This window comes from Electrophorus electricus, chromosome 7 (assembly GCF_041902795.1).
Source record: "Electrophorus electricus isolate QZ-2024a chromosome 7, ASM4190279v1, whole genome shotgun sequence".
In the NCBI taxonomy this organism is placed as follows: Eukaryota; Metazoa; Chordata; class Actinopteri; order Gymnotiformes; family Gymnotidae; genus Electrophorus; species Electrophorus electricus.
Window position 1 is genome coordinate 14,780,288 of NC_137503.1, and position 57,213 is coordinate 14,837,500.

General features: G+C 38.9%; 3 protein-coding genes across 4 annotated transcripts; 1 reads left to right on the forward strand and 2 right to left on the reverse strand.

The window, feature by feature from the left end:
- The first annotated feature begins 350 nt into the window (after positions 1-350).
- mitfa (melanocyte inducing transcription factor a) lies at positions 351-16,983 on the forward strand. 2 transcript variants are annotated; one of them, XM_081718301.1, is made up of 9 exons: positions 351-429; positions 11,164-11,391; positions 11,604-11,699; positions 11,810-11,927; positions 12,244-12,333; positions 12,629-12,685; positions 13,069-13,144; positions 15,073-15,220; positions 15,855-16,983. In XM_081718301.1, the coding sequence occupies exons 2-9, from the start codon at positions 11,314-11,316 to the stop codon at positions 16,260-16,262; spliced, it is 1,071 nt and encodes a 356-aa protein (XP_081574427.1). In that variant the 5' UTR covers positions 351-429; positions 11,164-11,313; the 3' UTR covers positions 16,263-16,983. The 2 variants fall into 2 exon arrangements, with proteins under 2 accessions (XP_081574427.1, XP_026855460.2); XM_026999659.3 differs by lacking the exon at positions 351-429 and adding an exon at positions 10,531-10,792.
- Positions 16,984-18,456: 1,473 nt separating this feature from the next.
- On the reverse strand, positions 18,457-19,974 carry eevs (2-epi-5-epi-valiolone synthase; the record flags this gene model as incomplete). The annotated part of the gene is given in 8 exon segments (XM_035524105.1): positions 18,457-18,542; positions 18,863-19,018; positions 19,021-19,052; positions 19,054-19,097; positions 19,321-19,468; positions 19,470-19,519; positions 19,629-19,653; positions 19,655-19,974. Coding segments are annotated over 8 exon segments (861 nt in total), but the record flags the coding sequence as incomplete, so codon positions are not given.
- A 22,159-nt stretch (positions 19,975-42,133) lies between these two features.
- mdfic2 (MyoD family inhibitor domain containing 2) lies at positions 42,134-43,476 on the reverse strand (the record flags this gene model as incomplete). The annotated part of the gene is made up of 2 exons (XM_026999644.3): positions 42,134-42,390; positions 43,425-43,476. Coding segments are annotated over 2 exons (309 nt in total), but the record flags the coding sequence as incomplete, so codon positions are not given.
- Between the last annotated feature and the right edge of the window lie 13,737 nt (positions 43,477-57,213).

Sequence of the window (57,213 nt, forward strand, 5' to 3'; positions counted from 1 at the left end):
GTTTTTCCTTAGTACAACTTTGAGTATGGAATGCCCACATGAAATGATGTGGTAACATCAGGTTTTGGATTCAGTCGCAGATCCCATTTGTAAAATCCTTGTGTCCTTGTGTGAAGTCTGTGGCCTGTATCACTGCTGGACTAAAGAATACTGCTCTTTAGGACCAAACTATGTTCAATCCATAAAGGGGATTATCTCTATTCAGAGAATTCCTCCCCTAATTCGCACTGTTTCCAGACTTTTGGCGTTCGGCATGTTTAATCCTATTTTCTCCACTACACTGACATATTTTTCATGGCTTTGATTTCTGGTCAGTCCGAGTGGTCTGTACAAGTTGACTGTGAGAATTCTTTACAAACAGACACAGCATGGTTTTAGTGCACATAAAATGACCAATCTTGCAAGAAGGGACCCAACTAACAGGATCTGGTAAGATGTGTTTTATTTAAGTGCATATAAGTCATATGTACACAGCATATGTTATCATTGCAATGTAAAACAGATGTTTCCATTAGAAATTGTAGTCATACTTGTATACGTGTCTTCACAACAGCATAATGACATAAAGAGGTAGTTATATGTAATTAAATTACCATGAACCAGTGAGCCAGAGCAGGTGTCATCTTGTCTTCGCAATTATCTTTTTCCTCGCAAAAATATGAAAGGAGTGAAGTCGGAGGCAAGATGGGTTCATGGATGCACCATAGAGCTAAATGCCATTACTACTGTATGTTAATCAGCATGCATCTGATTCACTAATAGGTGCTGAACATTAAGGCAAAAGTGCATATTTGATTCTAGTTGGTGTGAACAGAAATATTTTACTGCTAGACATGCTTGTGCTCAATGACTGGTCTGTTCTGGTAGTTGCATTCTATGACTGTTCTGTTCTGGTAGTTGTATTCTATGACTGTTCTGTTCTGGTAGTTGTATTCTATGACTGTTCTGTTCTGGTAGCTCTGTTCTATGACTGGTCTGTTCTGGTAGCTGTGTTCTATGACTGTTCTTTTTAAGTCTGTTCTATGACTGTTCTGTTCTGGTAGATCTGTTCTATGTCTGCTTTGTTCTGCTAGCTCTGTTCTACAACATCCCACAAATTGATCTATTTTAAACCAAAGTGTCCTGAGGTTGCATGGTGTTTCATGGTTCCCACCACAATGCACTTTGTCAGGAAGGTAAACATGTGATCCTTCAAAATCTGTTAAAATGTTGCATGTGCTGCATTTCCCATTTTATTAAATCTATCTTTCTGATTTTGTCCACTTCAAAAACTAATTTATTTATTTACTTACATGCATACTCGTATTAGTGTCTTAATGGCTTAACTACCAAAATTATCAATAGCTGTGTGGTAATTTCAGTACACTGTCTGTGTGTAGATTATTGTAATCCTCTGCAAAACAGGCAAGAATGAACTATGAGGTACCAGGCACAGACCAGTGAAGCAGAAGAGTAAGAACATTAAGCCCAGACAGGTTGGAGGAAAAACTGGGTGACCCTTTAATTAGCAGGGTTACCTCTGACCTGACTAGCAAAGAAGTAGCTCTTATATTACGCACACGCACACGCATGCACACACACACACACACACACACACACACACACACACACACACACACACACACACACACACACACATGCGCGCGCGCACACAGAGAGAGAGAAAGAGAGAGACAGAGAGGGCTAATTCAAGCAAGAATGCTCATAATTACATTCGCTGGTTTCATATCTGTGGGGGGTGGGGTGGCAATCATGTCTTTGAAACCAGATCAGATTTCAGGGGTTTAATCAATGTCTTGATTATTTTTTAGGGAAACCTAAAGATATACAGTGAAATGTTAGGAAGAATCTGTTCTGAGGAATCTCTTTCAGTCATTCTTTCAGACAAATAAAAGACTCCAATATATGTTTTTGAAGAGAAAAACTTGTTGCTGAGAAATAATTCAGGTAAAATATTCAAAATACAAATGTAAATAATTTTGGTCAAAATAATGAAGGCCAGTCATAAACAATGTCAAGAGTTTGCATGCATGTTTACTTAATCATAACATATTGGAGTATGGAATAAAATAATATTTTGACCAACATTATTTACATTTGTTGCACTGTGTTTTCTTTATAACTGTTGGGTACACCTGGAATGTTTAAGAATGCTCAGTACATCTGGAGTGCTACGCTCAGTACAATCACAGCATACTATAAAAACCTTTGTGATTCATTTACATATGGTAGTCTTCTGCGATATTACAAAAGCCAAAATTTTAGCCATTATTATTAGGGCCATTATATAACTAGTTTTAGCAGAAGATATATCAAGCAACAAAACATATCTTTTGTTCACCTAATGCATTCATTGCAATCTCAATTCCAGTGCAAAGGATAAAAAACTTCACCAATGTAATATTAATTTTATTTAATCTGATATGCATCTAAAAAAGGAGGGTTAGGATGAATTCTTATAGATCAAACATCCACGTTAGCCTAAAGGTATAAATAAATGAAAAAAAAGAAAAGGAAAAAACCACAAAAACCCATTCCAACAAAATAGCAATAGAACAAGCTCCCTGTTAACCAGATGACTTTCAAATACCATCAGATTGGAGCTCCACGTGCATGCAACTTGCCGTTGTCTGCTCTGCTCGTTGCTGGTCAGGGTGACCTTTCCAACTGCACTGCTCCAGGCCCCGCTGTCCCACTCTGAACAGCTTCTGCATTGTGTGTAGGCTTCTGGAAGATGCAGGCCCAGGGCTTGGTGCTCTGTCAAACCCTGGACCCTAGAAACAGGTCTTTGTTCCAGTTTTAAAAAGAGAGATAGAGAGAGGGAGAGAGTGCAAAAAGACACGAGAAGTGGTTTTTGCCTCAACTTTCTAAGGATGGGGGAAAAAATGTTTTAGTTTGTGGAGGAGATAGGAATTGATAGACAAATGTTTCCTTCAGGAAAGGTTAGTTTGACTTGAATGTCTGGTCCTTTTGCAGAGTTAAACCGAGCTATTCCTAGTGTTCCAGCTAGAGTGCACGTTGGCTCCAAACTAGATTTAATTCATGACCCACAAACAAGTGGGATTGTTTTTCTGTCTGCAGAATTTGGCCAAGGTCTGTCCAGGTTTACAGTTTTGCAAATTTAGCTTGAGTTGTTTAGAGTTTCCACAGGGTTTGACCTTGTTTGTGGCCAATACAGTGTGCATCTAAACTGGTGAGTCTTATGGTGAGATTTATGATTAATTCATGCTCTGCTTGGAGAGAGTGACTAATAGACTGCTCTTTTTCTTCTGGTCCTGGATGGTAATCATTCATTCCATTTTTGGGTGCTTGTGGCTTCTCTGACACCGTTACAAATGCTCGTACCCTCCACATCTCCATTTGTACACACAGGGCATAAAACGTTTTCTCATAAAACCCCAGCTGTCACACTTCTGTGATCTGGCATGGACTCTAGATAGCTCGGCCAGCTAAGCTAACGCAGCTGCACACACAAGCACTATTATTTGTCGCTTAAGTAATTTGATTTTGTTCAACCCCTGTGAGTTAGACAGTGTTAGCCCTTCTGGCAATACATTGGTGCATTCTTGTTAATAGCTTTTGCCATGGGCTGAGGAGCATGTCTCAAAAATGCAAGGGGAGGAAGAGGTTCCCTTTTGTCCCGGTCCCTTCCTCCAATGGCATCAGTAAGGCCTTATGTGTGCAGGGTCAGTGGTTTTTCAACCAGGGAAAGAGGAGAAGTACACAACCTAAGGCTGGTTGTGAAAACCAGTCATATATGTACACACAGAAGCCTACATGGACATGTTTTGTTTGTTTGTTTTGTGTTTGTGCGCAGTGGTCTGTTGGCTTGTATATTAAAGATCACACATATCACTTTAATTTATGCTGAACAAGAGGCAGAGTGTGGTAGTGAAGTCATACTAGAGAACTGAAGTCCAATACGAACATCTGAAATCTTTCCACTTCATATTTGTTTTGATAGATAAATATATAATTAATAGATAAATAATCTAAAATAAACAAACAAATAAATAAACAAATAATTACAGTTGTAACAAACAGTTGTAGACATAGCTTTATAATACTACAATACAAATAATACAATATATAATAATACTATAATACAAATTTGAAATTCTTATACTACACTGTGTGCAGTCGTTGTGCTCCAACAGGGCAATTTGCAAAATAAACCTTCCACAGGCTTCAAGAACCTATGTACCAAACTACATCCATAGAGTAAATAATGCCTGCCTGAATTAAGCCTAAATTATTAATAGTTTTGGCAATATCTAGTGTCCCAGAATCCTTAAGTCTTTTACAGAGTATTTTACAATGAGTCTTTTACAATGTCACATGAAGGAATTGGTAATATGAGAAACAGGTGAAAGAGATCGCTGCTTGGCTCCATAGGTACTTCATAAAGGCAGGAGGTTCTTTTAGCATGTGCTTGTACTGTTATTGAAATGGTTCTTTGCTCCAATTCTTAAGATACTAGTGTTTGACTGATATAGATGTTTATTTTATTTATGCATCATGTGAATCATGTAAGTCTAATGACCTGGTTCCACAAACAGCAATGCATTGAATATTTGTTTGTTTTTTTTCTTCAAAACTATGACACACACATTTAAGAGTTCCCAGTAATGCCACCAGCATCTAAAGGACATGAGAGACTCTCTTTCTCCACCCACTGGCCTTCTGTGGGTAGGTACTAAAAGTAAAGTGGCAGATGCAATGGCTGCAGGCAAGTGAAGAACATAGCTCCTCTTCAGCACACACTCTGCTTATCCAAAAGGCTTGAGGCCAAGGAACGTCACTCCCTTTTCTACCCTTTATGCTTTATAGGGGGTAACAAAGATCTTCACTTATGACGTAGGAACAAGGATAGCATTCTTGGCTTTCTTTCAGCCAAGATCGTCTTGAGCCGCAGGGTATGCATCCCCTCTCTGCATGTTTGTGAAGTTCACCAGTGCACTCTTGCCACATCACGGCACTCTGCCATTGTACTGAAAATCTTGTACGATGTCTTTTGGTTCCTGATGGTCTGTGAGTGGGAACAAGACATACAGTAAGCCAGAGAGCCGCACCCATCCCCACCTGCATCCGATCAGACTATTTCAGCAAGGTGGATTAACTAGTTATGTGGAAGAAGTCCTTGCTCTTATAGTTATGCGGCCCAATCATATATTTGTTGCATCAAATTTAATTGGTTTATATGAAATCAAACAAGTAAATCCAGTCCTGTATGATGATTGCATACCCATTGGCAAATAAGCAAACCAACTCAAAGTTACAAAATTACAAAATTATAGGTTAGGTTCAGCAGCCTCAGCTTGTCTTGAAAAATCACTCTTGCTTTGTTTTAACTCTTTACACTCCAAGAACCCAATGATCAGTTCACTCTTGTAACTGTATAGCTTTCATATTAGTTTCAATGTAGTTATGGAATAATACACAGTAGTTACTAGAATTTATGCCTTAAGTTCAATAAATACAAAATAAGACAGGAACTTGGTGGGTTAAATCCTACAAATTCTTTGTGAGACTGGGATGATGAAACATATAAATTGACACCCATGTTTTTGGTGTGTGTGATGTATTCATTTTTATATTTTGAAGATTACAATGATTATAGGAATTTTAGAATGTCATGGGATTTTGAAAACAGAACACACTTTGTAATGACAGTTACCCAAAGGTTGTTATAAAGGATGTCATGATGGATTCATTATATATTTGTTGCTTAACCAGTGTTTCTTCTGTGTTCATGCGTTAAAAAGGTGTAATTACTATTATATGCATGTTTTGCACACCATAGTGTGTATTGCCATTAAGTGTTCATTCGCTAACCCAAAAGATAGGAGATATATATATATATATATATATATATATATATATATATATATATATATATATATATATATATATATATATATATATATATGGTAATCGGCGTACAAAGTGGAATGGCTCCAACAGATCCCAGGAACAACATCCGAGATCTGGGTCAAGAAGAGTGCAGTCCTGGGAACAGCTAAGACAATACGCAGGACTCTCAAGCTCCCAGGCCAGTGGTATGGGACCTGAGCTTGACTACCGCCCGGAGGGCAAGTGGGGGATTTCTTTTTTTGGTGTGTATGTGTGTGAGACAATGGGCCATGTTATTTTGACCAGGACACCAAGCAGGGGCTCAGAAACACACACTCAAAGACCAGAATGAGGAAAACAGGAAGAGCTTTGTTCATACAAAAAAAAATCAACATACCTTCCTTGTAGCATCTTTATACACTTGACTGAATGTTCCATCTCCGGTCAGCCCTCTCTGTAGTACTCCCTGAGGTCATGGCATCTCATCACTGGTGACACACTACTGGTGACACACTACTAGATAGGAAAAACAACATGTTGGTGCCCTTCTGGCTGCTCTAAGGTGGTGTTGTATCTGTAATGGATCAAGTGCTCTTCTGAGCACCCCACATGTTTTACAGCAGGCAGTGATACAACTCTGCCCTCTGGAGGCACCAGGAAGTGTTACAGCAGCCAGAAATGACATGTGACAGGGAACTGAATTTTGGCACCCTCTAGAGAACCAGATAGTGCTGCAGGCTTGAACTGGATGTATACTGGATGTATACATCCCCTAGCTGAGGGTAACATGATTCCATCATGATTTGCACAGAACTTTGGCCCTCTGTACCTGGCCAAGGAATTACTAACCATACAGGCCAAGTGAAGTCATAAGCAGTCTACCTACCTTACCCATCCTCCCCATCTAAGATAGGAAGGGTGCATTTATCTCCAGTACTGAGGAGCTTAGGGAGCAGCAGTGGCTTCTGGTCATCCCCTATATCAGTGGCTGCAGAGACTATATCAGTGGCTGCAGTCACTTAGGAAAGTTAAACAGCCAGAGTGCTGGCTCTTTGGTCCAGTGGCTAGCGCTCAGGTTTACCTCCTGTCGGTCCTGGTTTTGAGGCCCAGGTAGGGTGGCTGCCTTCAGCCTTTGTTACAGACCGCTTAGTTGGAGACAAAAAGGGAGCTTCAGGTAACAGATGAGGTTGGGCATTTTGGTAGGCTATCATGTTGATAAAACCATAAGAGCCTTCATCTACAACTTAATGTAACATTACTGTAGAGAGCAACAGCAGAAGCAAACTCAACTGTCCAGTGGAGGCAGAGGTTTTTCACCCACCTTGCAAACAAAGAGGTTGTCAGTGCTTCCCACCCAAGGTTTGCTGTGGTTGCTTTACTAGGGTCAGGAGCTTGGGTGTAGATCCACTTGGTCTTGAGAATACATCAGTGTTAGCAGCCAGCAATACTTGATCCAGCTTCTTCATTCATACGGGTGTCTTCACATGTGAATGCCTTCATATTCATCAGTTTTGCTGCCTGGCATGTACTTGCTGATGTTAAGAACTTATACTTTGTCTCAATCTCTGCATGGATTTCACCTTTTTTTCCCCCTGATAATGGCTGAACTTCTGAAATACCTGCCAACAGCTTGGCCTAAGGCAATTGCCTGTACACAATGAGCTTGAATGGTAAGAGCTCCCAACTCCACCCCTCCCTCCACCTTTGGAGCAAGGACCCATTAAGTCATTCAACATGGCAGGGAGGGTGTTGGGTTATCTCCATGCTTGGGAATGATTAGGGATTAAATTTTGGGATACTACAAAGTTTTGCATAACTAAACTGGTAAAATGTGTTGCCTGATCTCAGTCAATTTGTAGAGGGAGTCCCCATTATGCAATTATTATATTATGGAATTTGTAGAGGGAGTCGCCAATGTTCTAGATATGTTGTTTAATATTTGACCACTGTTTCTGCATGACCATGCTTCAACCCAATCAGAATATTTGTTTACTCATACTAACAAATATGTTCTACCATCTGCTTCAGGCATTTCAGTAAAGTCAATCTGGATGTGTGCAAAAGGGCCATGCTGTGGGTGGGTCAGTGGTTCAGCGCACTGGCAGCTTTTGTCAGGATTGTAGCTCAGATAAGACAGAAAATGACAGAAAAAACTTCGCGAATCAGCAGCAATAGTGAACCCTGCAGAGAACCTTTCCCATCGAGCAGCTCACCCCTCCCCCACCTTTGCTGATGTGTGACATGCTGATATGCCATCCCGCCCTATGCTGCCATGTGGCATGCCATGGCAGCAAGCAGAAGGAGTACAGAGGCAGAAGCAACAGAAAGACCATATGCCGGGTTTCTGCACCAGTGCATTCATATACCTGTCAGTTGTCATGAACAAACTAGCAAAAACAACTGCTGCTTTTAACCCTTAAACAATCTGTCATAAAATACTGCATGGGTGACCCTGTTCAAGGGGTCGGTCCCGCCCTGGGGACCAGATCTACCAAATGAGCTTGAGCTTGATATCTGAACTGTGAGATTGGTCTTGAGAGTGATTGCCTTTCCAGCCTGTTCAGCGCATGTATTTCCCCTAGAGACACAACCCCCCATAGAATTGGTTTTGCATTTGACAGCAACAACTTTGGCTGGTATTTAAAAGGGATTTCAAGATGCCATTGACCAAATCACCAAATCACCAAATGTCTCACCTTCTGAAGTGAGATACTTCTGTTTCTCCATAACTGTCAAAAATCATGTACTATTTTGAAAACACGAAGTGAAACTTTATTTTCTCTGTCCTTCAGTTTTTCCCACAGTGAGCATGGAATTAGCAGCCGTGAAGCTTTGACAGGCCAGGGCAAGGGAGAGTTGCATGTGAGAGCAACAAAGCAATCATGATCAACCTCAGCAGGGGCAGATAAATGAGATGTGGTAATGTCAATCTACCATTGGTTCATCATTGAGACTGCTGTCCTAAATGTAGTTTTGCCATAAAATAGGAAGTATACATCATCTTGAGGTCTTCTAAAAACAGAGGTCATATGAAACAAAGAGCAATAAGTGGGAAGACCAAATGCAGTGGATAAGGCCAGAGCATTCTTGAGAGATGAGACTGTATCCTAGAATGAGATAGTTTTTTTGGATGGTTCCGTTAAATCTGAAAACTCTGGTTGAAAGACCACAATCTACTATAAACCTACAGACTCATTATTATTTACAATTACACCTCTTCATATCCCAAAGCCTCTACTACTCTCTTACATATGAGAGAAAAACATCAAACACAGTCATTTAGAGTGAGATATATGATCAATTGAATAATAATTGTGGTACTGTAGCTTGCACACATTCTAGATATGCTACATGTAAATTTAATAATAAGGTCACTTAAATAACCAACTCAAAATGTTAAAATATCACCCAATCCTCCTCGTATATCACTACAGAGTTGTAATCTAGCAAGAGATATAATCAGCTCTATATTGGACAAAACAAGAAAAAACTTCCTAATCATTTCATTGAACACCTTAGGACCATCAGAATTAAAGACTTAATTAAGGACTTAAATTAAGGACTTTCCAATATATATCTAATATATACCTAAACTGGCCCATGGGCATCATATCGTCTGTTATCAGTATCATTGGAAGTAAGTCATCTCCAGCTTAAAATGAATGTATTTTTGTACTAAACGTAAAATAAGAAGTAATTAAGGAGCATTATTATATATGGAGACTGGCAGTGCAGGAGAAAGATCCCAGTACAGCACATGTTGAATTGCTCCTCTGTTAGAGTGAAGAACAACAGATCAGGTTTAAGACAACCAACAAAATAATAATTATTATTATTATAATAATATAGGTTGTAACCTAGCCTCTGGAAAATAATGAGATACTTGTTTGAGTGTGGAAATGTCTATGTGACAATATTTTATTGAGTGATAACTCTGACAGCATGAATTTATTGTGTGATTATAAAATTCTAGGAGGCTAGAGAAGACTTAAGGCAATTCTCCAGAGTCTGTGAAGCTCTAGTTCAAGCACATTCTATTCTCTTAATTATTATCATAGTTTTGATTTGGGAATTTGATCTGATTTGCAAATGTTAGCTGGTCTGTCACAGACATGTATACACATACACATACATACACACACAAACAGGGAGTGGGGGGGGGGGGGGGGTTGAATTAGAATGCAAAAATACCCCCAGCAATTTAAGTACTGGGCAATTGCAAACTACAAACCTCATAAATTATGATGTCTTGTAAAGGGTCCTATGAAGGCCAGTATAAAGGTACCAGTTGCTGAGTATTATTTGTAAAACGATGACTACACAGCAAATGAACAGGTTGATGAAAGAATACTGAGTATGTTCTGGAGTAGATGTGAAATGTTCAAACAGAAGAAAGAATTGCCAGCACAGTACAGCAAAATACCTAATATACATGTAATCTATTGCAGAGAAAAAGAAAGAGAAAAATGTTGTCTTCTCTCTCTCCAACATTTAAAAATTTACTCTGCCTCCTTTTTGCACCAACAGTGGGAGCAATTGTATCCAGGATGTTTAGAACAAACAATGTTTTATGCAGGCTGAGTGGAACTAAAGATGAAATGGCAGTTAGCCGTAAGCCAGTTGCAGTTTAGAGACTGGTAACTCATCACTTAAAAGAGGCTTTTGTATAAAAAAAATGATGATGACGTCAAATGAACTCAATAAATGCATAAAGTCATCAATTCAGGGCAACAAATTCTCCTCCCCTCTCTTAAATATTTTCTTTGTTTTGTTTTTGGCATCGAGAGCAACTGGCTAAGAAGGCTGATTGCTCATTCTCTGCTTACTTGGTCACCATAAGCTGGCTAATTGCTCCAAAGGGAATTATTGGTTAAGGTTTATAAACTGATTTACTGTGCTTTACAGTATGTTGGAGATGCTTGAGTACAATCATTATCAGGTGAGATGCAACCTTGGCTTTTGAATATTTTCTAAACCAGATTAATATGACTGATGATGGAAGAATTTCATGGAGGATTTTTTGGAGTTTAGCCTTACAGTGTTACAGCATTGCAAATTCTAGTGTTGATGATATATGCATTTATTTATGCATGTAGACATGTCTTTATTATGTTTATTTATCCTACAACTTGCATTCAACTTACTGATCAGCTGTCATCAGTGTTGAGCTACCAGAATTGCATTCTCTAACCTCAGTAAAATGTATCATTGATATATTTCACTAGCTAGACTCAGGCTAATATGTCACAGATGTACAGTGTTATACAGTGCCATGTTCCTTCTCCATGGTGGCCTTTGTCCTTTGTCTAGGTGCAGACTCACCTGGAGAACCCCACCAAGTTTCACCTGCAGCAGACCCAGAGGCAGCAGGTAAAGCAATACCTGTCCAACACACTGGGGGCCAAGCTCAGCCCGCAGGCCGGTGCTGGGCCCTGTCCCAGCCAGGCTGCGGAGCACGGCATGCCCTCTGGCCCCGGAGCCAGCGCCCCTAACAGTCCTATGGCACTGCTCACCCTTGGCTCTTGTCACGAGAAGGAGGTAGGCACATCCTGGTACTCACAATTAGGCCCACTTATTAGGTGCTGTATGTATTAAAGGATCTTGTCAAAAGAAAATAACCCTCCACTTTTCTGTAGAACATTTAGCAAGACAAATTGTAATTGTTTAGATCACTATTACTATTCAATTATACAATGTCTTATTGAAATCCTATATATATCTTTGTTTATGTGTTCCCATTGCTGGTGTAGATGGATGATGTAATTGAAGATATTATCAGTTTGGAGTCAAGCTATAATGATGACATCCTTGGACTCATGGATGCAGGACTTCAACTGACCAATGCGGTAACTATATAACAATACCATTCAAACAAATTCTGTTTTAAATAGCTCAGCACCTGTGCATTAAGTAATTGCTTTATTAAGGGTTTTGATATTTTGTTTGTTTGTTTTAGATCCCAGTTACTTCTAATCTCTTGGACATCTACAGTAATCATACACTTCCTTCATCTGCGGTCACTATTGGAAACTCCTGTCCATCTAGCCTATCCAACGTGAAAAGGGAATTCTCAGGTATATATGCTTCCTTTATGAATATTTGCATTGATTCTGTGTAGACCTTCCATATAATCTGACACCTCTTTAAAGAAGGCAGATGCCATGTTTACAACGTTCAAGACCTTGCAAAACAAAGTGGTTACAGCCAAGAGCATTTCACTAAAGCATAATTTATCACAAATCTCTTACAAATTACAACTGTCTGAAAGCTGCCACAAACTAGAACATAGGTTGATAATTCACTTTCTCATGAAATACAACTACCCACATTGTGTGCAATTTTTAAATGTGCAACTACTACAATGAATGAAAATTATATTGTACCAAATAGTTACCCCAGATCCTGGCATGATGCACGTGGACCAACCTGGACCATGTGGAAACTTTGACTCTTATCAAAGGCCTGAAGGCTTACCAGTAGGTATGTTCCACTCCACTTGGCCTCTCAGGCATAGGCATATGTAAAACTGTAGGTTATATTTAGCAAATATATTTGTATTATTAATAAAATTTTAGTTAATTAAAGAAATTGTGCACAATATGGACATCTGATTATTAAACCTGTATCTGTAAACCTGTATCTGTAGCTGATCTAATATCTTATCACAACGAAGCAATGCAGCAAATTTTAGAATAAGTACTTCTGATTTTTTCATGTCATTTTTATTTGAATGATACGTGAACTTATTTTCAGTTTCTGTTGTTATCTGTTGCAGAAGCAGAAGTCAGAGCCATGGCAAAAGAAAGACAAAAGAAGGACAACCACAATTTAAGTAAGAACAGATCTCATATCTGTCATGTTCAGAGGCACCGCTTGTTGAGATGGTGGTGAGCGTTACAATAATTTACACAAGTTTATTTAAACTCTTATTATGCAGTTCATTTGCAGAGGTTTATTTTCACCACATAGCATAACCTCAATAAACTGAGCGGTGCTATGAACAACTGTGTATCAAAGAGGATTTGGTGAAGTATTGTGCAGTTATTGCAGTTGATTATGGATTTTTTTTTGGAGCACTGCAATAGATTAAGGGGATTTTGAACTTGTAATGAGAAGCTGTAAAGTAGTAGCTAAGTGCACTGAGAGCCATTATACTACTATCAACCTGACATACATGTTTCTCTTTTCTCTCTGTGGACTTTTCTATCTTCTCAGTTGAACGAAGACGACGTTTTAACATAAATGACAGAATTAAAGAACTCGGGACATTAATTCCGAAGTCCAGTGATCCGTAAGTCTTACAATAGACAGACAGACAGACAGACAGACAGACAGACAGACAGATGGTAAATTTCAAGACCATCAGAAACAAATTTATGATTAGCATAATCACAATATAGCAGAGTATAACTCTCGTTTAGTACTTTTTGAATTTCTACCCAACTTGTGTGATTCTACAAGTATAACTGGCGGAGTTGGTAGTAAAGTTATTTATCCCACTTTAGACAGATCTTCCACCACTTAATTCTAGAGACTAAAACTCCATGGAAAAATTAAAACAATACATGAGTGAACTTGGGCTTGGTGATAGTTGGCGACTGAAATGACCATTAACCAATCATTATTTCATATTGACTTTTTTCTTACCAGCAACTTAGTTATATCTGATATTTCATACTCCAGAATTTATCCCATCATAATCTGTAATCATGCCCCTGTATCATTTAATCTAAACATCAAAGAAATAAAATAACCCATCACCAGAATGAGATTTAAAACTTATTTGCATAAAGATCATGATTTCAATTAATTTTTCACAAAAGAGTAGGCATCCTTCATGGAAATAAATGATTCTCCAGAAATCTCATCTCCATTGGTTTTGGAAAAGGCAAAAGATAGCAATGAGGAAAAATGATATTTTTTTCATGCAAAAAAAAAAAAAAAAAAAGGATAAGGAACTTGAAAGAAATATTGAACAAAAAAACAAAGAATTCAAATGACACATATGCTGCAAATCCAACCGAACAGAGGGAATTCACAGAAAGTAAGTCATAGGTCAACAATATCAATCAAAATATTCCTCATACAAAGACTCAGACAAGATTATTTTGAATACAATAACAAATCAGGTAAAAATATGGCAAACCAACTCTGTTATAACTTATTTATTTGTTTATTTTCATCAATCATACAAAATAGGAAATACCAAGCAGGCACCTAAAGAAATAAATAATACATTCAGAGAAATTTACAGCTAATTACACATCCCAGACAAAAGAATCCAATTCAACTCCTTCCCCAGTAAAATGGGGACTTGACTTAATACGGAGCAAGCAGATGAACTGAGCACACTCTTAACACCTAATTAACTCCATAAATCTCTCAATAAGATCCCAAATAAAGCTCCGGGACCTGATGGGTTTTCATTTTCTTTTTTGGAATATATCATCACAACCAACATTTTAGAATATAAAGAATATTATTATCCAAGCCATCTGGATTTGCACATCAACATTTTATGTTTCTGGAAAAGTTATTAACAGAAGTTCTCTTATTATGCTTTGAAGCATTATATTACCACTATATCCATCCCTCTCATTACTTGAACCAAACCTCACAAACTGAAAATGTTTTGGGCTCCTTTAACATCTCATTAGACTTCCCTGCTTACTAATCAAAAAACCAACACGCATGCACAAACCTAATACAATCCTCTCCAAAATCTTATTCTATTTTCATCTTCTTGCTCTATGATCTCATACCTTTTAAGTCAGCACATACAATCCCCCAGTAACTTCCATACAACTCACGACATGCAATGCTAGGTCATATCAAATCCCATTATGTCTGTCCACCTGTCTGACCGTACATCTACCTGGTCCTGTCACGTGTGCTTATGTATATCTGTCTGTCCATCCATCCATGTGTAATCATGGTATAAAGGTGAGCAGGTGGGGAGTGGCTTCATGTAATATGTTGAAATCATACTTGAAATGAATAATTTAAAAACATTGTAACTTGTTAATATTTATTGTTGTTTTGTAGCAGTTTTTTTATTTAATTTTTGTATATAGTTGAATACATTAGTAGGAGAGTGGTGGCATGGCCTCAAAGCCAGGGAATATAAAAACATAGGTGCTTCACTAAATTAATTCCAAAGTAAAATTAACCAAAAACAGAACAATACATTTCTATGTACATTTTCCTTTTTCTGTGTAGAGACATGCGGTGGAATAAGGGGACGATTCTGAAGGCCTCAGTGGACTACATCAAGAAGCTGCAGAGAGAACAGCAAAGAGCTAAAGAGCTGGAGAGCAGGCAGAAGAGGCTGGAGCATGCCAACAGGCACCTACTGCTTCGAATTCAGGTACACCTAACTCAGAGCCAAAGCCAAAGAGTTGAGAAGCAGTCCCAGAATCCATCTCCTTCAGTTTCAGTCTGTGCAAGCTCAAGTGTTAAATCTTCTTAGCGTAGATACAGTCTACCATAACAGTCCAAAGCAACACAGTTAAGAAAATTAAGACATAGGTTAGTTAAATACAGGAATAGAGTAAATATATTGACTGAGCTTGTCATTCCATAATCTAAAAATTGGAGAAGTTTGGTTTCAGTTCATTATTGAGCACCAGTATCCGGTGTTTTGATTACTATATAAAGATCTTGTGCAAATTAAACCTTTTTACTGCACATTTTTATACTCTGACAAGTTCTTACATTGAAAGCATAAGTACAAATAATTACCAAGTTGTCTTAAATTTCATTCAAGTTATTTAACATCAGGGTATGGATTAACACACTCAGAGGATAGTATACCACCCCTCCCTATCTGAAAGCATAGGCAGTGTTGCTCTCTCAGGATCCTGGCCACAGATAGATGTGGCATCATCAGGAAGCAAACTTGTGACCTCCTGATAACATGGCAAACACTTTTCTGTTGTGCCACTTGGGAACAGTAAAACCCCACTGGGTTTGATTGATGACTATGCGTGCTTGTCTGTTAGGAGTTGGAGATGCAAGCCAGGGCTCACGGCCTGCCTGTGGGAAGCTCCTCTGCACTCTGCTCCACTGAGCTGGTGGCCCGTGCCATTAAGCAAGAGCCTGGTCTGGGCGACTGCCCCGCTGACCTCTATGCCCATACACACCTCCCAAGCCCGGACTCGCGCCCCACCACCCTGGACCTCAACAATGGGATGATCAGCTACACTGTCAGCTCCGCCAGTGAGAGTGATGCCGTGCTCTACCGTGTCTGCGATGGCTCCTCCGGCAAGCTGGAGGACATGTTTGTGGATAGTGCTCTGTCACCAGTGGCCACCGGCAACACCCTGCTCTCGTCGGGTACCCCCACCCACTCCAATGACAGCAGCAGGCGCAATAGCACAAGCACAGAGGAACAAGAAAAGGGCTGTTAGTGCTGTGAATAAACTCACTGTTGTCTTTACAGGTGTTACTATTTCCAGGAAAATTAGGCCTTTGTTGTTTGGTAATCGGATGGGATATATTGCAGAACTGTACAAATGTAGGGTTCTGTGTACTCCTATGAATTTTTTTAAATTTATTTTTTACAGAAATAATTCTTGGATGTATTGCTTTTATTAGAATAATGATTTCAATTTACACATGATTTTTGACATTTATTTTTTAGTTGTTTCTATTTTTACTGATTAGACAGACACTACAAAAAAGCAAAAATCAACACAAGTAGAACTGGATAAGTTGGCTGTTGAACAACACTGCCAATAATCATTAATAGCTTATGATGCTACCCTTTGTGCTTAAAAGTCTGTGCCATTTCATTGACATAGCACGTTATGGTCATGGATTTAAACTGCCACACAACACTGCCAAAGAAGCTACAATACATATCCACAACAAACTCTAAATACTGCACACAGAATGAAATAACGTGCAACATTTGTGGTTTTATCCTTTGCCAAGTATCCTTCCATTTGTCACTAGCAGTGGTTTCATCCATTAACCCAGTACTTTCACCCACTGATTCATCTGCGTTATTAACAACATTTGCCATTTATAACCTAAAACAGATACTAGATCTTAATCTTAGAGTAAATGTGTTACATTTAAGAGTTACATCATGTAATCTAAAAGCAAAAAAAAAACAAAAAACAACAAACAAAAAAAAAACATTACTGTATCAAAGTTAATAAGTTTAAGAAAAGTTTAAAATGAAACAACATAGTACATAAGAAACAATGTTTACATTTTAAAAGGTGAGATTTTTAGACTTTAGGTTTTGTAACAATAACTATATAAGTTGTCCATTTACAATAGCAAAGTATTTACTGTACATTTGAGAAAATAGACTCACTAAAAATACAGCATTTTTCTATCACAGAAATACAGCAATAATGATTAGTCAAACATGGCAGTTTCTTACTGCCACATTTAACTCAGTATTGCTGAAGTTCCTATTACAGTATGATATAGATTATAAGACTAACAAGAACTCTTCTCTGTACTGTGCTAAGTAATCATTATGATATTTAAATGCAATTTCAATTAGCATAATCTGAACACAAATAATACATATTTTAATAGTAACTTATTACAATCAAAATCATGTTAAAATTTCCTTTGTAAATTTTTGCTTTGAACATATTTGTTTTGTAGCCAAGTTTCTCATTAAGTTGTCTTGGAATATGAAAAAGCCAGCAGTTAACTATACAATGCATTATATCTCTTAGTGACTGTTTAGTGCTCCAGTGCTTTCTTGTTCCATTTAAAAATCTCTGTAGAATAAGTATGATTTACCAGTGCCTGAGTATGTTTTAATTAACTTAATTATACTGAGATATATTGCCGTCAAACTCAAAGCACTATCATGCTCACATTACAGCTTGAAGTTATTAGTCATTCTACACTGAGACATGTCAATTTATCTGTAAACTACTATTTAATATAAGCACTAGTGCTTAAAGTGAACATACAAAGCATATAAAATGATAATATTCATTTTTTTAAAATTTCAATTAATGTTTGTAACGCTCCTTTATCGATGTATGCCAAATCTCTACCTCTTGTTGGTGGGAGGTGCCTGCTCAAGTGACAGTATTAACATTGATTGGATGGTAATTTTACAGCATTTACTGAATTTAGACTTTTGGATCCAAAATTATATTTGCACAGTTTTTTTTTACAACTTAAAAAGTAATCATATAATACAGTTATCTTAGTGCTGGTATCTAAACAGTAAATCAAACATGCTGCTCAGTGTTGAGAATATTTCTTCAAGGAAGCCTGCAAGGTAATTAGAGAAGTGTTTTTAAACCATTTTGCAGCTAAAACATGAGCTACATAAAATATTAGCAACTTGCTTCCAAAATTTTCCATTTACAGCACAAGATACACTTTGCCTGCAGTATCATACATCCTTTTTCTGTGCTTTCTTGTGTGAACTACTGTGACATGCTTGTCAGTAAAGCTACTTAAAGGGTACATGAGGAGTTATATTTATGAAGAAATGAAGATTATTAGATGAAAAACCTAAAAAAAAAATTAAAAATACAGCCACAATCTCTGTAAATGAGGATGAGCTAACCTAGAAGGCACAATATTAATGGAGAAAAGAGCTGAGAGTGTGAATGGTTACTGCTCTGATCCAGTGCTGAGCTCATCACACTACTTCTCATACACTTTGTGTAGCATGACATTACTGGTGTCATTAAAGATTTATGAAAAGGAGTTGGAGAGTAGGGATAGTTATCTATTATAAGACATTGACAGAACAACTTCAGTATGGACTATTTTATGTTAAACTGAAACCATTATATTAAAGCTGTTGAAAGTGATATTTGTGGTTATTGCTAACTTCAGAGACTTCCCACACACTCCATCAAAAAAAGTACAGACAGAGAGAACTGCCTCATGGTAAAAATGTTTCCAAACTGATTAATACAACTACACCATACTGAAAACTTGCTGATTAGTATTTGGAGCCCAGGACTGACAATTATGCAATAGATAATGTTAAAATTTGGGATTAAGTATGCACCTGCTCTTCCAAGGCCAGTGGGTAAAGGCATCCTCACCAGTCCTCTGGAGTGCTTCAGCCTATTGTACAGAGCTTTCAGGGGCCAGTCCTGATGCCACATATGCAGCTTGAAGACCAGCATGCACTGGATGATACAGAGCTCTTCTAACTCTGTAGAAGGCTCCTTTCACAGGCCACATACACCATGTATGTTGACATTCACAGCCTCACTATGGAGCTGGCAATGCAGAACTTTCTAGGAAGATAAAAGAAAGAAATAAATACAGGCCGTGAACTGTAAATATGTGCCTGGACAATCATGCTGCATTTATAGTGTTTGCTAATAAACAATTTGAGTGATGTCACATTATTTTGACGACTCTCAAATACCAACAAAAAAAGTTAATTGATTAAAGAAACTTGCTTTTTCCCCCCAATATCTTCTTCAGTCATATGTGAATGCAGAAAGTGCATGTTACCATTTCTAGCTCTGGACTGATCAAATGTCCACAATCAACTAATCTATCAAGATCATCCTCCCACAGGTTTGGGGCCAGATCTTATAGCATGGTTTCAATAGCAGTGTGTGTCAACACTGATGCTGGATCAGAACAGTTGCCATGTAGTTCCCTAGGTCTCTAAAAGCTCAAAGAGGACCCTGTGCTTTATGAGTGCCATCTAGAGGAAGAACTATGCAAGGAGCATCTGAACACTAGGCTGAACATAAAAAATAAATTAATTAAATCGTTTAATAATGTGAATGAGAAAGTGAACATTTGCACTACACCTTGAGCATTTCTGGAAGCCCACTGGATATGTCGGTGAGGTACAGTGCAAAAGGAGCTTCTATCCAGGAATGCTGCGACAGGTGCAATGTAAGTACACAACTTATTCTTGCAGTTTGTGAAATTCAAGCACAAAATTCACGTCTTTGCTCCTGTACTGGCATTGATGTAGGACAGAAGGGTGATGGGAACCCAAATGCATGGGGTGCGTTTTCTACAGAGTGAGGCAGCCATAATGACAATGTCCAAACATACTCCTCCCCCAATGGGAATGATGGGTTCAGTACATCTGTCCACATTAAACTTGTGGACCTCCTCCAGGATCTGTAGCACCATGTCCATGGATTTATAAAACAATCATAACTAAAAGCAGCTAGTTGGGGTAGGTACAAAGTAGAGATTTCTGACAATGACAGGTGAATGTATACATGCTTACAAACAATAATTCCCCCTCTGGAATTATTGGCACCATTGCTGAACAAAAGCAAAAGTAGGACTTGAGGGAAAATATCATTGTGGTTTAACAGTTTGTTCTTGTACTCAGTATACTGGAGAATTCTTGTCTAATGTGATATACACTACATGGACAAACGTATGGACACCTACACAAAACCTACATAAGTTTTTATGACATCACATTCTAAATACATATTCATTAATATGGAGTTGGTCCCCCCCTTTGCAGCTACAACAGCTTCCACACTTCTGGTAAAACTTTCTACAAGATTTTGAAATGTGTCTGTGGGGAATTTTTCCCATTCATCCAGAAGAGCATTTGTGATGTCAGACACTGATGTTGGACAAGAGAGACTGGCTTGCAATATCCATTCTAGTTAATCCCAAAGGTGTTCAGTGGGGTTCAAGTCAGGGCTCTGTCTGGGCCAGATGAGTTGTCACACAAAACTCACTAACCATGCCTTTATGGACCTTGCTTTGTGCACAGGGTCACAGTCATGTCAGAACAGAAAAAGGCCTTCCCCAAACTGTTCCCAAATAGCTTGAAACAATTGCCCAAAATGTCTTGGTACGCCAAAGCTTTAAGACTTCCCTTCACTGGAAGTAAGTGAACCCCTAAGCTAACCCCTGAAAAACAACCCCATAGAATCAAACTTTACAGTTGGCACAGTGCACTCTGGCAGGTAACATTCTCCTGGCGTTCACCAAACCCAGCCTCGTCCATCAGACTGCCAGACAGAGAAGCATGTGTCGTCATTCCACAGATGGTTTCCACTGCTCCAGAGTCCAGTGGCAGTATGCTTTACAGCACTCCATCCAACACTTGGCATTGTGCTTGGTGCTTGGCTTGCATGCAGCTTCTTGGCCATTAAGCCCCCAGTGCAGTTTTTGTGCTGATGTTAATGTGCGAGGAGATTTGTAACTCTTAAGTTACTGAGTCAGCAAGGCATTGGCGACTTTAACGCATTATGCGCTTCAGGACTCGGTGTCCCTGCTCTGTAACTTTATATGCTCTGCTCCTGGCTGAGCTGCTGTGGTTCCAATTTTCAATAATACCACTCACAGTTGATTGTAGTATCTAGGAGGGAAGAAATTTTCCAAGCTGACTTGATGCAATGGTGGCATCCTATTACCGTACCATACTCAAATTCAGTGAGCTCTTACAATGAGCCATTATTTCATAAATGTTTGTAAAGGCACAGTGCATGTCTAGGTCCTTGATTTTATACATCTGTGGCAATAGCACTGAATGAAACACCTGAATTCAATGATTAAGAGGTGTGTCTTAATACGTGTGTCCATATAGTGTACCTATGCTACATTTTTTTTTTTTTGCATTGTTTCTTAAGCAACCAATGCATGGCAAATTTCTTAGTGCGCTCCAATACATCTCAATCTAATGACTTCAGTCAGCTAATGTCCAGTGTGTCTGTATTCATTACGCAGATGTAGACATATGCTGCAGTAGCTTAATAGAGCTTTTTTTATTAATTGTTGTGGAACTGAGCTCAGTTTTGTAAATTTGTAATGTTGCAACATTATGATTTGCATAACTTTGAGGTACTCAGACGTACAGCAGACTACAAGACACTTTCTGCAACACAAAGATGCACTTAACCCACTTTGCCAAAGTCCGATCCAACAGCTCTCAGACGGAACTGCTATGTAGGCATAGATATAGCGACATAAATATTTATGTCTAGTGTACCACTCTGAGAAGCTTTAATTATTTGTGCTTTATTTAGTGCACAGTTTGTGGTTAAGACCCAGCAGGCGCATTACAACACCACTATACGCACACATTAAGGAAAGCCTAATTGTTCTGTGCAATGTGTCAAACATAGGCATAGTTTTGGGCGGGATAGGTCCTACTCACACAACTCATATAAATGTGTTAGGGTGAATGGTGTGAACAGTGTTCCCTCCCAGAGTTGAAAGTTAAAAACCATTATGAGAACTTCTAGATTTCACCACATTACCTAGTCACATTGAAAAATATTAATGATAATGCAACCAATTTAATTATTAAGCCAATATAAACAAAAATAACTGAAGTATAACATTATTTATTTAATTATTCATAGTCTGAAACATTTTAATATACCACCAACAGGGGGCTTGTTTAAGGATCCAAATCTACATCTACCTGGAGTTCATATACTGGGCAGGGGCTTATTCTTAACCAACTACAGATAGGGGTATCAATTCAGCAACTAAATTTTGTACAGTTCCAGCTTTTATTTATTAAGATTTACTAGGATACATTATCAGTAGAAGTTCATATCACTGGGCTGAAAAGATATGGGTCAAGGTATTTGATAAACAGGGAACATAAACTGTTTAAAATGCCACTATTTTGTCACTATTTTTGCATTGCCTTCCTAAAGATGAACATCTAAACAAATCCATACATGTTCATATTTAGCTGCCTATAATTATTTAGATAACAAGATTCTACAATTTTTGTTTACCCTTTGAGAATCTTACAGTTTAGTAATAACTGCTGTCACCAGGCATAAGTTAGTGAAACATAACTACTAACATACAGCATTTCTAAAATGAAGAATGTATGATTTGATAAAATGATGTAACCTAGGAACCAACATGTTTTACAGAATGTATATAGTTTTAAAAGAATGTGTATAGTTCCTCTAGCTGAAATGATTTAATTCTGAAAACTGAGCAAAAGGAAATTGACAGTGTTATTTTTATATAGTCAGAGGTAGTGTTAATCACCACTTGCAGGCCATAGTTCTTGGTCAATCTGTATTTTATAGTGAATTTTAAAGCAGCTAAGCCCATACTCATGGTGGCATTAACAAAAGGGATTCGAGAGGAAACAAACATTTCCAATATAAGTAAACTTTATACAATAATTTAATAATAATTTCTCACAGTTTTATCCAATGCCTCAAAGCCAATCTTTGAATCATTTTTATAGTGTTAAATTTAGAATGTGAAATCTAAACTTAACACTCATTTTTTTAATCATTCATTAGAAATATAGACATAGTTTGCTGACTAACCTCTCAACAACTCCTGCCAGAATCAGTTTCTGATACTCCCCTGGATTATATTGTTGAATTCCTGGTGATGGCCAAGGCAACATCAGACAGCAATGCCAGCATTCCAGCAGAGCGGTGCAGTAAAGTGCAGAAAGCCCTGGACATTGACGTACACTTAGAAAGAAACAGCAGCCAGGAGAGTGAACCTCTAGCTGAGATATACAGGTCAGTCCTGTCCAAGTTACTAGCATAATGTATTATACATCTGCACTAAAGAAGTCTCTGGGGCCATATATGAGTGTATAGCTTATGCCTATCTAGTCCGCATTTGATTTATGTCATACATATGTGATGTGTTATAAGGTCAGTTCAGAGTGTGAACGCAATTTCTTACTACAGCTAGAAAAACCATGACTGCAAGGAAATATTCCAGGATAGGAAAACCATCATTAGGCTTCCCAAGACAGGTACTAGCATGGCAAAAAATAACTATAATGTCCTTAAAGGTTTTCAAAGGATCTTGACTCCATGCTTGGTTTCAACATTGATCTTGGCAATGAAGAAGATATTGTTTAAGTAGATATTGCTTAACACATAGAGTGGCCTGTTGACAAAACCAGTGTGGGAACTGACTTTATAAATGAAAGATTTCAAAATGACTGCTGTCCCTAAAGTCACTTTGTCTTTTGAAAGTAAATGAGTGGTAGACTGCATGTTAAGCATATAACAAAATCATTGTAAAACTATATTATTATTTTTAATAAACTATTTTGTTTAAATATTAAAATCTAAAGATTCTAATATGTTTTTCCTTATGTTTTTGTGAATAATGCCCATGAATGAACAACCAACCAACCACATCACTGGTAATCTGCATGAGGTTAATTCACCTAACTGGAAGGGGGAATTTTGCCCTCTGGAGCTTTGGATAAACCTTTGTAAAGGTCATTATTCCACTGAGGGACATGATTATCTGAAGAATTCCTTACTCCCTTGAGCCCAATGCATAGGTAGGCAGATAAGGTCCCCCCCACAGTAGTTTTTAAATTCCCCATCCAGTGTTTCAGATGTTTTACTTCTGATATGTTCAGTACAGTTCAAGTGTATTGTGCATGTTATTTTAATCACTATCCCTAAACAGTGTGCTATCTATCCCTTATATATGTAGCCCATTTATATTTGAGTCCTTTTTTACTGTAAAAATCAGCAATACCGCTATGGCAAGGTTTGCTCTATAACTTAACACTTAAAAGCCAAAAAGGTTTAATTCACAGGACACGGTGACCTATGGTGGTGTTTTCCAGGGAGAGCAAGGGTGCATTTGGGTGGAAAGGTGGAGCATGTAACTGGGCAGGGCATTTGGTGAACCTTCGCCCATGCCGTCAGGGAGGCTAGAGCTAAAGTTGCCATCGTAGGCACTGACTACAGCAAAGCCAAGAGAGTGACCCAGGAACTCACTCTGAACGGTCTGTGTTGATTCACAGTAAGAAACAGTGGCATGGAGGTGGATTAAAGAAATTTTTAATCACTTTTAAGACCTTCCAGCAGATGGCGCTGTCCTATCAGCATGCAAAGGAAGATGCTTTTGTTTCTCTGGTGTCCTCATTAGTTAAACAAGGACCTAAAGACATATTCTGTGGTTTTAGAATTAGTACTGGTTTATTACTTCAGTTGTTAACAATATGGGAAATATTGAACTTATTATACCTCCTAGATACTCAGACTGAGCTCAACTAACTTTTCTATTCTAATAGCTTTTTTAATCACCACTGTTTGTTAACAATGGAATCCAGGCTAATTTTTGGATAAGCAAGCTCCTTTGAGCTCTTGAGAAACTATAAAAATAACTGATAAATGATAGAAGTTATAGAAAATATATTATGAAATATATATATTATGTACCAATGCATATATTTCTTGAAAATAAATGAACAATAAGAAAAAAGGTTCACACTTTGTACTCTTATTAATTACATTAAGGCGGTATATAATTTATATAATAATACAGTAAGACAGTATATAAGTATATATATATATATATATATATATATATATATATATATATATATATATATATATATATATATATTCCCCAGAGTTATTAAATTTTGTACTGTGTAAAAGCATCCGTATGCATGTTTAAAAATATTACTTATGCAGTTCTCATTACCTTTGTTGCATTTTCTCTGCTTCAGGGATTTCATGTTTATCATTAACTATAGACATCAGAAAGCCAGAGGATGTTCACAAGACTGATGGCATTTTCTCTAAGCGGGGTGTGGTTCACATTGCCTGCAGCGATGCGGGAATCAACAAGAATTCAGCTAGTGAGGACAATAGTTTTGAGGAATAGGCCAAAACCTTTAACGTTAACCCCCAGAGGAACAGTCATGTGTTGCCAGGTATTCTCCACTACACAACCATACACTGCACTCACAGGAGTCTTTACAGTTCAGTGCAAGTGTTGCTGAATAGACAGTGAGTTCCACAGAATATGCAAGTCACGGTACAATGACTTAACATATAAACCATTGCTTGGGTAACTTATTGGGTAACAAATTCTTATTGCTACATCTTATATCTTCAATGACTTTTTGAAATGTAACAGGCAGATGATCACTACCCTTAAAGTGACATAGAAAAGGGTGAAGCAACATTTACAAAAATTTATAGCAAAACCTTTAAGACATATGTTTTTATAACCTTCATCTTGCAACCGCTTTACAAATCAAACATTTTATGAAATGGATCACAGCCTTTATGAGTGGAACTACGAAACCAAGACATTTTGGATGGCATAACCCCGAGAAAGATGTGTTCCAAAAGTGAAAATTGATGCCTCACAGACTTTAAAGGTGTTTTGAGCCTTTGTGCTTCTTTCTCTCCCTTACTGAGGGAGTGGTGTTCTTCCTCCACCAGCGAGTGTCGCTGAGGTCTGATCAGTACAGGTGTCTGTACAGTGATGCAACTCTGAAAGTGCATTTGTCTCTTCCCCCCCTTAAATTATCGCCTCAAGCAGCCGGGCATGTCATACTGAAGCAGGGCTATGGGAAGATGATCAACACCACCTCCATGGCCAGTTTAATAGGTGAGTGATGAATTTCTGTCGAAATACGCTCCTTCTGAATTTAATGCTGTTTTTAAACACTGGCGAGAAGATTTTGAGGGGGGGAAAAAAAGTATTTTGACAAGTATCAATGGGAGGGAAAGGAAAAGCAGAGGGGAAGTGTTTGAGGGATGAGATCTCTGAGATCTCTGAGAAGGTAACTCTGTGGGGAGTCTTGTTAGGTGTGTCCAGTGGCTGGTTTTGTAAACAGCCTTCACCTGAAAGTCTCTTTATAACTTACTGAACTTAGAATGAACTCAGCAAGGGAAAGCCTATACCATAATTAGCACCCAAGCATTCACACACACCCACACACACCCACACACACACACACACACACACACACACACAAAATCCATAAAATATCCTACTGTGCACATACACAGTACAAATGCACACATGTGAACACCCACACAACCTCAACCCTAAAATTTATACCCCAGTTTATTCTCCTCTATTCTTTACTCATCAATCTGTCTAATTCTGTTTTACAGGCTCATATATGACCACTACCCTAAATTCATTGACCCTTTTATTATTCGTGCAGCTACAAAGTCCGTCCTTCTTATTGGCCCATGTAGGGCCATTTTTGCATCACAATAAATATAGAGACTCTGTCAGAGTGTTATAAGTCTGTAAACTCGCGTAAAGGGACTTCCTGGCGAATCTCACTGGTCCGCTGCCAGAGGCTCGACCATTAATGGTGAAAAGATGGATTCCTTTTGGGCCATGTAGTTAAAAAAAGAAGGAAAGCTAAGAGAAAAAGTGGTTTGTGACACTGCATTGCAATTCCTCCAACAGGTCGCGTACAGCACAACAACAGCACTCCATCAACCTCGTAGTCAAGTAGCCAATAAACTTGTGTACCATATGGACAGCGGTCCCAACTGTGGGGCAATCTGTAGAACAGGAACATGCTATTACATGGAGAGCAACTGAGAGGTAGTAGGAGAGGGAGAGAGAGGACAAAAGTGATCAATTACTCACATTACATGCAGTCCTTCAGGAATTTGCTTTATTGGCCTGGACATCTGTTATAATATTGTCATAATGTGTAATCAGATGGGGCTTGTTGTAGCCAAGCTAGGGAAGAAAACACAGCTATGAAAGTCCAATTACAATGCACAGTGACAGCAGCTCTGTCCAGCTGGCCAACTGAACCCTTTTGTTTTTTCTCCCCTCTCCCCTCCCTTCTCTCAGTCTCTGGAGGATGAAAGTATGTGACCTGGTTGCACCACTAAGATGAAGTTTATATGCCTCTAACTAGAAATTTAAATAGGCAATACCTTTGCAATGCTGTACAGTTGGGGGGTTATGGGTTAAAAAATACCTGACCTAACACTACAAGAGTCGGATGCAAGATGCCTTTCAGGTCAGGTGTTAGCACTTGCGCAAGGAAAAGAAAAACTGAAAGCAGGTTCTCTATGGCCTCAGAAGTAAATAAATATGCAGTGGCTAAACCATTCTGACCTTCAAAATGTGTGGAATTTTCAGATCACAGGATTTGATAGTGAGCTTGTTTTCCTGTCTTTAAAAGGAGAAATAAATTGCTGTACAGATGTTGAAAAGAGCTTAAGATGCATCTCACTTGCTCCCACCCCTCTTCCTTACAAAGGAAAGACTGACTTCTCTTTAAGTGAAACATCAGTGGGGATTTATTGTGGCTATTGAAGGGCATCCTTATGAAGACTTGTGGCTTCTATCAGCGACGACTGGTACGTGTTGGATTTTCTGAGTGCTGATAAGATGGATTTGGAATGTTAGACTGTATGTCCTCCCCTGGCCGTCTATTAGACTCTATTACACCGGATATCACCCGTCGGCAATCCAGCACGGGCTCCTCGTTTAAAACAAACGAGGCTCAGAGAGCGCGAGTCCATCTCCACAGGACTATCCGCTGCCCGCACACAGCTGTGGCATATTTATCATCCCGCTCCCAACCCCAGCAATTTGGCAGTGAGATCACTGGGTGATGAGGTTAACTACTAAAGTTGTATGTAACTTGGAGCCTCCCTCATGATGATTAATCGGGCGGCAGAGCGCAAGCCCCCCTTCCCGCTATTGCATGCGGCGTTGAGCATCTGTGATGGTCAAGGCAAACAAATGGCACATTGCCTTTGTTCCTGAAGACGGTGCATAACCGAACATCCAGAGTAATTAATTTTACATCACCTCATCCGCGGGGTCCCAAAAGCTAATGAAAGTGTTTTCAAGTCACACTGGAGTTCAGGGCCACGCGCTGAGTTATGGGGGGAAATGAAGTAATTGGGCCCAAAATGAATCACACATTCAAGCCCTGAGTCGATTTTAATGTCTTTCACGTTTAATAAAATTGCTCTTATAAAGAGAGTACATTAGAAAAGAAATGGTACAGTTGTATGTGAATGGAAATTAAACCAATCTGCCATTTTTTAGTGGTGTCACTTCTTGAAACCCAAACCTTGCTCTGACTTATTCATAACTGGATAAGCAGTCAGCCATTTTGTGCTGTCTCTTTTTTCTACCCAACAGTACCACATTCTCAGAAACAGCTGGTCTCTAAAGCAAGAGTGGTAAAGCTCACCCAAACCTTTGGCACAGAGTGCAACCGCAGTGTTGTACTGTACTGGTTGATTTTTTTTGGAATTTTATCCTTACTTCAACATTCTCACTTTTCAAGCAGGGTGATGGGTTGCATTTCCTGGCATCATTCTAGATTTGAAAACACAGGCATAGTCCACACTAGCATGTCTAAATTGGAAAAGCATTTGAAAACTAAATTGGAAACAACCCCCGCCCCCTTTTCTCTGTGTGAATGCAACATTGAAGTCATAGGTCAGGCACTTGCATATACTAAATGACATTCTTTGTAATTTTTGCATTGTTACAAATAAGAATAAGAGACATTGAAATGAGTGAAATGGGCGACAAGTTCAGAAACCACAGAAATCCACTATAGGTGATTCCAACAGCTTCCTCACTAGTTAGATCTATGACAAAACATGAACAAAGTAGATTAAACCATGCGGGGGGAAAAAAAACACACACACACACAACACAGTCCTCATTACTGAGTTTTTAACTGATATTTCATTATCTTTCCAACAGGACTGCGATACCATCAAACTCATCCCCATTCCTGTTGTCATTGCGGGATTATTTCTCATAGTGTCCCTATATAGCCGGACTACCACGGTGAGTCAAGTGGTGTAAAATAGAAGCACCAGAGTAGTTGCGACTTGCCATGCTCACTGTTTGTTGTAAAAATAGGCTTAAAGGAACAATATACAATGTGTTATCGAGGCTTGGAAAATAGACAGCCAAGCATCATTAATAAATTTACAGTACTAAATCATAAAATAACCATGATATGTCATCCGAGATTAAGGAAACATGCTAAATTGAAATACAAGCTTCTCTGTGCCTCATCCAGTATGTTCTCCTTTGTACTTTCTATTCAAAATTCATTTTTCCAGAAAGATACCTGATATACTATATGACCAGAGCTATCGTCATGGTGCATTTCATCCAAAGATGGCAGAAAAAGGTGCCAGATACTTCATACATTCATCTGACCCTGAAGTAAGTGCATACTGAATATTATACTACATACTATTACAGGGAACAGTATACATTATATAATGAGTGCAGTATGGAGTGTACAGTATGTAGTATGTTATTTTGAACATAGCCAAAGTTTGGGTTTTGGCCTGTGATCCCACCCACTGCACATTTCCCAGTAGCATTTCAGCACCATAGGTTGCCGGATATGAAACCAACTGGCTGCCTGATTCGTTAGCCATGGAAGAAACCAAACTATCAACAGAGTTAATGTTAGATTCTACCTGACCTACATTCAACATTCGAGTATTTGCACTCTGTGATTCATTTGCAACTGGGTTGTCAAGGCAGCAAATATTTGAGACACAGCCGGTGAAGTGACCCTATCTAGTGCTGGCTAACGCCATCATGCTACCACAGTGTTATCTGCTGTCAGTCACACCGGAGGAGTGGACAAGCCATAGCTATTTACTACCTTAGTAACAACAAGAATGAGAGAAATATAAGACAGAAATCACAAGTTTTACTCCAAGCTGACTCAATTTACAAATGTGATTATATTTTGAATTAATCCATTAATGGGAAGTATGACATTCACTGTATGTCATCTGACATGATTTGTTTGGGCTGAAAGAAAGAGCACTAGGCAACTACTTCGAAACAAATGTGAAATAATGTATACCTTATCTGTTAAATTAAGCAGTATGTTATTGGGTCTTAGAAAATAGTAACTTAAACTCCAGATTGTGTATTTTCAGAGCAGTGCATATTTGTTTTTGGGATAATGGGCTATGGTGCATAGCCAGTCATGCATGTAGCCAACACTGACAAAATTCCACAAGTTGGTTTATAATTTGCAAACAATAAAAGCATTTTAAATATATACATTACCTGATACATACAGTGTAGGACTCGCCATTGCTTACGATTGTTAAAATTAACGTTGCTCTTGTCTTGTACTTTTTTGTGCAAATGTCCTCAACTTGTGATTTTAAAAACCTGATGTCAATATTGCATTTTTGCCCTTTAAGCATTGCTGCTGCTAGACTAGCTGCTTTTACTGATTCAAATATCTTCTTGAAGACATTGTAGATATCACTGTACTTCTGATTTGTTAATAGAATTTAAAAACGACCATGAAAAATGACCGTGAACTAATGCTGTGTTGTGTTGTGTTTGAACTGCAAACAGCAGTTCAACAGCCCTCTTCCCCCCCAGAAAACACCGCTAATGCACACAGTTTATGTAGATGGCCTAGCTAACATTCAAAAATGCTGAATTTTACCAAAATGCAACAAGTTTTCATTTCTAGAAAAAGAAGGCTTGTTGTTTGTGGCCAAACTTAATTTGTTTTTACAAGGCCAAAAACATTGTATTGTTTTCCACAGAGGATTACAGTTGAGAATGGATCACTAATTTCCTTGTGAAACTTGGATTTCTTTCCTATTCTGCTTAATTGGATAATGTCTAAAGGGATGAATCAACCAAACAGTTTCTTTAATTCTTATATTCAATTAGGGATTCAAATTAGCAGTATGAGCACAACAGTGGCAGTATCTACTCTTCAGTGTTGCTCTTGTGAGGAAAGAGGAGAAAAGATTGTGAGGAAACACACGCATGCCACTTGAAGAGCTTCCCCGAACGCCTGAGATTCCCATAATAAATCTGCCACACACACAAACACACACACACACACACACACACACACACACACACACACAGACAGACACACACACACACACACACACACACACTTACTTGCATTCTCTATCATTTCTATGAAGCTTGTTTGCTCATTTTAATTTACAAGCAAACAATCCTGCCCCTCCCCCATTCCATGGATCTCTCAATGGGCCTCTGCCTGACTCCCATGAAGTGACAGTGGGTAAATATGCATAAAAGGGCGGGGGGCGGGGGTGCAATTAGCACGAATGAGGTTGACTGCTGCCTGATTTCATTGGCAACTTTTAGTTGCCACGGTGATAAGCTGAATTATCTAGAAAATTGGCTGAGGGAAAACAGCACGCCCTCTGATTGCCAGGAATGGTTCTCAGATAAAGCGCCACTGAAGAGAAAAATAATTGAGGTTGAAATATGTTAACCAAAGGTGTCACCCACAGCCATTTACCTCCATGCTGGATTCGGTATTAAGGACAAAAAGGAATATACTTTAGGCAGGCTTAACTGGGAGCAATGCCTTTTCAGCATTATAAATACTGTCAAGTTGGTAGAAGAAAGAGCATTCTCTATTAAGAGTTATAGTAAAGAAATACATTTGTTCTAGTTTTGAGGGGATGTCTTTTATTAATTGAAAGATATAAAGCACTGTTACGTGCCAATCATTTCCTAACTTTCTGATTTTACAACATAATTGGAATACACTAGAAAAAGTTGTTTAAAATGGCCTTGTGCACTGGATTTTGGGACAGATACCGAGCCTATTATTAGCCCACATTGCCCTGTCAATGGAAATTCTCAGTTGAAAATCCCTGTGGGCATCAGAGTGGCAAGGCAAGTAGACAGCACTGGAGAACTTGTAGTCTTGATTGCCATCAAATAGGATTTTTTTTTTTCCAGAGAATCAAATACCCCCTAGAGTGCAGCGACTATAGGCAACATTTACTGTAGTCACTTAGGTCCTTTGTCCAGCCTTGAAATGGAATGGCATTAATCAGTTTGTGTTCTGGGCCCTGATCCTTCCAACTGAAGATGACTGGAACCACAAACTAGGACACCTGAGGTTGAATCACACTGGGAGGGTGGCAGCGCTTTCTCTGTAGAGTCTTAACCACAGTATCTATTCATTAAATGACAAACGTCCTGCTCAAAACATGATGGCTACCCCACTCCTCTCAACCTCAGAAGGGTAATTGGTCTTGTTTTGTGTGCCTGTGTCTCTGGCAGGCGACTCAGAGACAGCGCTGTCATTCCCTGCCTCTGATGTCTGACGCGGCACGTTGGGGTTTTTTCTCCACTCCCCTCTCTTTCTCTTTTCCATTGTTGACACCCCTCTCATCCATTCGGAGAGTCTCGAGCCCCTGGTTCGGCGCTGGCTGTCAGACATCCCAGTCGGACGGGTGGCTCAAGTGACAGACCTGTGAGCAGCGGGGTCTACTTGGCATCTGAAGCCTCCGACTACATGACAGGGCATAACTTAGTCATAGAGGATGGGCAAAGTCTGTGGGAGAGAAACTTTGGCCTTCATTGCCTGAGAAGAAAAAAGAAAAAAGAAAGCTCTGCTTTTCTCTGCAGAGTGATTCTGACAGAATCTCTTTGTATATATAACCTGATGGTAATGCATTTGGAAACGCACTGTACTTTGTCTTTTAAGACCACATCAGGACTTACTGAAGATGGTTAGGTTTTGTAGTTAAAGTATACATTTTATTTTCAGACAATAGCACCACTCTATCACAGCCTCTAAAACCTAAATCACATACCTTTACCATTCTGCCTTCAAGAAAACCTATGAGGTAGCCATGATGCAGTTTCATCAATTTCTGCTTGGTGCTTTAATAGGAGGTCAGTGAAACAGTGCAGAGATTGCAAGCTAAATGCTGTGCCTGTGCTTTCTCTGAACATTTAAAGAAGTTTTACACAGGAGTATATTTTGAGACTATATATTTGAACTTCAACTGAAATATTAATAGCATAATAAAAGGGTATTGCGATGGTCACTACCATATGACCAGGACTCTGTATCTGTGTCTCAGATACCCCTCCCATTTCTCTTTCTCTCATCCTCTTCTTGTTCTCCTTTATACCTCTACTTGTCACTCTTTCACCATCACTGCTCCTGAACAGTGCTCCGAGAGCCTCTCTCCTCACTCTCCTTCATCGCTCTCTGCTGTTTTATATGCGGCAAAAACAATACTTGAAAGGAAAGGCCGGCGGAGAACTTGACCCTGGTCACTGCAATTATTCCAAAGGAGTGGCCAATTAGTGCCATTAGTAATGCAATAGGATGGCGGGGATGGTGTGTGAGCATCTACAATTTCACGCCATGGGCGGCGATACACGGGCCACATATTTACATAATGAGAAGGGGAAATTAGTAGGCCAGTGTTGAAGAGGTCCATTACTATGTTAGGCACATTACAAATTCCATGTGATCCTGTCCAAACTGCAGTATGAGCAGACAGCTGTCCGTCAAATCCAATGGATGTAGAAAAAGCTCAAGTGATTATTGTAATCATTATTGTCCTAATTATTAGCCAGTTATCATTATCTTTGAGAAAATCTTGTCAGAAAATGGTAAAACGTGTTAAAGTGGATTTATAAATGTATATGAAAGCATATTGCCTATGACTGGGGAACCAAACATGTTGAACTTAAACGTCTTACATGTATTGTGACATGTGTCCACCAAGTGGCAGTGTGGAGCCAGGATGATGGACTACTGCTTTTTTTTGCCAGAAAGGCAGCCATATAGTTCAGTGTTTATATCAGAATATTGAGGTTTTTAGGTTATGTGGGGGGAAAAATCTAATAAATAAAGAAACGGGCTACACTTCAAACAACTAATATTAATCATAACTAAATAAACTTTTACCATTGCTTACAGAGGAATACTCCCTCTTCAGATGTCACAGAGGGTAGTCCTTTATCCCCATTTACAGTTCAGTGGTATGATGTTCATTATGCTACAGTTGATCTATGTGCATGCTTCACCTGCTCACAATAACAAATACCGACCGCACATTGGCTCTCGAAGTTGACAACCAGCAACTGAACACTCAATAAGGAGAGAAAACATCTCTCTGACATTTAACAGCACAAGACCAGTGTCAAATAACATCAATTCTGCAAACTCAATAACTGTTTATATTATTTTTACTGTTGTGTTGTTTCCAAGGCCACTTTAAAGGCCTTGTTTTCTATCAAAAGTATACCCACAGCGAGAGGATTGTTAAGGAGAAAACTGTCACTCTTCAAACCTATGGCTTGCTTTATGAGGTATAAGCGATCTTGAATGCATTATTGATGACCTCCTTGTGCTGCAGTTACTGCCAGAAGCGTGGGCTGAACTTGCTCCTGTGTTGTACTAAACAGATCTTCAGCAGGAAACAGCACTTGTGCTCTCTGTCTCTCTCTCTCGCTCACACACACACACACACACATACACACACACACATACACACACACACACACACGTACGCACATGCACGCACACTACAAATCAACTTTGATTAATGTGGAGATTTGTCCTATTAGACAGCTACAGTGGAAGTGCATTGAGAGCACGGCCCAGCTAGACGGAAACAGCTTGGAAAGGGTGTAGGATACAACTGAGGCACTGTTTGGGAGAATCAAAAGTATTCAACATGGATACACAAAAGATGTTTTAAGGTATTAATGTCTAAATTATTATGAATTTCGTTTGCACTGGTTATCTGGCATGACCTCTAACACTGTAAGCACAGATCATTCATTGTTTACATTCCTAATTCTACATGAGGCAGCTGTGTGCCTTTTAAAAACTCAAAAATCAGAGATAAGAGGGAAAAATGACTCCTACATATAGGGACCTCCAAACAGCAACCTTTACAAAGTGCCAGGCAATTGACATTTGAGGGACCTTGATTTGAACTTGGAATTGCAGTGGAGTCTAATTAGATGCATGTTTAAATGAGCAATTATTGATAAACCCAAGTTGCTTATGCCCAAGGGAGGATTCACTGACTGTCTAGGCATTTCCAATTCATTTGTTAAATCTCCATCAAGTGCATTTAATTCAATTCTATTTTCAGAGAGAAATGTCATCGTGGACTGCATTTTATCATAAATGAACAGGACCTGGGAAGGCTTTCTATAATGCCTCACAACATCTGCCTAACATTTATATAATGTTTTCAAGTGTCTTTCGTTACAGCAGGTGCCCTGGATGAATACGACTGCGAGTCTCATATGTAAGCTTTGTTTATGCCCTGTCTGTCAGCTCATGGCTTATTGATGATTGCAATCTCATGCGGTTTGCTCAGATCAGGATCACCTGCTGACAGACAGCACTTCAAACTGCAGCTCCGCATGTACAAACGCCGCATTTACCATAAATAATGAAAAGGGCGACATTTTGTCAACTTGTGCTGGATTGCACTATTATATTCAAATAAAGGCAGTAAACTGGACGCTTAGGTGTGCATTACTGATGCGGAATCATCAGTAGTGTAACTATTAGGTGTTTTCTCTACAAGTATGAGCAGATTGGCATTACACTTCATGAATTACTGATATTTGACTTTATCAGTGATCCCCATTTTCTAATATGTACCAGGCCTAATGTTCTTTTCTGCTGACCAGACTTCCACTATCATGCCACAGTATATTTGCTTTGCTCAGGGATTTAAAGCCAAACATATTTATATGTTGGTGGTTGTATTAAATATACATTTATTTCATTAATAAGCCCTTTAGCCAAAAAAAAGCATTTGTTTCTTAGTGATAATTTTGTTATAGTCCCAAGACTTTGGTTACAGTACCAAGGAAACTGTCCTTGCATGTTTTGAACTTAGATTCACCAGAGATGTTTGCTCTACAGAAATGTTTTATATAGTATATAATCTATTACTCATGTTGATTAATGAGCAAGTATGATCACCTAACGCTCTGTTGGTATACTTGTTTTTAACTCTGACACATTTGTTCCTTGGGGGAGTTATCTGTTTGGAGCAGGGATACATGTGTTGAGCCATTTTGATAAATTAAAAAAAGATGACTCATATGACATAAAAATGTTCAAACGACATAGCTACTAGAGGCTCCTAAGGGGTCTTGGGAGTATACTATGGTGTTCTAAAATGATGCCGCCTTATAAGACAGACTTAAAAGTGCAACCTAGTGTATAAAGGCTAGATATCCAGTGAATAGCTGTTTACTCCCAGTGTTTCATTACTTATAAGTAACTGATCATGAGTAACCACCAGGACTAGGCCTCCTAAAAATATTATACAGGAAACTAATCAAGTTGTATGACATCACCACATCCCTGTGCATAAAGAATCATTTTGCTCTTATAAGAGCTTGCTCTCAAATTGGCCTTCTTTACTAAAACCTTCAAATAACATTCACAGCTCCAGAACACAGTGTTGCACGAGATACAACCTAGACACGTGTCATAAATAAAGTCTTATTTGAAATTCTAGCTCTTAATAGTGGCTCCTCACAACCTTGCATGATTGCCGGCACCTCCTCGTTTAATTTATGCACATCCGAAGGAGCCCTCATTAACATTCTACAGTCATTCCACACGCTGCTCGTTCGTCCAGAGAGATCATTTCAAAGGCAGATTCATCTGGAGATGAAACATTTTTATTTGGGCTACAGCTCAGGCGCGAGCTGGCCACTCAGCACACTAATCAGATTAGAATATTCATTTATTCCAGATTAAAATATGTATTAGTACAAATTGTGTGTGTCAAACTCGCAACAAAGAAGAAATGAATCACTTATATTAAAAGAAATGACAAGGGTTGTATTATATAAATTCAAGGAAAACGCAATATGATTTCTGTCTCTGATTCTTGGTACCTCTTTTCACAAATGCTAAGCAAATGCCCAGAAAATTCCCAGCAACAGCAATTCCCAGCAACCATGCTTGTATTAATTATGATTTCACTGCAAAGTTCACAGTTTGCTCAAATGCAATAAAAAGAAGATACACTTTGCCATGCTTATGAATTTATGTAGATCTTTGGTGTGTCATACAGACACTAAATTGTATACATACATGGATGCTTGTGAATCACATATGGATAAAGAAAGGCTTCTTTCTAGCTGACAGTGGCTTTGTTCTGTAATCACATTTCATGTGTTTTCCCCGAAAAGCAGCTAAAAGGATGTTGGACCATAGAGCAGTTCAACCTTTGTCAGTTAAAATTCATAGTACATTCTTTTTTTATTACACTGATTTGGTAAGCCATTTCAGATCACTTCTTTCTTGCAACATGAAAGTGACAAGCCATGAAATGAAAATGATGTCTTGAGGGGAGAGAAAAAAAAAAAAAAACACAATTTTTTTTTTTTTAAAAACCATTGAAACTGATATATTAATCGCTTCCTTCTACATCACTTTTCTCTTTTTACCAATGCTTACTGGCATAATTGGTCACCCTATTATCATATAGACTTTCTTTTATGTACATGTCTTACAGTTAATGTGTTCCAAAATGTACTACTAACTACTAACTTTCACACAAAAACAAAGAGCAGAACCAACAGTTGTGGCTGAGATGGGTGGAGATTTGCTGGGGTGGAGAGGTTCCTGTGAGGAGTTAGAGCAGACTCATCAGCAGAGGCCACAGAGTGTGGGATCGATACTCCACTAATGCAGTGCTCATTATTCCTCCGAGTCGATCCTCCTGACCTGGAGACGGACACTAAAAGACTGTTCCGGTGGCTCCAGCACCCATAAGGGGCCATGGGATGTCTCAGTCACTTCCCACACTAGAGGCAGTGGCCTGCGACAGCCTCCTAGGACATTTACTAGCAAGCACTAAAGACCACGCTACGACCAAGACTTTTTGCATGCTGCACTCCGGCATTTTGATGTTCCTAACAAGAACACAACAAATCGTTCCTCATTACACAGTAATTAACTCCCCAGCTCCACCCCCCCCACCACTCCCAAATCCGAGTCTTAAATCAACCTCCCCCACCTCCGACCCCTCCATCCTCTGCTTCCCTCCTCCTGCTGCACTCCTCTTTAATTTCCTTGCCTCCACAGGGGGTGGGGGCATAGAGATGGTGTACCGTACTCCATCATTTCCTGTCATACGTGCCAACCACCCTGCAACGTCAGCTCCGCCCTTTTCCCCCTGCCCCTCACTCGGGGTGCAGATGTGGACCTCTTAACAAGGCAACACCTGGAAGGGGGTGGGGGTCTCATGACCTGCAAAGATGGGAATGAACTTTGCAGCCCTGCCCTGCTCTGCTTAAGATGTAGTAAAAGCAGTTGTGGATGGCATTACTAGGTGCCAATCCCTATAGACCTACAAAAGTCTACAGAGGTTTTCAAAGAACTTCCACTGTTAATTGTTAAAATGAGGTTATTAATTGGACACAGAGGAAAATAACCTGTCATTTCAGATGGGGATCATTTGGTGATTGAAAGGTATCTTTAATGCAAGCCCATAGGCCAGCTATGAAGCACCCATTGGGGATTACCTACCGAGTCTGGATAGCCCTAAGGCACAAATCATAGTCTTCTAACTGAGGTTGGGGTGGGGGGTAGGGTTTCTGGCTTTGATCATAATTGACACACACCCTCTCTGATGGCCCAGATACTGTGCTCATAGGTTGGAACATGTTTTTATGAGGAACAAATAATCTTGGGAAATGCTATAAATTAAATATTGCTCTGAACTTAATGCAATGGACTATTCTCTGGTTTTACTGTTATTTGATCAGATGTTCAGGTCATTGAGATTTAGCACTGTGGGACTGACTCATCATGCTAATCAAGAGATACAGTAGGCCCCAAAAGTCCATTAATTCACTACCAAGACCTGAAGAATCTTGAATATTTTCCAGAAAAAAACTACTTTACTAGGCTTCCATTTACAAATAGCTACAAATATTTGGAAAATATTTTTAACAAAATATTCTTCAAAGCTGTAACACAAGTTTCACAGTTGATAATACTAATAAAGTCAATATTAGGTATTAGTTGATAGTTAATGTGGTGTGTCAATTAATTAATGTGGTGTGTCACTATTTGAATGAAATTTTAGAACATGAAGCAAATAAGTATGCTGAATAAGTAAGCATCTACAAAACTGAAATGCATTCTCAAAGTTACTCAGATAATAGTTGTGCTCATTTTTGTTAAAATATGAAATAATTATTCTTGGTAGTGGATTTTTGGACTGTCAAAATATTATGACTAATTAATAAAAACTATTCAATATCACCACTACAGGGTCATTTTGTTCTGTAATTTATTTATAAAACATACACTTACATTATGTGCGTTAATTATGGTAGCATTTGCCAACACTTTAGGCATCATGGAATTCTTAGTAACTAACCTGAGATAGTTTTTGTACCTATTGGCCAATTATCACTGTTCAGTAGAGAAACAATGATACTACAATTAGCATGTACCTCTTCAAATAACTCTGTTGTATACATTATAAGGTCGTATAGCCACAGCTCTAGTTCACACCTCTGACTTCTATGTGCCACAATTGTTAGCACTGCTTGGCACAAAATCACAGTGAAAATACAGTAAATATTAACGCAAAAAGGCCATTTAGGACAAAATGGTCAAACAGGTCCAAGGACACAGCACGACAGAGCTGTGAGACTGTGTTTCCGCTTGGGCTGAAGGTTGGCGAATGCCTGGCGAGATGCTGATACCACTGCTGCATTTCAAAAAGGGCTCTAAACGCTGGATGTTAATATTTCATTGAGCTTTGCCCCACAGGAGGGCTGCTCGTAGCAGGATAAAAAAAAAGTCAGTCACTGATGGGAGATTGTATTAGTGTTGTGGGCTTCAGAGGAAAGCCTTGTCTTGTTTCTCATTAATGAGGGGAACAGAGGGATGAGCAACAAAGAAATGTCTAATTATAGAGAAGAGAAAGAAAAACATGTAAACAGGCAGCCCTGTGAAGACCGCGTTTGTCAGTGAAACACTGATACAAATTAAGCAGCATCTCTGTTCATTTGAACCACCACAGAATAACCTCAAATGCAGAAAACTATGTCTGTGGACCCATGTATGATAGTGTACCATTTCATTTAACACTGCAAATTGTGAACTGTGATGTACTAGGACAAGTCCCACAGAAGCAATTAGGGACTACACATTGCACTGTCTATGGACATATTGAAATAAGCTATTTGAGCAGATGATGGGACATTTGCACCATATGCAAAACCATTAGAAAACCTAAACAGCCCATGCGACTCCCACGGCTATCAGGAAATTTGACAGAGATCCAAAATGTTTAAGACATGCAGATGTTTTCACTTTAACCAAACATCTGTTTGCACAGGCATGACTTGTGTGGAAAAACCACAATGGGCCACCAATAGCGTTTATGGCACGATATTAACTTGGTTTTATAATTACTCTAGCAATAAGCAATTTGAACACAAACTGGGCTCTGTCGTGTTGCAGCCAAGGCCTGTCATATTGAGCATGCATCAATAGGCTAGACAGTACTGAATATTTCCTAATTTCATGCGATACAGTTGTGGCAGTGGAGTCAGACGAGGAGGCAGTGAGGTGGTGCCTGTGACAACATTTTTTTGTTGATAAAGGCTTTTGCATGTTGGAAATAAGTTATATCAGCATGACAAGAAGGACTCTTGCAAATGTACTTTTTCATGCACGAACTAGATGGTATAAAGTCCAATTATAAAATTTGTGAATAGCCAAGTCACAGACCACATAGTAAGCTACCAGAATAATATTCAGCACCTTTGCTTTCATTCAATGCATTTGTACTCCTACCAACTCTACTGCTAAATTCCAAAATGCAAGCAATTACTGTCTGAAATCAGTATTCAACAAACACTACAATGATACTCCGAGGAAATGCTCTACCAGATACCTGGGCAAATGAAATGATGCCATTTGGTTGTTTGAGCAGTGAGATTATTCTTTTCATGTTACTACCAGATAGCCAAAGACAAATGCTTGGCAAGTCAATAAAAGAGAATAATTCTTCAGCAGTGTGCCCCTTCCTTGGTCCCCTCACTGAAATGGACATGTGAATGACACACATACACGAACACACTCCCACAGTTGAAAGATTGTTGCTTCCCCCATTATGTGACAAGAGCCCATCTCAGACAGAAATGATCTACCAAGTTGTCACCATGCACTCGAGTGAGCGGTCTTCCTGAAGAAAGAACAAAGGTTGATGGCTCCTACAAGGACGAGTGTCTTGCAAACAATGTCTCAAGCTGTTTGCGTTAACAGCAGTACTTCAGCTGAAACTGGCTACCTGTCCAAGGAGAATTGGGAAGACCATCCCTCCCCTAACCCATACTTTCTGATAAAACTGCCATAGGCTACCTCAAGGACCTGTCAAACAATACATCCTACACCTTTTGTAGGATTTATTTACCTCAGGTGCTGAAAACATGTCATCACCCCTTGTGGGTCTGCATATACTCATTAATTCACTGTGTGTCACCCTGTCAGAACATATTCATTATGGGATTTGCGACTATATTCTATACATTCAATACATCCACTAACTGACACTGTAGTACTACATCCAAGGTTGATGGTTGATCCCAGCAGTAAAACGGACCACCCCACTGTAAGTAGGCTTATGCAAGAGTGTCTGAGAAACTCTGGTGGTTGATGCAGAGAGGACCAAACTCCAAGACACAGAGGCCTAAATGAGGGATGTTGTTTTTCAGTCCTGTCTTTGCCTCTGCTAGCATGTTAGCGGTAACAAATCTCAGAGATCTCCATGGCTAGCTCCAGACATTCTCCCGTCTCATGACAAGCGTTGAACAGGCCGCAGTCCAAGTTGCAGTGGCAGCTCCAGTCATTGTTGTGAGCTGGCTCTAAAGGGGTCAAAAGAATCTGGCAGGAAGGGCAGGTGTGAATAGCGACACTTTCGCACGTGTCCGGTAGCATGAAGCACAGATCATAGAACCGGCAGAAGAGGCAGTTGAGCACAGCCATTGCACAGGCATCTGAATGATAGAAAAGAAGGAATTACAGGATTTGCTGGCAATAAGTAATGAGGGAATTCATTATTCATGACTTATAGATAAGCAGTTTCAGTGTGTCCTAAAGGAAAGTACTGCATGTTGGTTTGTAGCGTGAGATTTACTCAGAAATAACTTTGCTTCCCCAAATGGGCTGTGCTAAAACTTGGCTTGTCTTGATACCAACTCTGTATTTGTACTGCAAGTGCTGGATTCTGTATGACTTTTGTCTGTCTATACATATCTGTTTATGACAGAGAATGATGTGTCATATGTGCCTTAATTCACATAAGGGTCATTAAATGGTTGAGAGAAAAAGTCCCCAAGAAAAACACTTATAATAAAAACGTCCAAGGTCATTTCCACACACACAATAAAAGGTAAAAGCTTTCTTCAACACCTAACTCCTAACACCTAACTCCTAACTTCTGACTTGCAGAAAGAAAAACTCAAGGGTGCCTTAATGATCTGGTGTCTGTCAGTACCTCTTGTTTATAACATTTTAAAAGCCTCCAGTCTCTCCCATGGCATTTCTTTATACATGCATAATTTAAAGAATCACCTTTCCCTCCATATCCCTCCCTATGAGAAAGGAACTCTGGGAGCTGTTTGGAGAGCTAATCAATTACTATGCATGTTTATTAGTGATTTTTTCCTTTTTTCATTAAAGGGTCATCTTTATGGATTTCAATAGCTTTTTTGCAATAGAAGAGTAGATTAAATCAACTATTAAATTAGAATTAGATAAATTATTAAATCAAATATATTAAGTTAAATACATTTATTTTGATGACTGATGGATCAATCAACATAGTGTCTCGTATACTAATGTTTTTGACAGAGTACATTTTTGAACTTTACCCATATTGACATGAAATATCACAACTGTACACAACTGTCCAGTGCTTTCGGAATGCATACTCTGCATTTTCAGTTTTGTTACTCTAATCTGGAAAAAACTATATCTCTGTGTCTCTATTTAAAAAAAATTTTTAAAAAATCAACAGCATGTTACTCACCTTCAACATCCTGAGAGAGTGTCAGTGAGTTTTTGGAGTCAGTACTGCGAGTCAGTGAGTCAGTGCTGCACTGATCCACAGAGTATAAGGAGTAGGTGGATCCAGGGGGTCCCACATCTCCTTTATTCTCCCCAGAATCAAGATCAGGCCTTCTTTGCTGAGTGCGTCCTGGAGCCATTTTAGTCACCTTCTCACCATGCGATTCTGGAAACACACAACAGATATGATGTTGAACATAGTACATATTTCAATTACATCAAAGCTTTGTTACATTACTAATTGTTTCCCCCCATCACAGAAAATGGCCACATAGAGGGCAAACATAAAGGTATTCACATCATAGGCCTATATGGCAAAGTAGCTAATATGAAGCACAATGACATTTGTGTCTGCAACAAAACAATTTCATAATATTTGGAGGGGAAAAAAAGTATTCTAAAATATCTAACGGGAAAGTCTTCAGACAAAGTTTCTCGAAACATTGCCTCAAGCAAATGTTTTGTCCACAAGCAAATGTTTTTAAAAAACAAGGTGGCCAAATCCAAGATGAAATATATTCCCACTCACCCACTGGCCTCAAAGCCTAGAAATCATTCAATAATGAATCTGCCTTTCATGGACAGATCAGAATGCAAACTATTAATGAATTATGGCCTTGACTGAGCTAGCCTGTTTGTTTTTCTCCCACCTATCCCAAATGAATTATTCACTGTTCTTTTTCTCTTTTATTTAACATTTAATGTCTTATGATTAATTAACACACAGGACATATTTCCCATACAGGAATCTGCATTGTTAGTTCAAAATAAAAGAGAAAGGGAGAAAGATGAATGAAAATGGCTTTGGGCTGTATTGGCTTATTTTACCCCCTTAAACTGAATAATTAAAAAAAGTGCGTAAAAAGTCGTCGGCTCAGAAAGTTCTGAGGCATGTATTTGTGAACATGCACATATTGTGCATTTGCAGACTTGGAATCTATCAAATGTGCGTAAACATTAGAGGAAATGACATAATATACAGCCACATGGTTCAGCATCAGTCTCGGAGGTATAACTAGTTAACCAATTGGTATCAGTACGCAGTTACCTACAGTATACTGAGGGTAAAAGAAAATGCAAGAGGATTTGTTGTTCATTAGCACAATGTGTTTTTGAGAGTTTTGTTTGGAGAACTAATTATACACATTAAAAGTGATGGATTGTAAGGACTAAAAATGAAACATATCATTGTCACATTCTCTTTGGTAAAGCGATAGTTCAGAGTTCAAAATAACTTTGCTAGCTTGATAGTAATTTACAAAGAAGCACCGCTGACACTAGATTTAAAATATGTTTAAAACTAAAGCGTTGCTTTTGTATTCGTGCAGAAGCCTTGGAGCAGATTATACAGTGTATCAAACAGACTAACTTACCATCTGGAACCAAAAAGGTTCTCTCTTCAGTTTCAGTGAAGTCATTTTCCTTTACCTCATCACTTCTTGATTTTTTTGCCGCCATCTGCCTCAGAATAAACAATTTTCAAAAGCCACTAAAAATGTACTGATGTGGTGCTTACCAAAACTCTCTAGAGCTTACCATTAAACTACTTGAAGATTAATATGAAGACGTCACATCCAAGATATCAGTTTCACACAATTGACAAGATCTTGCGTTGCGCGCGACGATGAATCATACCAAGTTTTCCACAGTCACGGCGTCTCAGTATATGTCGGGAAATTACAGCACTGATACTACTCGGGATTCCAAGTCTCCTAGGAAGAGAAAAATATAATGGATTCGTCGGTTTGAAACTGGTCAAATGATATAACAACAACGAACAGAAGGGGCATGATCTGAACGGCACTTGGCAAACAAACCAGGTGCCCTCATCAGATTTGATGGAGATGTATGTTCGACACACCCCGCTTTTCCGATGACGTCTTTAGTATTTTACCCACAGATTAGACAGCAGCAAGACCTTTTATACCACGTTCTTACTGTCTGTCAGTATGTAGGCTATTGGAGTGCCCACACGTGTAGTATAGCACGTTGAATCCCAAAGTGCCCTCAGTGGACATATCTCCGTGTCAAGTAGTAGTACGTTACATGCTGCTGTGCTTCTCGGAACCCACGCCAGATTTCTGTTATGAACAGCCTGTGTAAAACTTTCATCTTATATAAAACAGAGTTTTTCATGAGAATCTAAATGTCTGCACAGACATAGAAATGTTTGGTCCTGCAAGCATAAAATTACCTTCAGCCTAATGGCAAAATGATTTTGTTTACTAAATAGCCTACAAATCATTACATGAACAGCAACGGCATGCACTGAATATCAAAAGCTAACCAACAAGAAGAGACTGATACTAAGCTGTATTCAAATTTCTCTCAGTTTACAAGCCTGCCAATTTACTCTAATTAGTCTGCACATTAGTGTTGCATTTTAAGGATGCCCTGCTGGGTTTGCATATGCTTAGAGAACAAGAGGCTGTTTAATTGAAAAATTAAGACATGAGTGTGTTTGTCGGAGCAGGGCGCAGATGCATTGTTCAAAGGGAAGTGCTTTGTAAATATGAATGCCGAGCAGCACTATAAGAGCATTACAGGGTTTTATTCAATAGGAAATCTATCAGATTAGACCTATTAGGTCAAACCGAATGTGCCTAGAATTGCATTAGTGGGAGGGTTTTGAGAGCATTTCCGAGTGTTATGCTTGTAAAACACATCCCATCCTGAAACAGCATGTCCAAATCCTCCATCGGTCTAAAGTATAAACACACCTCATGTCAAAATCATGCCTTACATTATCTGAATGTTTACACTTTATGGCATTTGACTATAAACAATGATGTGAGATGTTTTCATCTGAAGTTGTACATTATGAACTGACTGTTCCAACTTTGATTTTGTTGTGAGGATCGTCTTCAAAATGATCCGCCATGTGTAATGATAGTTCTATGTATTCCAGTGACATACTAAACTAGCATTTTTTTTCCTGATCCTGGTTTCCTGATTTTTTCTGTTCACCCTGTTATTGTGTGAAGCCACAGGTAGGTTTCAGCAGTCACAGCAATCACACACAAGGAAAGTGAAGCCTCAAGTAAAGTTTCAAGTCATTATGGTCAGGCATCAAATTAAGTATCAAGTCCCATTTCTCCAGTTTTGAATCCCGAATTCTCCCCAGGACATTAATTAGCCTGTGTTTTTAAAAAAATTAAAATAAAAAAAACATTGCTTATCAGTCTTCAGTCTTGGTCTTCTATTCATTGTACAGACAGTGAATAACATTCTTTCTGAAGTATATCAGTAATCAAAGGTATGTATGTCTCTGAGTCACGACAGGGACAACTGTACAACAGTTATTGTGTATGCATTTGTGTGGGAGTGTTGGTCATATCTCAAGTTGCTACTCAAGCCAAACTTGTGTTCCAGTAGTATGATGTATTTCTACTGGATGTCTGTTCATTTTTTTATCCTGCTACTGACCTTCATGGCGATTCTATCATTAACTGGATGCATATCTACATATTTTGGCAGTGTGTGAGTGTGTGAGTGTGAGTGTGTATGCTCGCGTGCTTGTGAGTATGTGTGTGGGTGTGTGCTTATTATAGATCTGTGCCAAGATTCCTGCTTCACAGAACACAGCAGTGGCTTACAATGGATATCTTAGATAGACTTATGACATTCTCATTCACCTTGAGACAATGGCAGAGATAAAATATTCTTGCATAGTGCTTCCATGGTGTCATATTCCAAATTCAGATTCTAATTAATTACATAGCAATTGGATTCCTCTGCCTCTAAATGATTTATAGTTTAACCTAACTCTTTAGCTTGCAGTAATGAAATATGTTGTGTGTAATGACAAAAATGGATTAATTCATTTGTATAAAAGAGGGATGAAAATCAAGCAACAGTAATTGAGTCACAGTTATGCTCTTTACCACAATACTGCAAGTGATAGCCATTAATATTTTTATTATAAATGAATATATTTCTTGGATTTGGACAAAGCCAGTTCTTTACTTATTGTACATAGGTGATGAACAAAAGTTTTGGGCACTAGTTTGGTACCACTGAATGGAGGTAAAAGATAAAGATAAATTCATATAAACTCATGTTCAGTGCATCTTATAGCAGTCAGTGAGACTTTAAACTGAATGAAGAGAGAACAAGGTAGGACAAACAAAAACAAGCACATAAAAAAAACAAGTAAATAAAAGTGCCAGACAGAAGGAAACATGCTGAGTTTGGCATATTTGGTTTGACACTCCCATCGCCCATCAGGAGCCATCTGTACTTTGTGTGCCCGTAACTGAGACCCCCACATCCTCTGTGTCAGGATTCCAGTCAGTCTCATTCATTTGTCATCTACAGAATTCTGCTTCAGTTTAGCTCATCTGTGTTATTCGGTTTTCTATGCTGCTTTAACTATGCGCATACAAGGACACCCATCTGATCTCTATACCACCATGGAAGTCGGCAACTCAAGATGACACTTTGAATGAAAAAGAAATCATATTCACAATGAAAATGTGAATATGAAAAATGTCATATTGACAATGAAAATAGATATCAACATTTCCAATTAAGACTGCAGATAAATTAATTTACAATAGAAAAGAATATCACAGAAATATGAGAAAAGAGGGAATTTGATTTGAAGGAAGCTTAACAGTATATGAGTAAACTCTGTAGGGGATTCTTTATATAGCAAAGAAAGTGCAGGTTTCCTAAGGCGATCTCCCCACTTGGGACTTCCCAAGATAATCCAAGGGGGCTTTGGAAAACCCTGGAAGTTATTCAACCCCCTAAATTACTAAATAGATTTTTTTTCTATTAACTCTGATTTGCTTTTGTTCATTTCTCACCAGCCTTTTATTGGTTTCAGGCAGTCCATTTGACTATATTCTTTATTTAATTAGCTGTCAATGTCAGAATGATCACACTTGATGAATATTTTTGAATTCCTGATCTTCCTGACAATGGCAATATTATTTTGGCCATAAGACAGAGAAGAAGCACAAATCCGAGTCTCTACAGTGATCTATATAGACCTGTTTGGCATCTGGGTTTGCTGTGGCCTTTATGTCTTGCAACAGACATTTTATAGTTTACTTAAAATTCCACATAAAGTACAATACTACCTTTGGTTATTAATTCCTTGATGCAATAATTAATCCATCCATTTATTCTTCATTGTATTTATTTATTTATATTATACATTATTTATATTATAGTGTCAAAATAGTAATTGGAAAAAAAACAGGCTTGACAGAATGATCCTAGTGGCTAAACATCCTAAATGGACCTTTTGTTCTATATGCAGGAAAAAAAAAAAAGTGGTTTAAAGTGACTAATTGCTGGTGGTTTTTAAAAGAGAAAAAAGCTTTTTACCATTAGTGCAATTATGATATGACATCAGACATTCTCGGTAAAGTATAGTCTTGTTGTTATTGCGCAAGACAGATTATGATTGGGTTTAAGCTAAAGCACATTACAAGTCATGCCTTAAGTAGTCCCCAGGAAAGGAACACTCCTAGATGGTGACATGTGGATAATAAGGCCTTTGATTCATATATACTTTAAGAGTCAAGGGTAACACAATGCTAGCCCTGTATTTCCATGTATCTGGCCTTGTTAGTAAGAATCTCTTTTGTCCTAGATTTCTAAGATCTAGTCTCTCCAAGCACCAACGCTGGAGGCTCATCTACATTCCCACACTGTATTTTGTACATTGTCAATTTATCTTTCTCATTACCATCATTAATAAGGCCTTTTATACCTCTCATTACAAGGTTAATTGGGACAAATTCAAAACCTATTCCTCTACCCTACCTTTTAGATTTGGTATCTCTCAACTACTTCTCTTTCAAGGTAGCTTACAGCAGCTGCAGCTCAGTGTTGAAACATCACCATTGCTGAGGTTCCATAACAGTTTTGCTTTGTACTGTGTTCCCAATTGGGTTCAGGTTTCACTTCTGACTGCTACCCTAGGCTTTAATTTTAATGCCTAACTTGTTCACTGAGTGATTATAATAGTAAAGTGTGATCACTGGCTGGCAGTTTTATCCAATGTATGTCATATTTATGTATTCCTGCTTGTAGGTATGTAGGTATTTTCCTATTATTTATATACAGTATTTAGCTCTTTGATATTTGCTGACAAGGAGATTTGTAACCAAATTACTAGATAATCAAAATAATACCTTTAGATGCCCCCAACTTGATAACTGCTGTTTGACAGTTACCATGTGAATAAGAAAAACAAATGTCCCTGTATCTGCTCATTACCAGTTGCAGTATAATCCACACAGTGTGCATTAAAGCCACATCCTTTATGAACCTCTTTTGCCATCCCAAACTTAGTTATCTCCACTAAATATTGACTTTTTAGGATCTGATTATTAAGCAATTTCCACCCAACTTCAAATTGCCCACTGAACAATTATTTCGAGGACGTTCCTAGACCCTGCGGACACCAAGGGTCTTGAAACTGATTATGCAGGAAGATAATTGCTATGAAGATTTCAAAAAGGCTGAAAATGAGTTTGACAAACCCAAAAGTTCTTAACTGCTGGTCTGTGCCGAAGAATACATTTGCTGACGATGCCGCCTATGAGTTTGAGGGCAAAGCATTCCCCATGAGCTCAGGTAGGTGAGAAGTATCACCATCTTTATTATCAGAGCTAATGGCATTCCAGATCTTTCAATTACTCGAAATGAGATGAACAAATTAATTAATAGTTCTTCTGATACAAATTTGCCTCCTTCAGCAAATGTGTTCCTTAGAAGGACGTGAGGGTAAATCTAGATATAGTCTGATACAGATTTCCCTCATTTTGTGTGAATATGGACTGTTGGGTTAATTTCTCATGTTAACATAGTGTTTTCTGGATGGGTAAAACAGTGTTGTAGCTGATTGCTTATGTGCCCGATGGTATCTACTTCGATAATTGCAGGCATAATGTTTTGTGTAAATAAGGATGCAATGATACTTTATGCTACTGGAGGGGAATTTTTACTCTCTGTTTTTCCCCCATTGGAGTTAAATACTCTCGGAAATAAATAACCCGGAAGCCGAGCTTTTCACGTTGTATAATTTTCCCATAAATGTGGAACATTTCAGCATGGAAAGGCGGTATTACATGTCAATGAATGCTCCCGGAGACAGTGACATCACTTCCCAGAACAAAAGATGGAGGAAGAGGAAGGGTTGCAGAGGGAGCATTGCCGGCCCCATCTCTTTCCCTGCTTGGGTCACAGACGATGCCACCGTGCAAGCGTTCGCATGACTGACAAAAGCCACAAGACAAATGGACCTCTCCACCACAGACCTCATGAAGACTTGAATCAGTGTTGGAGGGAGAGAGAAAAAAAAAAAAAGTTATCAAATTGCGGTCATAATCTCATAAAATATGTGTTGGAAAATTATCTGCTGTTCGATTAACACATAACACGGGTGTCATATCTGTAATAAAGCTCTGATCAATAAAACAATAACCATGTTGTTAAAAGCAGGCACTGAAAGGTGTGGCTGCCTGCGTGTTTCGGGGGTGAGCAACCCTTTTAATATAAACGGATTTCATCTTTCCACTGTGTCACCTAAATCACCACAATGTTTGTGTATACAATTATAATACGATAATAAATTGTAGGAATGGATGGATTACGGACGCACTCTTCGACCCCATCTGTCAGGCATCGTCGCAGTCTCAAAAAATGCATGTCTAACAATCTGTTGATTACACTCTGTCAAGAGGCGAAACTGGGGCTAAACTAGGAGAATGAGTCTTGCACAAAGCATCATTTTAACCCATTGCAATGCTTAAATCGATAAGGCTCCAACGTTAATGACTGCGATTAATGAGAGTGTTTAAATCTTTATCTGAAGAAGCGATCATACCCATTCGTGGTTTAATGAAGGGTTTGTTACTTCATCACCCAGGCTCACGCTCGACATTTTCTCTTATTAATTGGGCCTTTGTCTTTGAAAAGTACCCAGCTCATTGATTCTGAAGTGTATCAAATGCTAGGCGCCGCACCAAGCCAGGATATTGCCACTATATGTAAGGAGCATTGCATTTTCATCGCATGAACGGTCTTTTTCTTTGCCTACATGGTGTAGTGCTTACACATTGGCATTAGTGTAACCTCGCTACGAAAGGTGGGGGGTGGAGGCGACCAACTGCTCACACATCATTATACAAGCACAACCGATCTTCTCCACACTGGAGCAGGTATATCGGTGTAAGCCATCCCTGTAATTCTTTACAATCATATACTGCTCAATAGTGTAATAACAGTGCTTTGCTTAGACACTTGTATAACTACAAGGCACAGTATAGGCATATAGGATTCTGGAAGACTGAACTATTTAGTTTTGAAATTGACAGCAAATGTCTAGTGGGAAATCTAAGAATACGCAACTGGAAAGTGACAGACTCTTTGGAGATCATAGTCTATCAAAAGAGGTACAATAGTTAAAACTTTGTGGTCGGTCGGTCAGTTTACTTATCTTTATCTGTCATTATCCACATTTCTGATCAAATCTAATACAAACAGCACTGGTATCTGGATCATTATGTGTCAAAATCAGTTATGAGTGCGAATTCTGAATCTTTAACATTTAACATTTACGTAAAGAACAATACCCTTTTTGATGTATGACCATATAATGTGATCAAATGAGCAATGAAAGAAACAAAAATGCCACTTTTACTACTGAAGCGCACTGGAACAATTTTCATGTCACATTAAATTCCAACCAAATAATAATGTATTTACTATCTATGTGTATTTATATGAAATCACTTGGAAGGAAAGTCATTCATTCAAAAAATTACTTTTGCCAGGGACATATTCATTTGACTGAATTAACTGTGCGACAATTAAAGGGGGAATATTTGGCAACAATTATGGTAATCATTGTCACTGGAGGTGGAAATTTCATAAGGACAGTTAATTAATAGCAGTGCTGCCCCACCAATGAAACCATGGCTGCATTTCATTTGTGCCAGGGCAGGATTTCATTTCAAATTATCAGGCAAATTATCCACCGCATGAATAAACTAGAAGATATGCTAGTCTTTATACATTTCATGACACTTGACAAATCACATCATAATATGGCCATCATATTATTGCCAATTCATGTTGGTTTGCATTCATGTTGTTTAAAAATATATTTTTACAGTCATTTTTTTTAATTTACTTAGTCAAATGAAAAATAATACAGAATAAAGATTTTAATTTGCCTTAATTCTAATGCCATTCCTTAACAAGATCAATATCTTGATATCATTTACTTTCTTACCATGTCCATCTATTTGAAACCCATCTGTCACATGTATGCACATGCTCACTATATGTCACATTTATGCACATGCTCACTTCATGCTGGTCACTACCAGTGCGTTTGATGTGCTCATAGAGAAGATTAAACAGATTGGCAGTCTTAGCAAGCAGATCAAGTCACACACTGAGCTCTAAATGTAGTTATTGGTCAATAATTCAATGTGTGAGGTCTATTGTCCAATTATACGCATTATCAGTGGAGGCCTCCTCTCTCGTTAACGACCCAAGTAAAGCAGCAATTAAAACGATTCACTAGTGTGGGCACTAAATGATCTCTCTCCTTTCCGTGCATGATCTGTGCCTAGCAAAGCATTAAAATTAAGCAGGCCCACGAAAATGCCTCCAGACACCGGATAACAAAATTTCATAACATGTACAATAGCTCGCAGTCCATGGGAATGAGCCTGTTTGGTGAGGAATCCAGTCTGGTTGTTAAAATAGATTCATGAAGGTATCTTTGGCCAGTTGAATATAGGTGTATGAGAAAACTCAAGTCAAATAGATACACTCTGCACTGTTAAGAACGTAAGTGGTCTAAAAATGCATACTTCAGTTATTGTTAAGTAAGAGCTTAATTAAGGAAATTGGGATGAGCAATGATCTCAGATATACTGACATATATTCTCTCCAAGAATCCTTGAAAATATACATTTAAGAGTAAGTAGTCACAAGCCATTTTTGTGTAGATTGGTAGGGTAATAGAATAATTGGTAGGGTTTTAGGACTAACAATATACTAACAATTGCTCAGGGGTTTTTGTTGGTGGGGGAGTTGTAATGATCTATAGCTTTGCTAACCCTCAGTAGCTGTGTTTTTCTACATATGCCAGTTGTTTGCATTGGACTATGTTTCCTAAATGTCTTTAGATTTTCACAGTATAATGATCTACATAGTAACATAGAAAAAACAACATCACTTTGAATGCAATTTGTTGCCTGTTTAAAATAGTGAGAGCTTGTGAGATTCACTCAGTTGAATGGAAATGTGGAGAAATAATTGTTAGATAGTGCAAGGATAGACCGCACTCTTGTAGAGCTGACATGCTGTGCGCTTTGTGTCAGTCTCCATGACACATCACTGCTTTATAAAGCTGGGCCAAGTTTTGTGTTGATGACCACTGTGTTGACAGCTCGTGCATTCGCCAGTGGTAGCTAACCTCTTAGAATTTAACATAACAAAACCATGGAAATGTAGTCAGAAAAAATAGATAACACAAGCCACTTCTTAACTAATGTTTGTTAAATATTTTCAAGCTTACCTTTAATTTTTAACACCATCTATCCATTGACAATTTGATTATTCATGAATTTAAAAAATAATAACATTCGGCAGGCAGTTGGGACAGCCTATGATTGGTGTGCAACTCACAGCTCCGCTAAGCTCTTTTCTTTAGCTCCACTACTGAACTGCCAAAGGCTGATGGCCCAAAAGCACTGGAAGCCTCTCTGTGAAGTGATCCGTTCAGACTGCACAGAGGAAGGGACATCACTTTATAGACTTCCCAGTGGGTCACTACTTTCTCTGACAGATGACCCGCTGACTTAGGTCAGTGGCAATGACACAAAAGGGCGAACATAAGCGCTTGTTTAAAAATGTAGAATCGGTCAGTTGTTGCCTTCCTTCAGTTTATACTCTTAGTATGCCTTTGCTTTGAACCTATTCAAATCTTCTGTCAGCCTTTGGATAAGCAATTCCTAATGTGGTTTCAAACAAGCGCCAGTCTAAAAGGCATGAAAATGATGATTTCACTGGAACGTCACTATGCTGCTCAGATTATAGTTACTGTGGATTCCTTCTGCTTTTCAGTGAATCTGAAAACAACTGCCTACCCAAGACAATGCAACATTTTGAGAGTCTTACTTTGCCAAATTATAGCAGAACTGTAGCCTGTGAAGCCACTCTGCTAAAAACATTTCTTTACTTTTCTTTTTAACACAGTAGAAAAGACATACTATCAAATACAACAAAAATACTTTGACTTAGGTTAAACTTTCTGTTGACACTTTATAATCTTTCGCCATTATGAGTGTATGGAAACAATTCTCTCAAAGAAAACAATGTTAAGTCCTCAACCCATGCAACTTTTGAACAACAACAAAAAAAAATCAGATTCTGTCACAAAGCTAAGTGGCTTGGGCCAAGGATTTTCCATAACCTTTTTTCTGAGCCTCAGACCTGGGGGTGAATTCATAAAAGCGCATGCTGTTGAACAATTTGTCTTTTGACAGGAGAGACCAGAGCTGCCACCGGAGGCTACTCAGTGGTGAGTGGCACTGCCCAGGCCTGGGGCTTTACCTGCGGGGCAGGTGGCAGGGAGAGGGCGTGGAGGGGAGGTGAGGGCTAGCCAGCCAGGTACCTCCCACACAAGCCCAGGCTGCTGCAGCAGACGGGGCTCCCAAGAGTGAGGGGTGCGAGGGAGGGATCGGGCTGCCATCTGGCCCCGGACAGGGAATTGGGGTGGCGTGTTTTTTGGGGGGGTTGGGGGCTGAGAGCAGTGTCAGAGGAGAGCGGTCAGGGCTGCTCGTGAACAGATGTTCCGGCATGTGCATGCTCCACAACCAGCCTCTAGAGGGGCTGCGTGTCCATCAGCGGCTGGAGAGCGCCACGGCTCTGACCTTGAGCCAGACAAGACATCGATGTCTGGCTGTTTTGCTAAGAAAAAAACACACACTTAGGGCTCTTGGAGGGTTCTTACCTGGTTGGTATTAAATTTTGTGTAAGGGTGGTGGGCATAAGACCAAGTCACAATTCCTAAATGGCAGTAAACAGATTACTAAATGACAGTAAGTTTTAATAGACTACCTGAGATGTCTACATTTCAAAACTTGATTTCCATTGCTTTAGTTCACCTTATAGCCTTTTAGATGAAGAGCAGAATAAAACTTAAGCACCTTTTTAATGCTAGAACATCCCTTCTCTCCATCCCCCAAGAACTCACTAATCAATAAGTGTTTAATCAGTCAATTATATGCCATTAATTTCACACCCTGCAGGTATTATCATCTCCGTGAAAATACACGCTATAGGAAATTTATCTATTGGAAAATGTCAAGGTAGACAATTAAGTTCTCAAGTGGGATGTAAAAATCGACATCACGTCCGTCGGAGAACTTAAGGAAGAGCACGTGAAATCCAAGGACTTACGTTTTATTATCTGGCTAGCTGTAGCTGTCTTACAGGACTGAGTCTACGCTCAGAGCAGAGTGGACAGTTTGGCTAGCATTTTCGTCAGTGTCAAAGTCATCTTTCCAGTAAAGGTTGGAAGATACAGACACAGCAACAAAACAACACAGACATCCCTTCTCTCTTCGTGAGAATTAGTTCATACCGAAACTGATGTAACAATAGGATTTGCTTAGAATAATAAACTATTCCGTCACTCATCGCCTTTTTTAATGACATTCCCGTTATGATGTTGTGCAGTATAGACTATTGACAGAGAATACACTCGGCGTAGTTCAATCTTTTTATCCTCCGCAGCTGTGCTATTTATTCAACAAATGTGTCTCCTTTTCTTGCTGACAACAGTCATATTTGTAAGAATGAGCCAAGCGCTTCAAAATAATGTTTATCGCTGTATATAGTGGTGGATTATGTTTTATTTATGCCTCGTGACGAGAGAAAACAGGTGTCGAATTGATGTTTGCCTAATAGGCTGCAAAATAAGGAATTTCGACATGACAGCGAAGTTCGCTGGCGGCCGAGAAGATTGAAATTCCGGGTGTCAATATTTGAATTGCACGGGGAACTGTTGCAGTGAATATATCTGCGCGCAGTTGAGTTCCCCGGTCTATAAAAACTAACATCTGTTGAAGCATACATTAAGTTTTAAAAATAACCGAACAGAGATCACCCGGTAAAATACAGTTAACCAGATGTCGTTTTAAAGTGGCAGATGGAACAATGAAATGCGGACTGAAAATTAAAAAGCGCTGCTAAAGGTCAGATCAATTAAGGAGCCAGTCCTCCGTTCCCATATGACAATTAAGGCGAGTTTAAAGCGATTTGAGCGATGGGACGGCAGGCGCGCGGGCTGTCGCCAGGGCGAACTTGTTGAGGGCATGAAAATGCGGTACGCGATCGGAAAGCTTCTGGAAGTGGAGTGCATTTTCAGCGGGTCAAGGTTAATAACCCTCGTATATAAACCTGTTCCAGAGTCTCGCAGCCGTGATGGGGACCTTTGTCCGTCAGTATTAAGGCTCTAATAAATTACAACGGTGACTTTAAGTGACACTGAGAGAGAAAGAGAGAGGGGGCGCGTTGGGGGACAGGGAAGAAGTAAAGTAAAACCAACACTTCTGATCAGATACATTTGACTTTCATAGTAGCCCGTCAAATATTTATAATTATTAATAAATAGAGGATAAAAGTGACTTCCGCGATCATTCCACCTATTCCAGTGTTAACAATTCTGTGAAATCTGAGTATGAAAAAGCACTAGGTCTGAACAGAGA

Bases quoted from the DNA above. Each gene is read 5' to 3' on its own strand.
- mitfa (XM_026999659.3), top strand. From the start codon at position 10,760: ATGTTGGAGATGCTTGAGTACAATCATTATCAG. The intron at 11,700-11,809 runs GTAACTATATAA...TGTTTGTTTTAG, and splicing joins GACTTCAACTGACCAATGCG to ATCCCAGTTACTTCTAATCT. The intron at 12,686-13,068 runs GTAAGAACAGAT...CTATCTTCTCAG, and splicing joins GAAGGACAACCACAATTTAA to TTGAACGAAGACGACGTTTT.